Here is a 72,089-nt window from a genome sequence, read left to right as displayed (position 1 = left end):
TCATCCTAGCTTCATCTTTCCCAGTACCTTTTTGCTTTTGCTAGTTCATGGGTAAGAAGAAAACCATGAGCAAGTCCCAGGCAACCTTCATGGATGAGGAGTCATCCCTTTCTTTGATCGAGAACCAAGAGTTCGTGGCCATGAGGGCTGCTCAGAAGGTTTGGTCGGCTCCAACAACAAGCAAAGATCAGCTGCGCGAGCTCGTCAGTGATGGCTTGATCCAAAGCAAAGTCATCGCTGAATGGAGAGTTCCGGGCGAGCATCAGGTTCCTGCTCTGGGTCCTGGTGAGATTGTCCTCTTTGTTTCCTTTGTCCGCGTCGGACTTTGCCTTCCTGCTTCTGCCTTCCTTCATTAGTTTCTTAGTTATTTTGGGGTTAGTCTGAACCATCTAACCCCTAATGTCATTCTCCTTCTTTCCGTTTTCGTTCATCTCTATGAAGCTTTCCTCGGAATCCCTCCTTCTCTCTCTTTTTCGCTACTTCTTTCATCTGAAACCTCAACCCCGCCGTGAAGAAACCAGCGTTCTTGGCGGTTGTGGGATTCAGTTTCGCCAGGGTCTTAAGATCAAGTTCTTTGACTATGACCTGGTCGATTCTGTAAAAGATTGGCGTGCCGACTGGTTTTATGCTGCCAATTTGATCTCTTCCCTTGTCGTCCACTCTGGATCTGGTCCTGTGGTGAATGACCAATGGGACAAGAAACTTGAGTCACCCGCTGAGATTCAAGTGATCCAACCACTCCTTGATAGGATTAGCATGCTGAAATAGCAGGGTTTAACCAGTTTCAGTATTGTCTTGAGTTTTCTTCATCGCCGAGTTCAGCCTTTGAAAGAGCGGGAGCACCTTGGCTTCGAGTATTTTGGGGCCGAGGATCCTTCACACATGGTCCCAGCTCTTGAGCTAACTGATGAGGAGGTACTCGAGCGTGTCCAGAAGATGCTGAAAGGAGTGAGCGTTATTCCTCCTGCTGTCTCTGAGTTCTCTGCCAACAACCCACCCCCATCTATGAGTTGTTTATCTGACCGATGAGGAGGTACTCGAGCATCTCCAGAAGATGCTGAAAGGAGTGAGCGTTATTCCTCCTGCTATCTCCGAGTTCTCTGCCAACAACCCGCCCCCATCTGTGAGTTGTTTATCTCTTTGTTTAGGTACTTTATGTACTCTTGCTGCATCCATTTTTGCTTAGCTTTTCCTTGTCTTGCTATTTTATCCTTTTTCGCAGGAGCTTGGGTAGAACTTTGTTGACCCGATCCCTCTTGATGTTCTCCCTGCCGTGGCGGAGACTAGGGATAAACTTGCTAGAACTTCTACAACTAGTAAGTCCCCAACCTCCACAGCACTTCCTGGGGTTTCTTCCGGATTTGTTGATGTATATGAAGAATATGTTCCTCGTCTAGTCCCTCGCGGTCCTCGTAGTGTCCCGAAGAGGGGGCGAATGGATGGGTCTTCATCTGGCCTGCCTGTCTTCAAGAAGCCTCGCAAACCAAGTACTCTCTCAGGTACTCCAGTTGTTGCTAGCATGCTCTTAGGTGAGCACATTTAATACTCTTTGTTCCTTTGTTTTCCTGTTTTTCTCTTGAACCGAGTACTTTTTATTCTTTTTTCAGTGGGTGCTCTGGTTTCCTTGGTTGAGGGAGAGGAGGATGACAAAGTATCCCTCATCATGCGGTGGTGAGTTGTTTTCATATTCCTATTGCATTGAATTTCTCTTCTTTGTCTTGACTTTTAGTCTTGAACTTTTTTTTTGAAGTAACCAAACGTCGGGTACGAGTTCTTCTGAGGCTCCCGCGTCGACTTCTTCTAAAGCTTCGATGTCGAGTTCTTTGGTAGCCTTGGTACCGAGCTCTACCGCTCCTCCAGTGCAGAGTTCTTCCATGGTTCCAGCCCTGGCTTCTTCCGTGGCTCCAGTATCTGCTATCCCGCTCCCGTCGTCGGGTGGCGGGGACGTTTTCACCGTCGTGGTCCCCCCTGTGAGGCCTTCTTTTGGTTTCGCGAAGAAGAAAGTGGTTGGGTGAGTAAATTCTAGCTTCATCCTTTTGCTTCTGTCTTCCTTCTGGTTCTCATCGGTGCTTTCTTTTATCAATTTTTAGTCTTTCGTCTTCTCTCGTTTCTTCATCGACTTCTTCTCAGCCTTCCGCCGTGCCATTGAGTTTCGAGCCTCAGGACTCGCAACATACTATTGGTGAAGTTGCTGCGGGGGCTTCAGAGCTATCTGGCGAAGTTGTGGACTTGTCCGCCCCGGAGGTGACTGTGGCCATCGCGTCGGGTCCTTCTGAGGGATTGGCTTCGGCTTCCCTGGAGGTTGCTTTGGTCGTTCCTTCTTCGCCCCAGCTAGCCTCTCCTTCCCCTTCTCTTGCTTCCAATGGTCCCTCTTTTACTGGTGACGTGGTGCAACAGTTCGATGCCACCCATCGGCTATCGGAGCTGACCGCAGCCTGGGGGAGCTTGGTGTCCTCTGTGACTTCTTTCGGGGAGAAGCTTCACATAAGTTTTTCTGAGATTCTTTCTTAGGCTATTTGTTTTGCCTTCATCCTTACGCCTTATTTTTCTCTATCTTTAATTGTTTAGACTTTCTCTCATGACCATACCGGCTTCTTCTTTTCGTCTGAAACTGAGAAGAAGTTGTCCTCCGTGGTAAGTTCTCTGAAGACTGACCTTGACCTCCTCCGGGCTAAGTTGGAGACTGAGCGTAGGTCGCATCAAAAAGAGGAAAAGGCTCTCCATGCCTGGGTGGTAGAGGTAGAGAAATAGAGAGACACTATTGCCCAGGAGTTGGGGAAACAAAAAGATGCTGCTATCCGGGAGGCTTCAAAGAACTCGGAGGCCATGAAGAGCTTGGAAGCCGTGAAGAAAGAATGTAAAGGTATTCTAGGTTCTCTTTGTTTCTTTCAGTATTCAAACCTTTCCCTCCTGCTGACTTGTTGTTTGGTGTCTTGTCCAGCTCTCTGAGTTGAAGGAAAAAAGCTCTCGGAGGGTATTGATAAGATGAAGACTCTTGTTCGTACAAGTCATAACAAGGCTGAGGAGGTAATTACTCATGCTGAAGAAGAACTTGCACTTGCTAAGTTGATCAGGCGTGGAGCTGATAGAGATCTTGTGCAGGCCCAAAAAACTATTGAAGACTTGTCTGGGAAGCTGGCGACAGCTACTGAAAATTGGAACATTTTGTGGAAATCCTTTTATTCAGTAGCTGATGTTCTCCGGACTCCAGCGGATGACGGGCAATCTTGGGCTCAGTTCATTCCTCGGATTCCAACTCGTTTTCAAGAGTTCACAAAGAAGTGTGCTCAAGTATGTACCAAGAATGTGCTGGCCTAGGTCCGGGTCCTTGCTCCAGAGGCGCCTCTATCCAAGATAGCAAAAGAAGCTGATAGCCAAGAATACCTTGATGCCGTTGAGAGGATGGAGCCTAAGGTCGAAGGTTTAGCCAGTAGGGTTATAAACAGTCTTAATACTGATATTTCCCTTCCTGATGACAATGCCTGATCCAATTGACCAGCCTCTTGTAATATTACACTCCTCTTCAAATGAAGATTCTTTATTTTTGTTGATGTATTCTTTGCCCGGGTGTGGTCGGAGTTACTTGACTTGCTGAGTACTTTGTCCCATTTTCGTCTCTGCCCTGTAAACAACTTTGTGCGTTATCCTGACGAAATCCCTCGATTTGTCGAGTACTTTTCTTTTCTTCCTCTTTTGTGATCCGTCGAGTGCTTTGTCCGCGCTATGACTTGTTAGATGTAGATCTTTGTGTTGACAACCTTTCGTCTGCGCTATGTAAAATGACTCGACATAGAATGTTGCCTTGACAAACTTCGGCATCCGAGTGTTTTCTTGAGTGGCGCTTGTGCTTTTCTGAGGAAAAAGTATTCCTATCTGGATGTAGCCCCCGAGCCTCTTGCTTTTCGGAACGAAGAGCTGGAGGGTCTTTTTAAGCTTAATTTCAGTTGACTAGTTTTAGGTGTTAGCTTTTAGCTACCCTCATCGGCGGGCTCCAGCGTCTGTTCAGCTATTTTGCTCTCGGCTGGGATGCTCAGGCATGTTTTTGGCCATTTTGCTTTTTGTTTTGGGTGTTAGCTTTTAGCTACCCTCATCGGCGGGCTTAAGCGTCTTTTCAGCTATTTTGCTCTTGGCCAGGATGCTCAGGCATGTTTTCAGCCATTTTGCTTTTTGTTTTGGGTGTTAGCTTATTAGCTACCCTCATCAGCGGGCTCAAGCGTCTTTTCAGCTATTTTGCTCTTGGCCGGTAGGCTCAGGCATGTTTCAGCCATTTTGCTCTTTTGTTCGGGTGTTAGCTTATTAGCTACCCTCATCGGCGGGCTCAAGCATCTTTTCAGCTATTTTGCTCTTGGCCGGTAGGCTCAGGCATGTTTCAGCCATTTTGCTCTTTTGCTTGGGTGTTAGCTTATTAGCTACCCTCATCGGCGGGCTCAAGCGTCTTTTTAGCTATTTTGCTCTCAGCCGGTAGGCTCAGGCATGTTTTAGCCATTTTGCTCTTTTGTTCAGATGTTAGCTTATTAGCTACCCTCATCGGCGGGCTCAAGCATCTTTTCAGCTATTTTGCTCTCGGCCGGTAGGCTCAGGCATGTTTCAGCCATTTTGCTCTTTTGTTTGGGTGTTAGCTTATTAGCTACCCTCATCGGCGGGCTCAAGCATCTTTTCAGCTATTTTGCTCTCGGCCGGTAGGCTCAGGCATGTTTCAGCCATTTTGCTCTTTTGTTCAGGTGTTAGCTTATTAGCTACCCTCATCGGCGGGCTCAAGCATCTTTTCAGCTATTTTGCTCTCGGCCGGTAGGCTCATGCATGTTTCAGCCATTTTGCTCTTTTGGAAACAACTCGGGGCTTAGTCATCATAAGACATATGTTGTCAAAAAACCATCTTTATTGATTATGATAGTTTGATAAGCCATAATACACATTTTGTCGAGGAACAACATCTTTATAGGTCATGAACGTTGATCTCTTGTGCTTCGTACATGTATTCTCCTTTGAGTTGTTTTCATGCGTAGAATCTTCTTAGCTGGCTGATGTGCCATGTATTGTTGACTTCTCTTCCATCTTCGGTTATTAACTTGTATGTGCTTGGTCCGGTGACTTTTGTGACAATGAACGGACCTTCCCATGGACTGAGTAGCTTATGTCATCCGTCAGTTTTTTGTATCCTTCTTAGCACTAAGTCTCCGACTTGTAATGATCGAGGATGGGTACTCTTGTTGTAGTGTCATCTTAAACCTTGTAGGTATTTGGCTAATTGGAGGGTAGCATTTACCCTGACTTCTTCTGAGCTGTCGAGTTCTAATCTTCTTATGTGTTCTGCTTCTCCTTCATCATATTGTTCTATCTTTGGTGATGTCCAGATCAAATTGGCAGGCAGTACGGCTTCTGACCCGTAAACTAGGAAGAAGGGTGAGTAGCCTGTTGCTCTGCTTATTTGAGTTCGTAGCCCCCATACTACTTTAGGTAATTCTTCAATCCATTTGGACCCATAGTCCACTAGTTCTTCGTATAACCTTGGTTTTAATCCGGCTAGTATGAGTCCATTAGCCCTTTCTACTTGTCCATTGGCTTCTGGATGTGCAACGGACGCGTAGTCTATACTGAAACCACAGTCTTGTGCCTAGCTTTTGAATTCTATAGCTGTGAAGGGGGAGCCTAGATCTGTGATGATTCGATTGGGCATGTCGAAGCGGTGCATAATGTCTTGGATGAACTTGACTGCTTTGGCTGCGCTGTATTTCGTGAGTGATTTGTATTCAATCCACTTGGTGAACTTGTCGATTGCTACAAAGATGTATTCGAAGCCGCCTTTTGCTTTCTTCAGAGGTCCTACCTGATCCAGCCCCCAGCAGGAAAAAGGCCAAGCGGGTGGGATGTAGATAAGATTGTGAGCCGGCGCATGGGCTTGTCTTGCAAACATTTGGCAACCTTTGCATTTTCTAACCAGTTCTTCTACGTCTTTCAAAGCGGTTGGCTAGTAGAATCCGGTGCGAAATGCTTTACCAACTAGTGTTCTTGAAACGGCATGATTTCCACAACAACCTGAGTGTATTTCGTCTAGGATCTCTTTGCCTTCTTCGAATGAGACACATTTTGGGAGTACTCCTAATGATACTGCTCTTCTGTAAAGTCTATCTCCTACTAGAACGTAGTTTTTACTTCTGCGAACAACTTGGGTGGCTTCTGCTTTATCTGCTGGCAATTTATTTTCTTTGATATAGTCGATGAAAACTTGGCTCCATGAAGTGTTGATTACCAAGATCTGAACGCCTTTAGCCTGAATTTCATGGGTTGTTTCACCAGGTTGTTTGATAGAGGGAACTAATAGCTCTTCTATGAATACGCCGGGTGGAACCTTCACTCTGTCTGATCCGAGCTTGGCAAGGACATCTACTGCAATATTGAAATCGCGCAGGACGTGTAGAATTTCTAATCCTTGGAAATGTTTTTCAAGTTTCCGTACTTCAGCACAGTAAGCACCCATGTTTTCTTTGGTGCAATCCCAATCTTTGTTGACTTGGTTGATGACTACTGCTGAATCGCCGTATACGAGTAATCTCTTTATTCCGAGGGTAATTGCCACTCGTAGCCCATGGATGAGGGCTTCATATTCTGCTTCGTTATTTGTAGCTTGCCATAATATCTAAAGGACGTACTTGAGTTGTTTTCCTTCTGGAGAAATGAGGAGAACACCTGCACCAGCTCCGCCTAGTTTGAGTGACCCATCAAAGTACATCTTCCAGTTGTCAAGGATTGTATCTGATAAAGGCTGTTGAATCTCTGCCACTCGGCCACAAAATTAGCAAGGGCTTGAGATTTGATTGCTTTCCATGGGGTGAAATTGATGTTAAGAGCTCTGAGTTCAACTGCCCACTTTGATATACGTCCCGTCGCATCTCTGTTGTGTAAGATGTCTCCGAGCGGGAAGTCTGTCACCACTGTGATCTGGTGGCTTTCAAAATAGTGGCGAAGCTTGCGTGACATGATCAATAGGGCGTAGAGTAGTTTTTGCACATGCGGGTACCAGATTTTTGATTCAGATAATACTTCGCTGATGTAGTATACGGGTCGTTGTACTATATACACACGTCCTTCTTCTTCTCTTTCTACGACTATTGCCATGCTGACCATAGCAGTAGTCACCGCAATGTATAGCATCATATCTTCATCTTTCCTTAGGGGTGTGAGAATTGGTGAGGATGTGAGGTATGCCTTAAGTTTCTTGAAAGCTTCATTGGCTTCTTCTGTCCATTCGAACTTATCTGTCTTCTTTAGTAGCTTAAAGAAAGGTAGTCCTTTTTCACCGAGCCTTGAAATGAAATGATTGAGTGCCGCCATGTAGCCCATTAGCTTTTGCACATCTTTGATGTTTCTAGGTGGGCCTATTTCTGTTATAGCTCGAATTTGCTTGGTGCTGGCTTCAATCCCGCGCTGACTGACCAAAAATCTGAGTAGTTGTCCTAAGGGAACTCCGAATACACATTTATTTGGGTTCAGCTTCCATCTCTATCTCTTCAAATTTTCAAAGGTTTGCTTTAAATCTTCAATCAGAGTGTCTGGGTTCTTTGTTTTCACCACTACATCATCCACGTATGCCTCCACATTTTAACTGATTTGATCCCCAAGGCAAGTTTGGATAGCTCTTTGGTATGTGGCGCCAGCGTTCTTTAGTCCAAACGACATGGTCTTGTAACAGTAAGCACCGAATGGAGTAATGAAAGATGTCTTGCTCTGGTCTTGTTCTTTTAATGTGATCTGGTGATACCCTGAATAGCAATCGAGAAAGGATAATAGTGCAGACCCTGCTATTGAGTCAACTATCTGGTCAATGTGTGGTAGCCCGAACGGATCTTTTGGGCAATGTTTGTTGAGATCTGTGTAGTCGACGCACATGCGCCACTCGTCCGTGTTCTTCTTCTGCACAAGGACTGGGTTTGCTAGCCAATCTGGATGAAGGATTTCTCTAATGAATCCGGCCGCCATTAGCATTGCGATTTCTTTTTTAATTGCTGCCTTCTTGTTAGGTGAGAATCGTCGTAGCCATTGCTTTACAGGCTTGGAGCTTTCATTAACATCAATTATGTGCTCAGCCAACTCTCTTGGGACTCCCGGCATGTTGGCCAGCTTCCAAGCGAAGATATCTTTGTTGTCCCGAAGGAAGTTGGTGAGCGCGAGTTCCTATTTTGCCGAGAGGTGAGCACTAATGGTTGCTGTCTTGGAGGTAACGCCAGTGCCCAAGTCGATTTGCTTGACGTCGGTTTCTTTTGGTGGTGCGATGATGCTGGGCTTTTTAGCCGGTATTTCTAATTCTTCTTGGCTCATCTCTACAGCAATTGTGGCTATTTCTTTTCTACTTTGGTCATCTTGTGCTCTGGCTGCAATCTGGATTGCTTGAACATCGCAGTCAAAAGCGCGTTTCAAGTCACTTCGGAGGGAAAGTACTCCATTAGGTCCTGGCATCTTGAGCAGCAAATACGGGTAATGCGGTATCGCCATGAATTTTGCTAGTGCCGGTCGTCCGAGAATTGCGTGGTACGATGACTCAAAGTCTGCCACCTCAAATTTGATGAATTCTGTTCGATAGTTCAAGGGTGTTCCAAAAGTGACTGGTAGAGTAATTTGTCCGAGTGGCATGGCTGCTTTGCCGGGTACTATTCCGTAAAAAGGTGTGCTTGTTGGTGTGATCATCCCAGCGAGTTGTAGTCCCATCTTCCTTAGTGTTTCTGAAAAGATGATGTTGAGTCCGGCTCCCCTGTCGATTAATACTTTGGTGACAGTCATACCAGCAATAGTTGGATCTAGAACCAATGGATAATGGTCTACGTTTCCCACGCTAGTCCATTGGTCTTCTCTGGTAAATTGGATAGGATACTGTGACCAATTGAGAAATCTTGGTGTAGCCGGTTCTGCTGTCATGATAATCCGTAGTGCTAGTTTTTCTTGATGTTTGCTTCTGCAATCTGGAGCCCCTGAGAAGATCACTGCTACCGTTCCCCTGGGTTTTTGGAATCCTTTGTCCTTGTGGTTGTCTTCGTCTTTTTTTTGATTGTCCTCTTTGGTGTTCTCCTTACTATCCTTTCTTGTGTATCGATCATTGAAAGTGTAGCAATTTCCAATGGTGTGTCTCCCATTAGGGTGCAATGGGCAATGTATGTTTTCAATGTCATCATATCTTCTGGGTTTGGAAAACTTCTTTGATTTGTCGGCCATTGCCACGGTATTGTCTAGTCTACGTTTTCTTTCTTGATGTCTGCTATTTCGATGATTTTGCTTGTCTGGGTTGTCCTGGTTGCTTCTATCCGAGAACCTCTCTCGTATTTTTTCTTCTGTAGTAATCATCTTTTCTACTGTTTATTTGAATTCTTCATTGTTTCTCGGATTTTCTTTGTAGAAGTCTTGAAATTGCCACCTAGCCATGATTCCATAAGAGAAAGCTTCAATTACTTCTCGTTCGGTGATGTTATGCACTTGAGCCCGTAGTTCGCCGAATCGTCGATAGTAATTTCTGAGACTTTCGCCTCCCTTTTGCTTGAGTCCTTTCAGTTCTGCATGAGTGATCGGGTGTGTGATGATACCTACGAAATTTTCACAGAAAGCTCTTTGCAAGTCCTCCCAATTTCTTATCGACCCTAGGTTCAATTTATCGAACCATTGGAGGGGCATAGTTTCTAGTGCCATGGGAAAGAACAGGGTCTTGATATCGTCATCTCCTCCGGTTAGTTCAATTGATTGTGAATATATTCTGAGCCATTGCCTTGGTTCAGTTTTGCCATCATACTTAGAGTGGTTAGACGGTTTGAACTTGTGAGGTAATCGTACCGACGCAAGCCTGTTCGCGAAGCAGGGAAATCTATCGTGTGTTTCGGCTTCTTTAAATTTGGATTTGGCACCTCCTTCTGGCCAATTGTTGTTTTGATGGGAATAATTCTGCGAGGCTGTCTATGTAGGCACCCTACTCCTGGTCTTTCTTGGTTGTTCAAATTAGTGGCCTTGATTATGTTCCTTCCTACTTTCTCCGTTATGGCTTCCACCTGGCCCAAGTCTTTCAAAAGCGGACTTCCTTTGATTTTGATCCTCTTGCCTGTGGGTTGTTGATCTAGCGGGTAGTCTTGATTGGACTCTCTCTTCATGCGTTCTCGGGATCATCGACCGGAGCAAGTCCTGAAGCTGTTCATACTTCTCTCTGGGATGTGAAGTTGCTCTGAGTTCTTCTAATGCTTCTCGAATCTTATCGTAAGGCGTATTTGCCGTGCGTCTTCCTTCGACTTCTCGTTGTGATTTTCTTCTGTCGTATTCAGTCAACTCTGACTCATACCTGATCCAGGCTTCCCTGCGCTGCCTAGCACGGTGTTGGCGCCCTTGCTTCAACTTGTTTTTCCTTTCTCTAGCTTGTTTCTGACTCTCGGTTTCTCCATCGTAGCCCTGGGCAAAGGGTGATATGTTGGATTCTGATTCATCTGATGACCTGACATTGGGTGCTTCTGGGGGATTTAATGGTGACCGAGGACATCGAACCATGAGTACTTCCCATGCGTGAGCCGTTCTGTTATTGGTGTTGGTTTTCATACTGTCGGAGTTGCTGATGACTTTAGTAGATGCCTCGATGTCGCAGATCGAGTCCCCTTCTTGGTAGGGTAGGATTGCTATTGTTGTTGTGCCGACTAGTTGGGTTCTGCTATCTTTAGGAACGGAACCTGGCCAGTGGATGATACAGTCTTGCGATGTTATCGTTAGCACGAGACCCTCCTGGGCTCCTATCAGTGGTATCCCAAGCATTGGATTGAAGGATCTTTCGAACTGTCCCTGATAGGATTTTGCCATGTTGTCGAGCCCAAATGGAAAAGAATTCGACTTCTTGAAAGAACTCTAAGTGTAATCCGAGTTGTTTTGGGTTGTGCTCTGGAATCCTACCGAAAAAGAACTTGGTTTCTTAAAAGAACTTGAATAAAACTTCACCTTGGACACGGAACTTGAATTCGAGTCGGATGCGCGTAGCCGTGAAATCTAATTTGAATCGGATATTATGAGCTGCGTGAATCTTCTGGTGAGCTGATCCATCATAGTTGTCGAAATAGGAAATTCTTCATGATGATCCGGATCTTTAAGGAGATGGCCTTAAAGCTTGCCATAGTTGTCTGCCTCGCAGATCCATGAGCCGAAGATGAAAGTTGATCCTATCGAGAAGATCATGTTATCGAGGTCCATCAAGCTCTCGGATGCAAAGTCGCCGAAAGCCCCTACCTGGCACGCCAGCTGTCGATGTTTTACCACTGATAGCCTGCCATAGGGGTACCCGGGGCAGTATATTCGGGCTTCGGCGTATGCTAAACTCGATGGTTAACGCAAGAGACAGTCGATTTATCCTGGTTCAGGCCCTCAATCGTAGATCGAGTAATAACCCTACATCTAGTCGGTGTTAGCCTTTGCGTTGGATTGATTGTAAAGTGTTGTGTTGTACAATTGTTCTTTTTTTATTCAGGAGCCCTGCCCTCCTTTATATAGTCAGGAGGCCAGAGTCCTAGTCGGTTTACAATGAGAGTTCCTAGTAGGATTACTGAATAGTACTACTACTAAGATTACATGAGAAGAATCCTAGTTAGACTAGATCTTCTCTCTCCCTTACGGGGTATCCTGTGGGTCCCGCATCGACAGTTCCCAATCAAGTCCCAACTCCAATAAGATCTAAATAAACACCAATTGGGACTGATATGAGTGACCTCTCTCAAACCCTTAAATTTTTTAAAATATTTTGCCTTAGACTATAATTCTTTTTAAGAAAATAGGCAATAAGAGGGCAATTGAAGATAAACGACAAAGCAACATTCATGCTTATGCAATACAATACTTGAAAGTAAATCTAGTTGCTTGTCAAGTTTAATCCAAGGTTAAGCTTCTTCACATGCTTTACGGCGGTTATCTTAACCATGTTAGACAAGCCCTATATGCATTACCATAAAATAAACATGTTGTATATTACAATGCAATGCAAGGGACAACACAAGTTCATCTTTTAGTGAAGTTACTAAAATCAAGAACATTGAGCTCATTCCGCAATCTACAAAATATTGCCTCATCTAGCGGTTTAGTGAAGATATCCGCCAATTGATCCTCGGTCCTTACACCTTCTAATGATATATCATTTTTAGCAACATGATCTCTAAGAAAGTGATAGCGGATATCTATGTGCTTGGTGCGAGAGTGTTGAACTGGATTATTTGCAAGTTTTACCGCACTTTCATTATCACACAAAAGAGGTATTTTTTCTAGAACTACACCACAGTCTAGCAAAGTTTGTTTCATATAAAGTATTTGTGCACAACAAACACCCGCGGCAATGTATTCCGCTTCGGTGGTGGACAAGGCCACACTATTTTGCTTCTTGGAGGACCAAGACATAAGTGATCTACTAAGCAAATGGCACCCTCCGAAAGTGCTTTTTCTATCAACTTTGCAACTGGCATAGTCCAAATCAGAATAGCCAATTAATTCAAATATAACTCCTTTGGAATACAAAGGCCAATGCTTGGTGTGTGCTTAAGATACCTAAGGATTCTTTTAACAACAATCAAATGAGTTTCCTTAGGATTAGCTTGAAATCTAGCACACATACACACACTAAACATGATGTCGGGCCTAGATGCGGTTAAATATAACAAGTTACCAATCATAGAGCGGTAGAGAGTTTGATCAACCGTATTACCTCCCTCATCTAGGTCGAGATGTCCATTAGTTAGCATTGGAGTCTTGATTGGCTTACATTCATCCATCTTGAATCTCTTGAGAAGATCATTTGTATATTTCTCTTGAAAGATAAAAATCCCTTCTCTCATTTGCTTGACTTGAAAACCAAGAAAGAATGTAAGCTCTCTAATCATTGACATCTCAAACTCATTCAACATCAATTCACCAAACTCTTTACAAGAATATTCATTTGATGATCCAAAGATGATATCACCAACATACACTTGACAAATGAATATATGTCCATCAAGCTTCTTGATGAATAGTGTAATGTCAACCTTCTCAATGGTGAAGCCCTTCTCAATGAGAAAGTCCCAAAGGCGCTCATACTAAGCTCTTGGGGCTTGCTTAAGCCCATATAATGCCTTGGATAACCTATAAACATGATTAGGATATCTAGGGTCTTCAAACCCAGGAGGTTGATCAACATAGACTAGTTCATTAATAAAGCCATTTAAAAATACATCCATTTGATAAAGTTTCATTTCATGATGTGATGCATATGCAAGAAGGATATGGATGGCTTCTAGTCTTGCAACCGGTGCAAAGGTCTCTCCAAAATCCAAACCTTCAACTTGAGAGAACCCCTTTGCAACTAGTCTTGCCTTGTTCCTCACAACAACACCTTGATCATCTTGCTTGTTGTGGAACACCCACTTTATTCCAATGACTCTTGCACCTTTTGGTCGCTCTTCAAGAGTCCAAACTTCATTATGGGTGAAGTTGTTCAACTCTTCATGCATGACATTTATCCAATCCGGATCTTAAAGAGCTTCTTCTACCTTAGTAGGCTCAAAGAAAGAGACACAAGAGTGATGTGCAATAAATGAAGCGAGTTTTTATGAGCGAGTCATTACACCCTTTGATGGACTCCCTATGATAAGATCTTATGGATGATCTTGTAGTAGAGGTGTGTTTCTTCTATTGACTACTTGAGGAGGAGGTTGTGGAGCATCAACATCTTGTGCTTGTGTCATCATTTGCTCATGGGAGACATGAGTGTCTTCATTTTCTACTCTTCCATCTTTATCACCATCTTGTGGCACATTAGATGAAGAAGGTGGATCAATCACTTATACATCATCTTCATCATCTTTAGGCTTGATGTCTCCAACCGGAATGTTCTTCATAGCCTCCCTCATTGGTTCATCACCTACATCATTAAGATTCTCATGTGCTCCTTGGGAGCCGTTAGATTCATCAAATTCCACATCATATGTTTCTTTAACCAAGCCGGTGGCATGATTAAATACTCTATATGCTTTAGACTTTGATGAGTAACCAACAAGAAAACCAATATCACAACGTCTTTGAAACTTCTCTAAGTGTTGCCACTTCTTGTAGATGTAGCATTTGCAACCAAACACCCTAAAGAAGAAGACGTCTGGCTTCTTCCCATTGAGTAACTCATAAGGTGTCTTGCCAAGAAACTTTTGAAGGAATAGGTGTTTTGATGCATAGCATGCGGTGTTGATAGCTTCTGTCCATAGAGCTTCGGGGGTGTTGTACTCATCTAACATTGTTCTTGCAAGAGTGATCAATGTTAGGTTCTTTCTCTCAACTACACCATTTTTTTGAGGAGTATATGTTGCGGAGACCTCATGCTTGATCCCAACTTCATCACAATAGGCTTCAATGTTTGTATTGTCAAATTCCTTCCCATTGTCACTTCTAATCTTTTTGAGCTTCACTTCAAATTCATTTTGTGCTCTCTTGGCAAACTTCTTGAAGCAAGATGCAACTTTGGATTTGTCATGAAGGAAGAATACCTATGTATACCTTGAATAGTCATCAACAATCATAAGCCAATAGAGATTTACTCCCAAACTTTTGTATGTTGTTGGTCCAAATAAGTCCATGTGAAGGAGTTCTAGCACTCTTGTGGTTGACATGAAAGCTTTGGTTGGATGAGTATTTGCTACTTGCTTGCCGGCTTGACATGCACTACAAAGCTTGTCCTTCTCAAACTTCACATCCTTCAACCCTCTCACCAAATCATTCTTTATTAGCTTCTTGAGTGAGCTCATCCCAACATGAGCAAGTCTTCTATACCATAGCCACCCAAGTATTGTTTTGGTGAATAGGCATGTCTTTAAGTTAGCATCTTCAGAGGTGAAGTCCACTAGATATAGGTTGTTATATCTAAATCCTTTAAATATCACTTGATCATCATCCTTCTTGGATACAACAACTTTCTTCTCGGTAAACAAGCATTGAAAGCCAAGATCACACAATTGTCCAACGGATAGCAAGTTGAAACTCAATGAAGCAACATATAGCACATTTGAGATAGAATGATCATTTGATATTGCCACTTTGCCCAATCCTTTAACCTTGCCCTTTGAATTATCTCCAAATGTGATTCTTTCCTGTCCATCTACTTCTTCATCTAGTGAGGTGAACATACGAGGATCACTAGTCATATGTTGTGTGCAACCACTATCAATAACCCAATGACTTCCACCGGTCTTGTAGTTCACCTACACACAAGAGATCAAGCTTTAGGAACCCAAACTTGTTGAGGGCCCTTCACCTTCTCAACAAGTGACTTTGCTACTAAAATTTTCTTAGGCCTATTCTTGTTGGGAGGTCCTAAGAGCATGACTTTCATCTTCCTACTAGAATCCTTTCTAAGCATGTAATGAGCATTGAAGGCAAAAGGTCTAGCATGCTTGGGCAAGAGTTGTGGTGGTGGAGTTTGTCACTCATGGGCAAAGTGACCTTCTTGTCCACACTCAAAGCATCTCTTTGGCTTCGGCTTTGATTTGTGTTGTTGTTGAGCTTGAGCCTTCTTCTCTTGGTTTGCCAAGTACCCAATGCCACTTCTATCCATCTTTATGATGGCGTTCATTAGTAGCTCACTTTGAAGATGCTTGCCTCTTGTGAACTTGCTCAAACCAATCTTGAGATGCTCTTTCTCTAACTTGAGCTTCTTGTTCTCTTCCTTGAGAGCATCATTATTTTTCTCTTTCTTGAGCTTCTCATTTTCAAGAGTCAAATCACTATCATGATTAAGAGTTTCTAGCACAATAGTGTTGCGGCTTTTGATCTCTTCAAGATCTTTCTTGAGCTTTTCATTGTCATTCTTGAGCTTGACAAACTTATTATAATCATCGGCCTCAACCACTTGCTTGCCCTTGCTACTAGAACTTTGCTCAATGCTCTTAATGATCAAATCATCACATGATATAGCTATATCAATCTTAACAACATTGTTAGTAGCATCATGTGGCTCATGGGATAGAAATTCTTAAGCAATGATAAGATTATCATGATTAATCTTAAGAGTAGTGTATTCTTCTTTTAGCTTGTTGTGGCTAGTGATGAACTCTTTGTGCATCCCCTCAAGTTTATTATGTTTATCTTTAAGCTATTTTTTAGAAGATTTGAGCTCCTTGAGTTTAAATGATATAGCATCATTTGCTTCTCTAAGCTCAACACTAGCCTTTTCGGCTATATCACATTTTGCTAAAAATGAATCATTCTTAGCTTCTAGCTTTTCATTCTTAGCTCTAGTCTTTATAATGATCTTAGTGTATTGTTTTAGCAATCTAGCAAGATCATCATAGGAAGGTGATTCATATTCATCACATCACTATCGCTATCATCATTACTAGCATGTTCATCACCACTACTATCATCATCATTTGATACCTTGCGTTCACCCTTGGCCATAAGGCATAGGTGTGTAGAGGATGATGGTGGTGGTGGCGGTGTAGATGATGAAGAGTCAATAACAATGGTGGCCACCTTCTCGTTGTCACTATCATCATCGGATGAGCTACTAGATGAATTAATGTCCGTGAGCCAATCACCGACGATGTATGCCTTTCCACTCTTCTTCTTCTTGTGGAAGTTCTTCTTGACATCTCTCTTCTTATATGGCTTGTTTTTCTTCTTCTCATCTTCTTCATCATTACTTGAGTCATCTTTCTTGCCCTTGTACTTGTTCTTGAACTTGTCTTTTGTGGGCTTGGTGCATTGATGTGCTAGATGATCAAGTTCTCTACAATTGTAGCAATCCATCTTGGAGATTGGCTTCCTTCTAGAGCTAGTGAAGAACTTTTTTTTTCTTGCCATCGAACTTGATGCCACTCTTGTTGAGCTTCTTTAGCATCTTGGTGGTTTTTCTCACCATGAGAGCAAGACTTGCATCATCAACTTCATCATTACTTGAGCTCTCATACTCAAGTCTTGCTTTGCCCTTCTCTTGGCTAGCTTTAAATGCTAAGTCCTTGTCTTTCTTCTTGGTAGAGGATGAGCCATCTTGTGGCATGATGTGCATATATATCTCATGAGCATTGATCTTTCCCAAGATTTATGTCGGTGTAGCGGTGGAAAGATCATCTTGATAAAGCACAGTCACAATATGCCCATATTTGTCAATGGGGAGGACACTCAAAATCTTTCTTACAACATTGGATGGTTGTATTTGAGTGAGTCCAAGCCCATTGACTTCCTCTACAAGAATATTCAAACGTGAGTATATCTCATTAGCACATTCTTTAGGAAGCATCTCAAAAGAATTAAGCTTTTTCATGACAAGATGATAGCGTTCCTCACGCTCACTCTTTGTTCCCTCATGGAGCGCACAAACATCCAACCATTGTGCATGGGCGTCTTTGTGGTTCCTCACCTGGTTAAACACATCTTTACAAAGACCTCTAAAGATGGTGTTTCAAGCCTTTGTATTCCATTTCTTGTAATTCACCTCATCGCCTTGTAGGTGTGTAGTATCCCGAGGTTTTGGTAAGCCTTGTGAGGCGGCTCTAAGTATTCCAACATCTAGAGCTTCTAAGTACACCTCCATGTGAATTTTCCAATATGGAAAATCACCCCCCTTAAAGATAGGAGGAGGTCCATCCCTATGAGACATCTTTCTTTAGGCAGTTAAGCCTAAATACGTGAGCATGAGGCTCTGATACCAATTAAAAGGATCAAGATGCCCAAGAGGGGGGGGGGTGAATTGGGCTAATTCTAATTTTCTTTGTAATAATTAAACTCTATGGTTAGCCCAATTAACCTCTTGTGCCTAGAAAGTGTTTCTATTGATCTAACACACAAAAGTTTAGCAACCTATGTTCCAATCCTACTTTAGCATGTCAATTCTATGAATGTAAATGACAAGAATTGAATTACTCAAAGTAAAGAGAGAAGGAGGAACGCGTCGATGTTTTGCAGAGGTATCGGAGAGTCACCACTCTCCACTAGTCCTCGTTGGAGCACCTGCGCAAGGGTGTAGCTCCCCTTGATCCATGCAAGGATCAAGTGCTCTCTACGGATTGATTCTTCAATACTCCGTCGTGGTGAATCACCCACAACCGCTCACAACTTGAGTTGGGTCATCCACAAGCTCCACCGGATGATCACCAAGCTCCCAATCACCACTAAGCCATCTAGGTGATGGTGATCACCAAGAGTAACAAGCATGAACTCTCACTTGACCATGACAAGCCTAATGAGAAGGGTGGATGCACACTTTGCTACTCTTGATCTCACTAATGAGGGCTCTCTTTGGGATTCTTAAATCTCAATCACCTCACTAGGATCTTGCTCTTTTTGGCACTCTCAAAGGTGTTTCTCAGCTGTTGGAATGAGCAAAAAGTGCCCCCACACACGAATGGAGGAAGTATTTATAACACCGGCTGAAAAACAAACCGTTATGTATCTCTACGAAGTGACCGGACGCTCTGATCATGTTGACTGGACGCTCCGGTCAGTTCACCCCGAACTCCAGTGATCAAGTGGTGACCGGACGCTGGACAGCGTCCGGTCGTGATTTTCCCTCTCTAGAACCTTACTAGAGTCGACCAGACGCTAGGACTCAGCGTCCGGTCACTTCACCTCTCAGCGTCTGGTCGCACCAGACGATTTCACCTTGATCAAATGAACTGACCGGACCCTGAGTTAGCATCCGGTCACACCAGAGCCAGCGTCCGGTTAGTATTTGACCCTCCATTCACTTCCAACTCTCGATCATACATGAATGAAGTTTGCTCCAATAGATCTAAGGGCTATTTAGGAGCTACCTAGTGCTAGGTTTAGCAAGTGTGCACCACACCTAACTCACTAGACTCACCTAGGTCAAGCTACCCATCCATACCCCCCTTAATAGTACGGTCAAAGGAAAAACAAAGTCCTAAACTACTCTAAGTGTCTCTTCAACACCAAACGACACTTAGAACTAGTCCATCCTTAACCTTGTCGTCCATCCTTTGAAAACCGAAACGATTTCCATCATAGGGGCATGATCACCATGATTACCCAATCGATCTCTATTACCGTGACCTAACTTAATTGCCTCTGTAAAACACATGTTAGTCACAGTAATCACGTATTGTCATTAATCACCGAAACCTAACTAGGGGCCTAGATTCTTTCACATATAAAGATATACATTCTAGCATAATTGTATCATAAAGGACAGCATAGATTAATATATGTCCATATCCCACACATATATAAAGTACTTAAGTAGCATTATTACATAAATAGAGTTTCTAATAGACTCTAAAACTCTCACCTAACAAAGACTACTCTAAATGGATATGAACATAACTCTAGCTGCAGCAACCTCCATGGCGTTGAAAAAGTTATTGACCCCTCTAATTTTCTCCCCCTTTGGCATAAAGCACCAAAAAGAGAAGAAAATAAGAAAGACCAACACTCACACCTCATCCTCTTGGATCGTGTCTCAATCAACATCATCACCACCAGCAGCTCCACTAGCTCCACACAGCATGTGATACTTATCCAAATGGCATGAAATTTGTACAGTAGACTTTTGGAATCATATGTAGGCTACTGTAATTTTCTCAGAATTTACTGTGCACTTTTGATATGTTCCTTATTTCACCTTAGTGTCCAAATAAATTAATAAATGTATTTAAATAATTTATTTGGGCTTGACCATTATGTTTTCTAAAGTGTATGTGATGTCTATGAACTGTTGGTACCATTGGTTGTGCCCAGATTTGATTGCTTGTATGCAGTGAAATATTAATTGCTCTATAATTCAATTATAGTGACTATTTTGGATAGTTTCTGTTGTTAAGTAAATTGCATGGGTAAAATGATGTTAGTTGTGAATCTTGTCAATAACAAAGTTGTAGATAACTTACTTATCTTACTTGTGTCAAATTGTCATGGCAATAGGCTAAATGGTTTGAGAGTTATAGCTGTTGGAAGTTGGTCTTCAGAAATGCTTATTCTCTAAAATTTCTGGATAGATATAAGAAATTGATTTGTTTGACCTTGATGGCCATTGAATCATCTTTAGATGACTATAAGAAAGTTGTAGGCAGTTTTATAATCTTTCTAGAAAGTTCAAGATCATAGTATTTGGATGAGTAGAACTCCAGATATGGCCAAAATAAGTAGCTGCTGTTTACAGTCCAGGAAATAACTAAGTCAAATTGTAATTGTTTGTCTTATGTGATACTTGTGTAGGTGCTTAGGCTAATTAAGATTAGTTGTTAGCTGCAGGTTCTAAGCCTCTTACTGATGATGAATAATTTTACCTTAGGTTACTAAAACTTAATGAGTGTATGTTTCTTGTACTATAGAAGAGATATGCACCTACTCAGTAAAGATCGACTAGAAGAAAGTTATACATCTACTTGGTCAACGAATGTTAAACTTATCATACATCTTGCGGATAACCATGCTCATGCGTATACACTTCATTAGGTCATCTCATCTCTTATGCATTCATGATACTCATTTGTGCATATGCATGCAATAGGTTTTCCGGAAGGAGTGACACTACTCGAGTTCGAACCCGAGCGTCAGGAGGAGCAGTAGGCAGCCTAGGAACAGGAGGTTTAGGAGGAAGGAGGAGTCAACGTAGAAGATTTTCCTGAGTGTCCTGATCACCAACCTTCCTCATTTTTGAAAGTCAAGCTCCGTAGCATTCTTAACCTCCTATGTTTTCTAAATATCAACTTGAGTCCTTTTACGTTGATGCATTAAGTACTAGGGGTTGATTGGAACCACTTGCTGCATATACTTTTCTTATCTAGACAAATATATCTTGAATCCTACGTAGGTCTAGGATCGAATATATGCTTATCCATGCTTAGTCCGGTAGAAGTCGGGTGATTTCCTGTCACCTGCACAAGATATAGGAAGATATCTGGTCATGGTTGGCTATAATTTCTATCATGAAAATAACCATGTGTTGATGAATAAAAGAAGACCAGGTGGGATTGTGATAGAGAAGCAACAAGGCATGTGGGTCTGGGTACCTATTTATCCCTGTCTGTGTCGGTTAAGGACCGATTCGCTGTACGTCCTCATGTCATGTTGAACGCATGCCTAGCACTTAGTTGATCGGATAAGCCGTTCTGACCGTGAAGCCGAGTAGCTCAACTTAGGTCGAGACCCAATAAGTGAAAGTGCGCACACTAGAGGAAGTAAGGGTGTACGGAGAGCCAGTGGTGTGAGTCCGAGGACAGGCTAGGCCTGAACTTCCTGGCAGACTGGTAGTATCCCTGAGGGTGTGGCGCTGATCGGACCCACGACTGTACCTGAACTGTACCAAAGGTGACTCGACGCGACCCCAACGGGGGAAGTATGTGTTTGTGTTAGGAATAACTCCCCAGCTGGTTGGAATCGATTCGAGTCGCCGTCTCTCCCAGATGGTGAGAACTTGACTGAGCAGTGTCAACGTAGCATTAATTGATAGAACTTGATGGTTATAATGATACTCAAATTAATACACCGGATGTGGTTACTAATGCTTGTTAGTTTAATCACGTGATTGCTTTAGTACAGGTGCTAATCTAGAGATGCTTAATTAAATAGGTATTCAATTTGATGTTAAAGATATTAAATCTTCAAGTTATGTTACTTAAACTTTTATGTAAAATGTTGTCAAGCTAACTCCACCGGTAAAGCCTTGCATACTCTTTTGTGTCATATTATTTCTAGTTTACGATGGGTAAGTCTAGCTAAGTATATTCTCGTACTCAGGGTTTATTTCCTTTTGTTCCAGATGATATGATGTATCATGGGTATTGTAAAAACTGCCTTCATCCTGCCGTGGATGAGGACTAAACCATGGGGCATGGTACTCCTAAGTTATCCTCGCTGTTATGTTTTTACTGGAAATGATCGTGGTACTGTTATATATTTGAACTAAGTGTGATGTTGATGTCAAACTACTTTGCTTTCACTATTTGAACTTGGTTTGTAATAACTATGTGAACTCCGATGTAAGTGAGATACTTGTGAACTATTTATGAATGTGTGATGTAACATGTGACTTGTTATGTTGAATCATGTACAATCTTGACTTGTATGTTGGTTGGTTTGAGATCCTTCGTGATTTCATCGGACTACTGGATTTATATGGGCTAAGTATGATAGTTTGATCGCTTCGATGATTATTATTGTACTTATGCTCTTATAAATTAGACGGTTCAATTACATTTTTCAGCCTGTCTTTTCAGTGAAGCGAACGACCACCGCGCGTGACCAGATAATAGGCCAGTCCATTGAATGATCTGACATAGTGCGCAATGGATGCACTCGTTGTACTATTATTCAGGGATTGCATGAGGAAATAGAGTTAATATAGACCAAGCCAAATCACCTGGGATGTAGGATAATAAAAGGTGAAGTGTCGGTATGGCCATGCAAAACAATGTCCTCGAAGCAAGCTAGCGGAAAAATCGTTATCGGCGACAATATTGTAGTAGTGCATAGTTCTTATAGGCTTGTCTTTTGATGTCGAAAACACGTATTCCATTCGTGCAATGGATAAGCACCTGGATATCCATCTTTCAGTAAGTGTCCTGCTACTATTGTTGTCTAGAGACTGTGTGGTCCTAATTATAAAAAGAGATAAAGATAGAAGGTATATTTTATACTTCATCCGTTCCTAAAAGAATGTAATTTTGGAATAGTATCGCGTTTAGTATATCAAATTTGACCAATTATAGATAAAAAATATAGATATTTATAATATAAAATAAATATCATTAAATTAGTTATGAAATGAATTTTCATAATAAATTGATTTGGAGCCATAAATATTAATATTATTTATTAGAAATTTGTTCAAATGTGAGTCGCTTTAACTGATATGTAACTCATAGTTACATCCTTTTGGGGACAAAGGTAGTACTTGTTTCAATCAAACAGCTTTCAATTTTTTCACCACTAGCTCACAGTAGCTTTTCCATAGCTCACAGCCTACAACGGCTTTTCTCTATAGCCACAGCTCAACCAAACAGACCTTAAGTGCATAGCAAAAGCTATGTATGTAAAAAATTCAAAACGTCTTATAATTTGGAATGAAGAGAGTACGATGCTAAGTGAGAAGCAGCCAAACCTTATTACTACCCACCAAGTCACCATTCACCATGCATGTTACGGCTATCCATTTAGATTTAGATTTTCAATTATTCACTATTTCAGATCTTGTGCCTGCAAAGATAAAACACACGAATATAAAACTGAAAATTTTGTCAAGCATGTCCGGCCCGAGAATGGAAGATTTACATATTTACCATCATTATGATGGGAGTGGTATATAGAATACCATGTCAGTGACTCATGCGTTAGTGACACATGTTATGGTGGTGTTTTTTATGATGGTAAAAAATTATATGTCCCGCCGGATTCAGTTCAGTGTGAAGAAGTAATGCAACCATAATCATAGACCAATGACGTACTCACGTACATAAACAAAGACATATTGTATCATTGTACATGGAATCGAAAACTGAAAAGAAAGGGATTATAGAAGGAAAAGAAAGGGGAATAATATCTGTAACTCGCTGCTCTTTCAGCGTGAGATAGACGTTTTGGAGTTAAGTCGCCGACCGGTGTGGTCGGCATCATATCCACGGCCGTTTCTGCTAGCTGGTGGCCATTCAGATTCAGCGATGCCGATCGATGCGCATGCATGCGGCCGGAGGCCTGCACCGGACACCAACGTCGTCTGCAAGCAGGGCCATACCTCCCTTCTGGTCCAATTAGCTAATCGATAATCTAAGACCTATGTTATAATATTGCATTTTATTTCTTCTATCCAATAATTAATCAATCATTGTTAATTAGTATTTTGGAGGCCTTTAAAGTTTAGAGGCCCTGAAGAGTTGCACAGCTTGCTCTGCTAATCTACGGGCCTGCTGCAAGAATGAGTAGACCGCGAGCAACGCATGCAAAGTTGCAAACAGAAGAGGACAGCCAATGCAACGCTGTTAGACTGTCTCCAACAGACTTGGCAAAACGAGACGCAAACTCAAAATACGTCATCTACAGTGTTTTCGGTGAAAAAAACATGCTCCAACGGACGACGCAAACAGACCACCCATTTTGCGTAGCAGGCGAATCGCAATGCAAATAAGCGTCGTCTCTCTCCACGACGCAAATCTCCGGGTACGCAGACGACGACGGCGAGGCCGTGCGCTCCTCTCTTCCTCCTCCTCTCCCCTTGCTGCTCCCCCCTCCCCTCCACGCCCCTGCGCGGGAGCGCGCCCAGAGCTGCGTGCGGCACGGACGCCGCCGCCGCCTGCGACTGCTTCCTCCACGGGCGGGCTTCCTACGTCGCCGCTCGTGGGGGCCGATTTTCGGCGCCCCATGGTCGCCAACCCCTCCTCGCGCGGGATTCGCGTCGTCCTGCGCTGTCGACGCCCCTTAGCCGCCGGGGTCGGCTAATTCTCGCCCCCGCGCGGGGACCGGTGTAGGGGAGCGCGCGGCGCAGTCGCCGCTACAGTCGTGGCGGACCTCTCCTTCAGCGTCCCTCACCTGGAAGCCACCGCCGCCGTCGTCACGTCATCCACCGGCGCCCCGTCGACACATCCACCGCCGGGGACAACCACGGAGGAGGTCCAGCGGCCCGCGGACAACGACGGCGAGGCCTTGCGCTCCTCTCTTCCTCCTCTTCTTGGCTGGCGGCAGTAGGGGCAGGGGCCGCGCGGTTGGGCTGGAGGACGAGCTCGCCGTGGGGTTGGTCCAGATCTCACCGGCAGCCACTCCCTTCTTCCTCAAGCTCCTCCTCGGACGACGGCGAGGCGGGCCCGCGGCGGGGCGCTGCCAGGCGAGGAGCGGGCGACGCTTGGACTTTTGCGTCCGTTGTTGGAAACGTGAAGTGTTGGGTGCCCCGACCTTTCTCCTGTGCACGACCTAAACCAAGAATGTGTTCTGTATATGGGTTCGGACCGTTGGAGACAGTCTTACGCTAGTCAACTTGCGCTCATGCATATGGATGGGTGCATTATATTTTTTTTATGGAACTGGAGGGGCCTCAGCCCCTACAGGAATTTTATTAAAACAAAAAGAAGTTCAATTACATGGATGGGTGCATTATTCACACGCAAGGAGCGAGGCGCTTCGGAGCTGCACTCGTCTCAGTGACTTTCAATTCCTCTCTAGTGCTATAGATGATCTGTATCCTTTTTGTTATATATATATATATATATATATATATATATATATATATATATATATATATATATATATGAAAGATCAGGAGAATTTATTTTACAAGAAGAAGAAAATCATTCAATTATTGTATGGTTATTTATATCAACTGAACGTTTGGAAAGAGAGAAACTGACGCACATTTGACAAACGAGTTTCAACTTTCAAACAGCACGACGGGTGGCTGGCATGGAGGGTTAATGAAGGCATTGACCAAACCCAAGAGGGCTTTCAGTGTTTTGAAATAAAATATCAGGTTTTGTTTGTTCCCTCTCTAGCAACGAAGAGTACGTGTGTTTGGGAGCTTTTTATTAAGTCCAGTTTAGTAGAGTCCCAACTTCTTCGGAGCGAATATGGTGAAGTCATATGCCAAATGGTTAAAATGTAATAATTTTTTTTGATGGGACTGTTATAATCACTTCTCCATTTACACTCTTACTTAGGAGCTAAAAAAACTCGTTTTTCACCGCTCCTCGTTAAATCAGCCACCAGAATCACTCTAGAAACATTTCTTACCTGCACCCCCACTAGAATCACTCAACCAAAGAATCAAAGAGTGCGAACTGAGCCCTCAGTTGGTTACTAGGTTCCTTGTGGTGGAACCTGTCCACCTAGGTTTAAGTCATCGACTTGGCATGGATGCTCGTATTTTCTGGATTTGTTCCAAAATTTAACGGTGTTGTGCTTTCAGTGGTAGGCGGCTGTCTCCGTCGTCAGCGAGGCGTATGTGGTAACTTCGTCAATCTTAAGATGTGCTGGCACAATCTTCTGGATGTGCTCATAGGGATAGGGGTAAGGGTAGGGTTTACATACGTGTGTTCATAGGAATGAGTGTGCGTGCGAGTTAAGCATATGTACTAGTATAATTCACACAAAAAAAGAAACAAAGAGTGAAGCTCAACAATTAGGAGATGAAGCTCTACCAAACTTACCCTCCCTTTTATCTTAGTTGAACTCTTGTTAACACCCTCTCTTTTATCTTAGTTGAAAGGTAGAAGAAGCTCCTCCATTTACTACTATCTTCTACTTTTTTCCTAAAATATAAGTGATTTTCTTTTTGAAATCACAATACAAACACATACACACACTCACCCCTATTAATACACATCCTATTCCTATATGAGCATTTCTAAAGACTGAATCGATGAATCTCATGAATTACCACGGGCACATTGCTCACTACTGCATGAACAACACCAGTTAAATCTAAATAAATTTAGAAACATACGAGCATCCACTTTGAGTTGAGGACTTGAATTTAGATGGACTTGTTCCACCACGAAGAACCCAACCTCAGTTCGCAAAAGATAACTGATAGTCAGTGCACCTAGACAGACATATAATGCGGTGGCTATCTACAATATCTGACTAGAGTGTAATTCTTTCACACAGTTAGGTCAGTTTGGTTCCTAGGCAAGCTTTGCCTTGCCTTGCCAGCCTTGGCGAGCTGGATTGGCTCTCCTGTGGTAGCAAAGAACATCCTTGCCATGACAAGGCTCAAGACAAGCTTGTCTACCAACCAACTCTTCTCATATTCTAGCCGAGCAAGGTTCTCTGAGAAGCAGCTAGAGAACCAAATAACCCCTTAATTTCACCCTTTAGGCCTAATTTAGAAAGTCCAATCTCTACAGGATCTCGGATTTTTCCCTCGGTGGGTAATCAATGGGGATATTATTTTAATTATCATATTAGTTCTTAGTGGCGGATTTTCCATCCCCGGGTGTTGCTCCTCCTTGCTTCCAAAGTGAGCCTTAGTCTTTAATGGTTGTCCACCGCGACCACCTAGTACGTCCGCGTTCTCAGTTACTTCCTCTATCTCAAAAAAACACCATACCTCACGTCTCCTAATAGATTTATTATAAAGTATATATTTCATTATTAATCTAATTATGCTTATTGAATATCATAAATGTTAGTATTTTTATATAGAGTTGATTAAACTTGAAATTATTTTATTTCTAAAAAAAAGAGCGAATTACGTCTTGTAGAAAGGAGTGGAAAACACTTTGAATGCTACAATTTTCATTTAACTCATATAATAGGCTCTATTTTTCATGAAAAGAAAATACTTCCCCCTCAATCAATATCGAATCTTTGAATTCGCAAACAGAAAAAATAATAAACGCCCTGTTCGCTTGGCTTATAAGCCTATTTTTTCAGCTAACAAACCATATTTTTTTCTCATAATAAATCAATTAACAAGACTTTCAGTCATGGTTTATCAGCCGATCGATCGGGCACAAATCTTCAAAGTCAAAATGATAGTAGAAACAAGACGCAAGCGATATACGCGCGCGCGCGCGCTCTCTCTAGTCTATCACTATCTCCCCTCCCCATGGAAAAAAGTCGAAAATAGCCACACGAAACTTATACACACAAAAAAAATATCACACACAAAAAAAATATTAATAACAACTATCTAACCATCTTGGCCGTGCGCCCGTTCCTCTGCATTTGCATCCCCGCCCAACCAATCTTCCTCGTTCCGCCGCTCCCACTCCGGAGGCGCCGGCGGCGAGGCGAGGACCTCCCCAGCGGGCGCACCTACCAACGTCCAGGTACTCTTCCTTCCCTCCGCCACCTCGTCCGCAAGGATCTAGCCACCTACCTGAGATGGGCCGCCGATGTCTTCCGTGTTTTCTCTTCCTCCGTAGGATCTTTCTTCTAGCAATCGGTTCACGTCCAAATCTTCGATTTTTCTTACTCCAGTCCGCCCAGTCTGGTGCGAATTTGTTTGGAGGAGCAGCTGCGTCCTCAATTGTGGGGGTCTCAACTGGACTGAACCTGTCCTGTGGATTCCCCTTCCCCTGGTTTATCTTCCAGGTTGGAGATGGAAACTGAATCTGCTTGTCCTCTAGGGTCAATGGGTCATGAGTCATGACCTGATGATGGTTCATCCGGGAGTTACTTTTCACTAGTGTAGTTGACTTATTGCTGGGAGTGAATAGATTGAATCGATCCGTCGGTTGCATTTCCCCAATTTAATTCCTGGCTCAATCACCGTTCTGAAAGGGGATACCTTCTATCACTGTCCGTAGAGGAAACCGATACAAGAAACTTGTCAATTTCATAAAGTTCTCACCTTGTGAGTGCCGCAGTCTGTCGATAGGACAGTCTGTCGATAGGACAGAGACGTGCCCAGTCACCATAAAAATAAACAAAACACTTGTTTCGTCAGAAATTACCTAGTAAGTAACCTGTAGGGGAGGAGTTTCCAATGCGTTGTTGCTGGCACGCTGTTGTGACATTTTGTCTGTATTCAATTACTTAAGCATTTGGTTTGATGATCCCAGTGGGCCGTTTGCTTGTCGTGCAGGAACAATGGCTCTGTCTGCGTCGCTACGGATTTCTCTCATCGTCGCGTTCTTTGGGATTCTGGCGTTCGTGCTTGGCGTCATTGCGGAAAACAAAAAGGTCTGCCCTTTTCTTCCTGTTATATGAGCACTGATCGTTATGCTTTTCCTTTTCCTTGTCAAGGATGATCAATTTAGCGCAAGTTTAGGCAGATTTCTCGCTACTGAACTGTGAGCAAGTCATCTTAATAGCCTTATTCATAGTACTATATCATAGATGCTATTAATAACATTTACTGAAATTTCCCAGTCCGGACATCACGGTTATACTGTATCTTGATTACTTTGAGAATATATCCAGTGCTACCAACGCACGGTGACACCTGTAAATGTGAAAAAAAATCATCCAAAGATATGGATGGATATAGCACGCAGGCATCTATCGTCATGCAAAATTTTAAGTTGAACAAAAAGTTGTGCAAGGAGAAACATAAATGAGACACAAATTTTTCCACAACCTTGGTACTTGTACTTTATCATAATTGCTACTAATAACAGTTACTGCGATTTCTCAGTCCACACATAAGGACTGTATTGCATCTAGTTTACTTTGAGAACATATCTGGTGCTACCGTGCTACCAACTGCACAGTAGCATATAAAAATATGGATGGATAGAGCACGCAAACATCTATCATCATGCACAGTTTTAAGCTGTGAACAAAGATTTTTTTTCTGGAACACAAACACGCAGGATAGCTGCATATCTTTGTATTAAGAAAGATGAAAATGGGGGTAAAGAGCCCCTATTTCATCTTCTTAGTATAAATTTATGCAAGGAGAAACAAAATAGAGAAATCGCCATGTGAATAGCTGCAGGTGATTCCTCTTTCTTGGTTCTCGTTGCACTAGTTTTTCTTCAGCCTCAAGTTTTGCGTTGGAACCACGGTAGCACTATAGGCAAAAAGTCATAAAATTATGGCACAGCTCATAGCTTATGCTTACTGTCTTCTATCTTTCAACCAATATAGTTGCTATGGTTTTTTATAAACATGCTTGTAAATTTATACCGTCTTTGTTGCAGCCTGCTTCTGGGACTCCTATCCCAGGAAAGGATGTCGTCATCTGCAAGTTTCCAAGTGATCCAACTCTTGCAATGGGAAGCCTGTCCATTGTGGCACTTGTGGTAGCTGCCATTGTGGGCCATGTTGCTATCTTTTTTCCATACTCGGGCAAGTCAGTTCCTCGTGGAGCACTGTTTCAAAGCACCAGCTTGACAGTGTTCTTTGTTGTTGCTGAGTGAGTATCCTTTCAGCTATATGACTAAGAGTCCCTGTGCTCTGGAAACAATATGCCTTGTATTCTTATGTTTTCTTTTATTATGTGGTTAACTTGTCAGGCCCTCCTACCATTTGGGATATTGAGCTGCAAACTGACCCATCTAAGTTTTGCATTCTAGAATTGTCCTCTTTCCTGGACCCTGAAATCTTTTAATTTGTTCTGTATTGTTAATCAATCCTAATAATGTAGAATTTCCCCGTCAAGAAGATCACAAAGAACTAATTATTTTTATCGGTTATCGCATTAATCAGTGCTAATAATCATGCTTAAATCTTGTATCATGATTTTTTTGCACTGATGATTTAGAATTTTGGCATATGAGCTCAATATTTTGTTTCCATTAATGCCATTGTATAACTATTTTTGAATGAGTACATGTGCACCATGCTATTTTCTGCACTTTAGTCTCTTTGTAGTAACAAAGATGCACATTGTTGATTCTGTCCCCTTTATGTGAAATCAGGCTTGTCTCAGCCCTGGCTTTTGCAATGTTGTTGTGGGCAACTGTCACCGAGGGACTTCACCGAAGCAAGAACATCCACCACGACATGAATTACCAGTGCCCTACTGCAAAGACCGGCCTGTTTGGTGGTGCTGCTTTCCTTGCCCTTGACGCTGCTCTCTTCTGGCTTGTTTGCCAGATGCTGGCCCTCAATGCAAGGGCTGACTACCTGGATGAGGATGACAACAAGGGTGAATATGGCCAGGTTTACGCTGCTGAAGTCGATGGTTCAAAGGTCTGAGCCTATGCAGTCATGCTTGTCATGGTTCTATGATTAGTGTCACTTAACTATATTATGTCATCAACAAAGTCCCTGTAGCTCTCGTAAATTTGTATATAAGTTGGGAAGTCTTGCATAAGGCTGGTGGTTATTCTGCATTTTCAGGTTTCAGTGTGATCATAAACAGTTTCTCAGTACAATTGGTTTGCTAACTTCCCTTGGTGAACTTATCCTCGTGCTATACCGCTCTTCTTTTTTCTGTGACTAATTCTGGAAACTTGTTCCAAATATCAGAGTTTCGATGTCTGAATGGCACTATACTGGAGGGGCCGAATCTCAGAATATTACACACATATGGTCCTACATTACATGCGTAGAGGATAAATTCATTTGACATCTCACATAAAAAGCGTTAGCTACAAGAATGAAATATAATGATTAAATTTCATACAGTTGTAATGTAGAAAGCTTGAGCATACGGCATATCATTGTTTGGGATACACTGTAAAATCAAGGCTCAAATCAATCATGTTCAGAATATACTGTATGTGCTAGGTTAAAAAGAAACAGACATTACAAGGAGGGGAATAGTAGCTCTTCATGCTGCAGTCTTCAATAGGGCCACTCACCATAACGTGGCCTCAAAATCTTTGGGTTCAGAGCAAGCTCATGGTACGTCCAGATTAGGATCAGGCACCAATGCCATTGCCATGCCATGCATTGATCATATCTGTGATTCTATACTGAGATCGCAGCCATCAGCTAAATTGCTTTCAAGTCAGTCAGTCAGCTAAGTGGTGGAGGCTACCGCTAGCGCAACCCTTACACAGATTGCAAGTGCCTGCAAGGCCTTCTGCCTCTGTTCATGTAAACTGAACAGTGAATGAACCAAACTGCACCAGGGTAAAAGGAACAGTTTGGATGTAAGTGCCACTATATGTAGAATAGGAATCAAGATTTCCACTCAGAAGAGAGCAAGGTATGTAGCCAACTAAAGCATTTTTGTTAGATATGCAAAGTCTGACAAGGAGGAATGTTGGATAGTTCCTTGGGACCATTTTTCTCTCTCTCACGATTCACACCATGAATATTCAAAAGGAAATACATATGGCATGAATGATGCACAATTTGGGAATTAACTACTGGACTTGGATGCAATGAGAACAACTGATGAATATGAACACCTCTAAAGAAAAAGGACGAATCTGATGATCTGGAAAACACCGGAGAGAAAAGGCAGAAAAGAAATTCAGAACTCTGAGCAATGATAGTTTTCCTATGTCCCCATCGGTTTCAAACATGGTTGTCACTTGACACATCTAGAATTTGCCATAACTAAGACTTAAATGCTTATTAGCAATCCGATGCTCTATGTGAGGGGATGCAGGGGTTACAGTATGATGTGGCACCCTAAGCCATGGTGATGATATTCAACCCTAACGCTAAAGCTCAAAATGAACCCATTTGAGACGCTTCCTTATTTTTGCTATATGCTAAGTCAAAGAACTGCAAAAAGGTTGGCAAGGTTATCCCCAAACTACACTTCAGGCAATCCTGTTCATAACAACATGGCAAACCCTGTGGAGGCATTACAGGCACAATGTCATGTGCAGCTAACCTGTGGGACTGGAATCACTGGATGGTATCGTGTTCACTGTTCAGATGATACTAATCGCATGGAAACGTCTAAAGAGCACAATTTTGTGGTGGCCTTGGCAATCAGTATAGTTTTGACCTCGTTATTGGTGGCTCCTAAATTTACCTCAAATGTAGAACATAAAGAAACTATTGTATCTATTTTGAGTGAACAAGGCATTAGCTAAGACTACATATACAGATCACAACATATTCTGTCAGGCTAGATCTTTTATACAAGTAATTAGTTTAGTGAAAAAGGGTATGTCTACCTGGCCTCTAAGTGTTTATTATATTAAAATTTCTTTTGTAGCTTGACTATCTGCCAAAAAAAATGGAGCAAGCTGATCCATTCCTTTTACCTTGCATGTGTTGTTGCATCAGTCTACTTGTCCCCTTCCTCTTTTGATGCTTTCCTAAGACTTAATATGACACCTCCACTAAGACATGGTAGTTACAATAGCAAGCGAAGCTTCTGTTGGTATATGATAACCTGCCATAAGTGGAAAACGGTAGTTAGATGAGACGAAAAGCACTTAAAAAACAGCAATGTCACTTTGTATGCTGCTAAAAAGGAGATCAAAACATTAGGTGAACGTATTGAATATGAATGTGACAAAATAAGAGTTAGATAATGTTTTTAATTGCTCACCAAAAAAGTCAAAGATCATCTTTGTCCCTATGAAGCCCAACACGATACCAATGGCAGGCTGCAGAGCAAATTGCCAATAGAAATGGTGCAGTTAGATCATAGAACAATATATGAACCTGCTCGGGCATTGATCATTCACATTTGCAATGTGGTAACTGATAGTGTTGGATATTAGTCAACAACAAATATCCAATACCTCCAATTACCACTAACATGGACCTAATTTTCACAATGGGCGATGTAAACCTGAATGATTTGTTTGTTCTAAAGTAAGATAACAGAAGAAAATAGATAAAATATAAATATTCAATTTCGAAAGGTAAATAGAAAATAGCTCAATAAACCTTAAAAAAGAAAGTGGACTGTGGATATTCACCTGTAGATACTCCAATTCACCCATGATTTCAGAAATGAGCACATAAAGCGACCGCAAACCTGACATAACAATATTTCCATCAAGTTAGTTCTTGACATTGTTTAGAAGTGCAGAAATTGTACCACACACAAGATTTAGATCAAGCATAAAGAAAATTTAAGATTGCAACATAAAAAGGCAGAATATTTACCAGCAATAGCAAAAATATTTGATGATAGTATTATAAGTGGATCCCTTGTGACGCCAAAAACTGCTGGTATTGAGTCAATCTGTATAACAGGAATGTTAATACCTATACCTGGAGTCATAAAATAAAATAGAAAAGGAAGAACTGCACATGAAAATAGCTTGGAAGGAACCTACGGCAAAAGCAATATCACTCAGCTCAATCACTGCCAAAGTCAAGAGCAATGGTGTAGCCTGCAGATATTAACCAAAAGAAGTATTGCATCTTCAGGAAAATATATAACTTTACTGAAGACAGAAAATTCCTTTAAATTGTCCACACAACCATGCATCTATGTTGTGTGAACAGAAACATAACACTGAATGCTGAAATATTAACACATCAAATGATTGGGAACGGATAAAAAATTCATATTCCAGGAACAAAGCTCATTCCATGGTAGCTTTAGTAAAGATCCAGCTTAAAATGGACAACACTTACTTTCCATAAACCATCTTGATTTGTGAAAAACTGATCATCATCATAATAATCTGACAGAAGAAACATGGGAATGAGCTCAACTAGACATGAAGCAAGTAAATTACTGAATACTACTAACCCCTAAATATAATAACTTCTAAGATATGTAATTCAAGTCATTTTAGCTGTGTAATCTGGAGTGAATGATGGATCATGTTAATAATCTAAATAGCAGATAGGTAAGGAAAACCGAAAATCATTGATAAAGTTGGTTACCAGTGACTGGAATGAACTTTTGGCATGTTTTCACAATGAAGTTGTCGGATAGATCAGATTCTTCTTCTTCTTCAGCAAATAGCTGCCATTATGTTAAGACTAAAGTATTAGTGATGTGGCCCTTGTTGAATATCTCGAAGTCACTTAAAGAAGCTCTGCACGACTATCTTGAAGAGACTTTCCAATATCACAAAAGTGGAAATAAATTGGGAATATGTGTGACGATTGTTTTCTGTTTTTTTTCCTTCTTCTGAGGGTTAACTTACTTACATAGGCATAAGATTGAAATGTAACAATACAGGTGGAACAAGAATAGAATCCGGAAAAGAAGCATGCCATTATGGTATATTGATATTATTACTGAATGATAGAAGGAATACACTGAGTAGTTTAGAAACAAGCATTCGTTGAAGCTGTCAAAAGACAGGACTTTGCTTTTGCCAAAAGAGTAATTGCAGGAAATGAACAAGTAGATCTGAAAGTGCATTTGCCCCCTATGTGGGTTTTGGTGTATTGATAACAACCAAATTAGGGACTAATGTGATCTTAATGAGATATGTCGCAGCTATTAGTCCCATGAAAGATTCAAAGAGTTGATAAAAATGAAATGGTATCCCTTAGTTCTTGAAGTTGTAAAGGCGGACGAACTCAAAGCGCTCTCCAAAGGTTTTATTTTTGTTTTTGAGTTTAGGATCCGCCGCACTATAAAGAGGGATGCAAACTAAGTTGGTCTGAGGAAGATAGAGTGCTCAAGCATAAAAATAAAATCAAAAGATAGACACTCTAGCACTCCACGAGCATGTAGAATATTTATCAGTGACTGTTGGTGTCGGAAGTCCCGACGTAAGCCGGAACTCCCGACCGTCGGAAGTCACGACTCATGCCGGAAGTCCTGACGCCCAGTCACTTAGCCTGCGCGGTGACTGTGGCCGTCAGAAGTCCCGACGTGAGTCGGAACTCCCGACACCTGGGGTTTTGTTGGCCGGCTATCTGCACTCGTCGGAAGTCCCGACGTACGTCGGAACACCCGACAGTCGAAAGTCCCGACCCATGTCAGGAGTCTCGACACCTGGGGCTTTGCTGGTTGGCCGTCTGCGCTCGTCGGAAGTCCCGACGTACGTCGGGAGTCCCGACGTTTGTCGGGAGTTCCGACATTGACTTGCTCGTGCGGACTTCTGACCCTGCGTGAACCGTGTTTTCTGTTAAGGTCGGAAGTCCCGAGATTTGCGTCGGAACTTCCGACGTAGATCTGAACGGTTAGATTTCTACTATGAGTATAAATAGCCCTCTCTTCACTTCTAACCGTTACAGACTCATTCATAGCTCACCCAACTTCAGTCCTAACAGCTCCCAAGCAACAAAGGCACCCTCTCCTCTTCCCCTTTGCTCCAATCATTCGATTCCCCTAGGGTTTTGAGTGAAAGGAGAGTGGATTAAGTGAGAGAATCACTTTGGCAAGCTTGAGCACTTGATTTCTTTGTCAAGTCGGTTGGTTTTGTGTCTATTACTCTTGGGGCTTTGCCCCTAGCCAGCTAGGCGTTGCCCAAGAGCTTCCATGTTGTGGAAGAAGCCTTGAGAAGTTTGTATTACCTTTGATTTCTTAGTGGAAAGCTCAAGTGACCTTTGTGGATCGCTTTGAGAGAGGCAAGGAGGTGAAAAGAGACTCCGACCTTTGTGGTCACCTCAACAACGAGGACGTAGGAGCTCCTTTGTGGGGTTGCCGAACCTCGGGATAAATCCTTGTGTCCCATGTGCTTGTTGTTGTGATTGCTATAGATTACTTGTATTTGTTTGTCTCTTCTCTCCCGAACTTCATTTTAGGGTTTGGACTCGATCTACCGTTTGGAGGCATTACGGCGTCAAGGGAGTGACCCAACATCTTCACCAAACCATGAGGAAGTGGGGTTGTAAGATTATTTATCCACAAAGTTAAATTTGACACTGCTTTTGTAGTTCACGTAGGCTTTGTTGTTGTTGTTGTAGGCGTCGGGACTTTTGACGTTTGTGTCTGAACTTCTGACGACGTCGGGAGTTCCGACCCAAACACCGGGACTTCCGACATTGACTGACAAATTTAAACTTAGCATTTGCAGTTAATTTTTAGATACGCCTATTCACCTCCCTCTAGGCATTGTTAGATCCTTTCAAGATCATTTTTAAGTTAGAATAAAAAGTGACGAGTTTACCATTCTCATGAAGTTAACAGTGCATGCTAGCCACTATTATGCTAATCTTAAACATGGTAAAATAACAAGTTTACCAAAAGGGGCTTAAAGTAAAGTGTGACCCATCTTTTTTTAGTGAAAATAAACAGTCTTACCTTGTAAGAAGTGAATAACAGGATCAAAGCCAACAGCAAGTTCACTGCCTCAAATTTCTACATAAAATTAGAAGACTGTAACAGTCAATATAATATGATAAATGAAAAACATAACCAACAGCAGTATGAGAGAACAATCAACCTGGATGGTAGCTGTTCCTAAGATGATCATCACAGCCCGAAAGATCACAGCTCCAGCAATACCATAAGAAAGTACTCGATTCTGGTTACAGACATCAGAAATGATGAGAAAAGGCACAAAGTTGACTTGAATTTCAACTGTCGCAATAGCCATGAGACATACCTGGTATTCATTTGGCACTTTGAAATACTTAAAGACCAGAACAAAAACAAAGAGATTGTCCACCGACAAACTCTGTTCCAATAAATACCTGTTAGATAACAGGACAAGATTACATTGACATTGTTATGCATAGAGTTTAAGGAAAGCGTTGTCATGATTGATCATGTTATAAACACATAAAATTAAACCCATCTTCAAGTATGCAAACTAATACTAACATTTAAATGAAAGTGATTATTGGAAAGAAGGAAATAACAAGATGTACGATAAGATGAGAAGCAACCAAACTAACTTGCACAAAACAATGGAGGATCCATTTGAAAACGAACACAAGTTAAAGCTAATATGCAGTTCTGTGTGCTTCTCAACTGTGCTGTTATTCATATGTAATGTAATCCTGGAAATCCTAATGCAAAAAGGAGCCAAACTTATAACCATTTTGTAAAACAGTGTCGATGCTAAATACAAAGGGATACGCATAGCACACACCCAGCAAAATACTCTGATGCCTTCTCAGCCCCGTCCCTCAAGGCAATGCTAACTCCAAAAACCACCGCAGCAAGAACCTGAACCAACCCAATATATTAGCGCCATGCATAGAACTAACTCCAAGCTGAATCAACAAAATGGTAGGTAGACAGAAGAAACTGACCACCAGTGTCACCCTTCTAATGGCACCTTTCCTGTTCGTGCTGGACGCCGGTACGGGCTCCGCACCCTTGTTGGTTTGAGCGCGTGGAGTAGAATTTAGCATCTCCTTCTCTGCATAAATATCCACTTTGAGCTAGCAGAGAGGAACGAGTAATCTCATGAAACCACAAGAAATGAACTCAGCAGATGTTTTGCTCTGGACTATGGTCTCTCGTAAAATCACTTGGACGTTATGCTTAGAAATCAAATCATCAAACAAACATGGGAATTCCCCGTCTGAAGAACTTGAGTACAAAATTCGTCACGAGTTACTGCATATTTCTGATGCTGCGACCAAACTATGCGCTCATGGGCCATGGCTGGCTGGCTCACCGGAGCTTAGCGAGACGCCTTCCTCCTGTTCCGCCCCCCTGGCGCGCCGCCTCCGCGTCCTCCCCCGCCGCCCACCTTCCGCTTCCCCAGGGCGGGACGTCGCGGCGACCACCGTGACCGCGGGAGGCCGCCACGTGAGCGGCGGGAGCGCTGCGCGCGCACGACGCGGCCACCACGGGTCCGGGAGCCGCGGGAGGAACCGCGTGGCGGTCGAAGCGGCCACCGCGGAAGCCATCGCGGGCGACGAGCTCGGTCGGGGGCGCGACGGGTGGAGCTCGGGAGCGTACCGCCGCGGGTGGAGGCGGAGCGGAGGTCACTCAGCCACACCGGCTGCGGTTAAAGATGGCAACGGCGCCGATACCCGATACCCGATACCCGACGACGGATATATGATCGGAAACAGGGATAGAATCATATTTTTACTAGTGAGTATTTAAATGTGCAAGAATCCATTTTCGATGGGTATAGCGGGTACATGAACGTTTCATATTTACCTGTCCTTGTTACTTGTTGGGGAACCCGACTATTTGAGTTATCATGCGAGTATTAAGTTAAAAAAGCTCAACATAGGTATTTTGGCCTAAATCTGATCAATCATATATATAGTTTGTGTGTTCTATGAACCCTAGTTCAATTTTTCCTCACCATCTCCACCAACAGCATAAGCACGCCTGCCTCATGAGCGTTCGTGCTCGTGTCCCTCGCTTCCTCAGTTCGGTCTCTCTGCCATCTTTGTTCGTCCTCCTTGCAACCTCGCTTCTTCTCCTCGGTATTTCCGAGACTTCGACACTTATACCCGGATGAAGAAATAATGTCTCCGATTGAAAAGTTGTGACCCCAAATGTCATTGTTTATCGGGTATGTAGTACCTGTCGGATATCTGTTACTCGACCGATACCCGACGAGTCTGGAGATGCGCAAGAATCTATACCCGAGACACTTAACGGTGACGGGACGGGATAAATTCTCCGTAGCGGAAAAGAGAACGTTCCGACAATACCTGACGGGTACATCCCCATTGCCATCCTGGGCTACGGTAGCCGGTAGGCAGCCCACCCCACCCAAATGGAGCGCACACGCGCCGCCCGCAACGGGATCCGTAACCCGTTAGCAAACCCGATAAGCCTCACTACACTGGAATTGCTTTTTTTTATGAGCAAACTACACCGGAATTGCTGGTTGTGGATGTGGTGATGGTTTTGGGCCTTTGGCTTCCCTGCAAGGTGGGCCCAATGCTCATCAGGCCCATATGCCAGTGGTTGTCTTCGGCTTGTTCGCCCACTACGCTTGGCAACTCGGGAGTCGAGGGTTTTTCTCCTGCGCGGCGGCTACCTCCCTCTCCACGGCGGCGGCGGGCGATTCTGCAGATCCCGCGCCTCCCTCCGCGATTCGAGGTCAGTTTCCTCCGATTGGTGTTGCGCGTGGCGCTAATTCTGGGAATCCCATCTCAATTTTTGTTTATTTCGTTGTGATTTTTTTGGGTAGTCAGACTCAGATCACTCAGATGGGGGAAGGGGGAGAGAGCGGCGGCAGCAGCGGCAGGGCGACCACGGCGGCCCCGCTGAGGGATATAAGGCGCTACAAGTGCGGGTTCTGCGACGTGGTCCGGTCCAAGAAGTGCTTGCTCCGCGCCCACGTGCTCGAGCACCACAAGGTACCAGCGGTGCTGCTAGCTTCGCTCGCTCGCCGTCGCTTGGTTCAGACTTCAGAGATGCGCGCGTTCTTCTTTGTATTGTTCTATAGGGGTAACACTTATGGGGTGTGTGTGTGTAGGATGAGGTGGATGCTTTGGGGGGTTACTGGGAAGGTGGAGATGGTGGTCCGCGCAAAGAGCTTAGCCGTCAGTGCCAACAGTGTGGGATGAGCTTCAAGAAGCCTGGCACATCTGAAGCAACATATGCAGAGCCATTCGCTCGAGGTACTGATCTGGCTTATGTTGGGTTATGGTATATGCTCAGTGAATGCTCAGGCTTGTAGTGCTCACCTGATTTGTTATTATCCGCTTTAATGTTTTTTGTGTAAGAAAAGGCCGAAATGCAAGCTACATGCTCTTTTGGCTTTTGGTGTGGTTGCTATAAACCTGTTATAACAGTTGGTTCTGTGGATGACTATCTCATGGACATTTTTAGTCCATTGTGTTATTAATTGTGCTGATTTTGCAGTCTGTTTGTTCAGATATGGATGTGTGAAGCATTGGATCCCAAAGAACTCCAAAATGCGGGAAGGCCTTGAATGGACCAGTACCAGGATGGGGAGACCCTCCTGAGAAGCTCCATCAAGAGTGCCTCCGCTCACGCTACTCTTCAGGTTGTCTATTCTGTGCTGTTCAGAGCTGCTTTCTGTTTGTTATTATGTTGCTGTTACATGGCATATGCTAAAGGTCTAGTCTCAGCATGGGATGTCTGCTGTTTTTTTTTTATATTTGATAACTCACGGATTGACGCTGCAATGCTGTTTGAGTATATATAGCTGTCACCACTTGATGGCCTCGCTATCAAATAGTAAACGGGATATATTTAGCAGGCATATAGAGACACAACTCCTGTTCTGTGTAGCTTATATGCTCAGCTTTAGTTATGTGTTCACTGAAATGATTGGATCATAATCTTCCTTAGTGGAATGATACATTTGATGCAAAAACCAAATTAATTATCATTTGAAAGTGAGTTCTGCGGATAAGATATAGTTCCTATTCAGCCCTGTTTTTAGTTGGATTGTTGTATGGCATTTGATTTGCTGATTTTTGCAGCCTACTTATTGACATATGAATGCGTGAAGCATTGGATCCCAAAGAACTCCAAAATGCGATAAGGCCTTGAATGGACTAGTATCAGGATCGGGAGACCGTCCTGAGAAGCTCCATCAAGAGTGGCCTTGTTCACGCTTCTTCAGGTTTGCTCATTTCGTTTCAGCCTTCTCATTCTTAATATTTCCTTTTATGTTGTTATCTACATGTCCTTTTATAATTGTATCTTCTATTATTTTCACACTACTTAAAGCTCATGTTGTAGCATGCTCGGTTGCCCTCTGTGGTACTGTTTGCAGCTCTATTACATTATTTCTAGTAAACCTTGCTTTCATACTATATTGTGATACATGTCTTTCCAAAACTACTGCAGAGGCCCTTTTCCTGCACCGTTGATGGTTGCCCCTTGAGCTATAGCAGGAAGGATCATTTGAACAGACATTTACTTACTCATGAAGGAAAACTATTTGTGTGCCCTATTGAAGGATGTGGCCGAAAGTTCAATATCAAGGGTAATATGCAGAGACATGTTCAGGAAATCCACAAAGATGGCTCTCCTTGTGAAAGTAAGAAAGAATTCATCTGTCCAGAGGTTAACTGTGGGAAGACTTTCAAATATGCTTCCAAGTTCAAGAAGCACGAAGAATCACATGGTGAGAAACACACTTTACAGCCATTTCCATATTTCTTATACTTAATTTAAATTGCACACTTCGAAAGCCCAATTGATATAGTATATTGATGATATATTTGTAGTAGGTAGTTCTGGTCTACGCCATACTCTGAGCTGAGTTTATCAATATGAACTCTCTAGTCTTTACCAAAATGTCTTTCTGATATGATTATTTTAATCTTCTGCCTCAGTGCATGCTTTCGTCTATTCTGCAGAATAATATGTATACAAGTGCTTATTATCAACGTTGATGGTATTTTCTCTGTCGTGATAAACTTTTGGTACTTGTGGTGCAGTCAAGCTGGAATACACAGAAGTTATCTGCTGTGAACCAGGCTGCATGAAATTCTTTTCAAACGTGGAATGCCTCAAAGCGCATAACCAATCCTGCCATCAACATGTTCAGTGTGATATCTGTGGCACTAAACAGCTAAAGAAGAATTTCCAGCGCCATCACCGGATGCATGAAGGTTCATGTGTCACTGAGAGGGTTAAATGCCACTTCGAGGACTGCAAATGTTCATTTTCAAAGGTGTGGTTTCTAATCATAACACTATTTGATTCTCTTATGGTTTGTTTCCGTCGAATTTATCAGGGAAAACACTGTTATTCATTCTTGGTGAACTTGAAACTGCAGAAATCCAATTTGGACAAGCATGTTAAGGCGGATCCATGAGCAGCGTCGACCTTTTGTGTGCCAATTCTCTGGGTGTGGCAAGAGGTTTTCTTACAAGCATGTAAGGGACAATCATGAGAAGTCAAGCGCTCACAGTGCACACTGAGGTACCACAAATGATCACCAGATAACAATTTTCTCGAAATCGTACATTGTGCTATCTCCTTCAGAAATGCATCTTGCAAGGGGGATGTTTATGATTTCCCGTCAATGGTTTGCAGGGTGATTTTGTCGAGGCTGATGAGCAGCGACCACGTTCATTAGGTGGGTGCAAGAGGAAACCTGTATCCGTTGAGAGTTTGATGCGGAAGAGGGTAGCCGCTCCTGATGAAGGGCCTGCTCATGCTGATGGAACTGAGTATTTGAGGTGGCTTCTATCGGGTTGATTCGTCCTGGACCCGAAGAGGAAGGGATGCAAGATATCGCTGGATGCTCAAGCGCGCTTTTGTAGTTGAAAATACCCGCAATTTACTTGGCATGTATAGGAAGAGGAATGTATGTAGTATGTTATATATGTATGTTGATGTACGGTATCATAAAGACAGATCATTGAACCCCTGTTCGGCTTACCCCATATTCGGCTTGTTTTTTCTGCCGGAACAGTGTTTTTCTCTAACAATAATTTAGCCAGAACAGTGTTTTTAGCCAGTTTCAGACCAGTATTGGCAAGATCTTGAATGTAAGAGTTGTTGCTCATGATCATTAGATCTTCGTCTTCAAATCAAATGCTCAAGCTTCAGCACGGCTTGGGAACATGTTCTGGTACTGTTTGCATCGAGCCTTTGCCTTTGTTTGCCTCCTGCTGGTTGCAGGAGAAAATTGGATTCATGATTCTTGAATGCTCTTATGTAACAGCAAAATAGCTGTTTAGTTCATTTGGCAGAACCACAGCACACTTCATTCCAATTTGCAGATGCACAATGCCAAAAATATTTAGTTCAAATAATACGCCGCAGCAATTACCAAATTTAATTTTCAGATAACTACACATCACAATACACCAATCTTAGTTTTCAACTGAATGCACCAGCATAGGACACTCACCAGTCCCTAGTGAACAGCGGAGAACTGCACATGGCAAATTCTTTTGGTGTATGGTTTCTGAACCAGAAATGGCAATTCAACATCACTCCAACTTCCAGAATGGAGTTCATGAACATGATAGCAATGTGCCGTTATGACACATATCAGTTTTTCTACTACATATATCCCGAACTGAACAAATTTGCACAAGAGGAACGGAAAAAAGGAGCTTCCTTCAAGCCAAGCCACAGCTGCAAAAACATACAAGAACGCAGAGGCAGAGTGAGACGGAACGCCAAGAAACCTCGTCGACGGGTCACTTCTCCTCAGCCGCCGCCGGTGCCGCAGCCGCCGCCTCTCCCTCGGCGGGCGGCTTGTCGGCGTCCGCTGCAAGCGCCTCCTGCCGCGCTCGTAGGACGGCGAGAACGTTGACGGCGGGCATCTGCAGGCATCCGAGGAGGTACTGGTAGGACTGCACCCTGGTGGGCATGGCCTCGAGCTGCGCGAAGTCGTCGGGCCCGTAGAGTCGGCCCTCGTAGACGGCGCCGGTGAAGTCGTTGAGCTGCAGCTTCCACTCCTTCTGGAAGTCGCGGTAGGGCTTGAGCGCGGGCGGGATCTCGTCGGAGCGCACGAAGAGCCACGCGTTCATGCCCCGCGCGCAGGGCCTGAGCGCCTCCCACCGGGTGCCCGCCACGGCCGCCGCCATGTCCGAGTTCTTGGTCACCACCAGCCGTGCCGTGGGGGGCAGCGACGCGCGGATGCTCCGCAGCTGCGCCACCGTGAACCCGTGGCACCAGATGCCCGCCAGCAGCTGGCACCCGTCGAGCTCGCGCCGGAGCGCCTCCTGGCGGACCAGCTCCGCTGCCCCGCGGATCGACGGGGCTAGCGACGCGGCGGAGCTGCGCACGGACGTCATCGGCGGCGGCGGCAGGGGCCCCGCGGCGGCAAGGGTTCTGCCTGGGATGCGAGTGTGCGTGCGCGTGTGATCTCTCTTGCCTCCCACGACGAGAGATGGGTCGCAGGCTTCCTTTCTACTGTTATGATGGGTTAATTAAAGACCAGTAGTTGCAGCAGTGGGCTCAAAGCCCAATACCTGCAGTAATGGGCTTCGGAGATTAAAGGCCGTTAGCAAACTAATCACTTCATTTGGATGGCGTGGGATCCTTTCAAAAAATTGGATGGGCTGGAAAAGTGCTTGTTGCATGGACCGTCGACAAGCCCAGGACGTTTCTTGTCCGATCCGATTTGAGCTAAATACACTGATTCCATACTAAAGGGCCTTAGTACGCTGGTACATGGCCCAGGAGGTTTGCAGGAACTTAAGATTTTTTAGAAAAATGATTCGCCATTGTCACAAGCCATGAAATGTTAGCAAATTAATCAGTTCAACCTGCGTCCTACAGCGAATAAAATTTTATGAGACATAAGTATTAGTAGTTTGTGGATAAAATTGGTATCTACATGCTGCAACCAATAAAAATTGCTTATCTTTGTGTTCTCCCTCTGCTCATTTTCTAACATAATGGTCATATCAATATTTTGTAATCTATATCTAATTGTAAAGAATTTACTAATTAATTTGTATGCTTTTTCCATCCATATTCATATTCCCCCTCTTTGCATCACATCTTTGTGTATCTTTAGTACCTATTTACCTAATAAATTGTCACAAGCCATGAAATGTTAGCAAATTAATCAGTTCCATCCATACATTCATATTACTAATCCATCAACCTGCGTCCTACAGCGAATAAAATTTTATGAGACATAAGTATTAGTAGTTTGTGGATAAAATTTGTATCTACATGCTGCAACCAATAAAAATTGCTTATCTTTGTGTTCTCCCTCTGCTCATTTTCTAACATAATGGTCATATCAATATTTTGTAATCTATATCTAATTGTAAAGAATTTACTAATTAATTTGTATGCTTTTTCCATCCATATTCATATTCCCCCTCTTTGCATCACATCTTTGTGTATCTTTAGTACCTATTTACCTAATAAATCCTTAGCTTAAGTTATGTTACCTCTTCTTGTATCCCATATGTTGTGACATCATAAGTCTAGATTTGGGTTTACAAACATTCATCTTACTAGTTTTTGCAATTTTCTTATCCGATCCACGTGTTAAGTACTTAAATTCAAACTATACTACATATTGTACCTTTTATTCAAAAGTCTCCTTTTGCATTCTACTAAAACAAGACCGGTTCTACTTCCTCGATAATACTTTTAGTTATTACAACGGCATTAATAATCGCTTTTGCATGCACTATGATGTTCAAGATATTAAATTTCCTCTGTCAAAGAATTATGTGTGCAGTAGTGTTTTTATAAAAAATAGGATGCTCACAATTAAACTATATAAATGCATATGTGTTGAATGTTTTGGTCAAAATGAATAAATTTATCAAAAATAAAGCTTAGATAATTTATTGTCATGGAGGATTAATACAATTACAAAAAAATTTTGAGTGTCACCATTTTATGATTTGTTAAGGGGGTATCTTTAGGATTGTTAAGTTGCAGATATATTTATCTCTCATGCATGCATGTAGAATTGTGCCGCATGTATCTTTTCTTTGAGTTAGTTTTAACTCATAGAGAAATAAGTTTGGTTTTTATAATTTGAGAGTGGTAGATGTGCATGATTTAGAATACATATATAGGCATGTTTCGTGGTTATAATTATTTAGAATAGCATATATTGGTGGTTTTGATGTAGCTTTGAGAGGATACTTTAGTTTATTTTTGTAATGACATAATTTAGATGCAAACTTAAACATTTCTTATATTATACATTAAAATGGAAGAGGTGGATAACTTTATTAGATATAATGTTAGAGAGAGTAACTTTGATGCAAATTTAGGGGCTACTCGGATATTTAATAATTTTCTAATTTTATGAAAACTTCTACAACATATCTTTTTTTCCTCGTATAGCGCATCCAGTGAGGATTGAGGTGTGGAGGATCCATTTGGGCCTACCATTATTAGCGGCAGAAATATTTTTCTTCAAATAATTGTGTATTTCTTAGATGAAGGATTTCATCAATTCGATTTTCTCAGGATTTGGTCCCCTCCTCCTTACTTCCACTGGTAGAGAACCGAGCTTTACTCCCGGTGGGGAACCCCCTCTAGTCCCGGTTCCCCACCCGGGAGCAAGCATCCGGGACTAAAGGGGGGGTCCTTTAGTCCCGGGTCAGGAACCGGGACTAAAGGAGGACCTTTAGTCCCGGTGGGTAACACCAACCGGGACTAAAGGTGCCTCCTGACATGCCACGATGGCCGGCACCTTTAGTCCCGGTTGGTAATACGAACCGGGACTAAAGGTTTTTTTCTTTTTTCTTTTCTTTTCATTTTTTTGTTTTCTTTTCAAAATAGGTTTTCGAAGTCGTATTGTACGCTGCTAATTATACATTTATATGCGCATATAGTATGTTTCGGTTCAAGCACAATGAACGTATTAAATCACACAATTCAAGCATAGAAATATATATATATATATATATATATATATATATATATATATATATATATATATATATGCATGCATCATATATATATATATATATATGCATGCATCATATATATATTTACATGCATGCATGCATATGTGTATTTTACATTATATTATTTCATGTGCATATATTACAAAAGATTGCATTATAGTTGTTGTGACATAACAAGTTTCTTCTCATCCTCTAGCTTGGCTTCAATGGCAGTGTTGGGTCGAAGTAGAACTCGCCCTTGGAATCGATGACCTGCTCATTAAAAAATCCGGCTATAGACTCTTGAATTGCTTTGATTTGGTCTTGCCGTATGACCTTTTCCTCCAACCATCGAGTCTACAGGTTTGAATTAAAGGAAAATAAATTAATATATGTACATATATATATATAAAGACATAGTAACACAATCAATAATAATAATTAAATGAATATATAGTGTATTTTTAACGTACTTTGAGTCTCTCTGTAGGAGTTCTTTGGGAGAGCACCTTGATAAACTTGCAAACATAGTAACCACAGTAGTTGTTCCCCTGTTCTTGCCTCAGACACCACTTTACGAGAAAAAGATTTGTCATCCAATCTGGTGATCCGGTGAAAGCTATATGTTTAATTAATAAAGATGATGCGATTCAGGGGACTTACTTTCAATGGGATTACATTCAGTGGCGCTTTGCATTTTTCCATGTGTTGCTTCTCAATAAAGGTTTTCCAAACACTGCCCAATAAAAAATTTGCCACGTCATCAGATATAGTTAATCATCATGTTTGTGTGTATATATAGTTGCTAGAGATCCCGAAATTACCTCTGGATAATATCTATCATATCTTGGTAGTCTTGTTGTGGTTTTCTCATCGAGTCATAGATTATCAAGTGACTTTTCACCAGATCGATGTCCATCAATATCCAGTGATTGCTGCATGTGTTTATAGGATATAACGCATAACACTCATTAATTAACTAGAATCAACATATGAGCCATTAAGGCTATGATCGACATGATTAACACTCACTTGAAGTTATAGGGAAAGAGTATATCCTTCTTGTGGCGTTAGTTCACTAAGAAGTTCATGATGTTACTCTCTGACTCAGACTTCCAATTAGTCATTGGAGTAATTGGGTCTTTGAATACTATATGGGGATCAACAAAACCAATTTCATTGCAGCCTTCCTTTCTGAGCTCTGTCATTGTAAATCTGCATATATATAGTACTTGTTAGGATAATTTATATGCATATGCACACATATGATGAGTTTAATAATAGATCGAAAGAATTATTACTTACAGGCAATAGCAGCTAATGATAACTTTGTCCAGAGAGGTAAGGTGGCATAGTTGATGAAATTCTGCAAAGTCAACATACATAACATCATCGCCACGGAACCAATGTTCGTCTCTAATTCTGACACCAACGCAGAAGTCTCCACTGGTAGACGCCTGCATGTACCACTTGTTTAGCAGGTACATTTGCGTCCCCAGATCAGATAAGGCTTGAGGGTTGTATAGACTCTGGCCTAGTACAAATTTTTTCTTCCAAATATCAACCTCCGCCGCACTCTCAATGTTTCCATCACCAAACATCTAGTAAAGGTCAAGACCAGTCTCATCAAGAAATTCACCAAGGTGATCCAAATCGACATCCGGAGGTATGTTTGCCTGATGCATTAATCCTAAATTCGAACCATATTCATTACCAACAACTAGCGGGGGGATTGATTGGTGCGCTTGTTGTCCGAGTTGGGCAACTCCTTTCCCTGCCCGCTTCTTTTTCTGTGCCGCCTCAATTGACTTGGTGAGAGTGCGGTCATAGTCTGATAACGTTGATTTGGACGGCTTACGAGATTCCCACTGTTGATGCTGGTAAGAAGTCACCTTTTTTCTTAAAATATCCGGAGCTACGAAGAAGTACGGTTTCTCTGGGTTTCTCCTTGCTTCTTGATTCATTTTAAGTTTGTCATAGAATCTAGACATGTCTTTTTTATATGCATCAGTTCCTTCTTCCTTCTCTTCAGATATTATTTTGGGAATAGCCCTTGGTTTCACGGTGGCTTTCTTTGCAGGCGGGGACTGATTCTTCGTTTGAGGGGCTGGCCTCTTGCTAGGCTTCTTGGTAGGCGGGGGCGGGGGAGGCGTTGGAGACCTCCTTGGAGGTGTTGGCAGCGGCGTTGGAGACCTCCTTGGAGGTGTTGGCAGCGGCGTTGGAGACCTCCTTGGAGGTGGCGGCTGTGGCGTTGGAGACCTCCTTGGAGAGGGTGTGGATGCAGCCTCGTCTTCCAACACAATGTCATCGTACAGAGCACTATGATGATCTGGCGATTGAACAATTGGATTTAGGTTGGGGGAGGATCTGCTACAAAAAAAGGAATGACATATTATTATGAGCAGATTGTTAATTATTTAAGCCAATACAAATTAATGATGTAGTGTTTTCATCCGCACGTACCTATGGTGAGGTAGTTCAGAAGGAGGTGGAGCCGACATCCCTGGAATGATGATGTAGCGCTTGCGCCATAGAATGAATGTCTTCTCCGCTTCTCCTAGAGTCTTCTCGCCATCACCTCCAGGAATGTCAAGAGGCAAATCACTAAAACCTTTTTCAGCTTTATCTACCGAGATGGTGGCATATCCTTCTTCAGAAGCATCTTCTTTTGGATTTTTAGTAACTCTCCAAATCCCTTGTCAGATACACCATTCTTTGCCTTCCATTGCAGCAATTCTAGTGTGGTTCCCAACTTTTTCTGCCCTGCATCACAAGTTGGGTACAACAATTTCTTGTGATCTTCTAGCATCCGCTCGAACTTGATCTTCTCCTTTTCACTTTCACATTCTCTTTGTGCATCACGAATGACCTGACAAAGATCATCAGCCGGCTCATCTTCTGCGGCTACCTCTTCTTCAGCTTCTCCCATTGTAGTATCATTGAAGCACGCACCATCAGGAATAATATCATTGTCGTCCCATTGTTCTTCTTCATCTTCTTCCATTACAACACCGGTTTCTCCGTGCTTTGTCCAACAAATATAGTTTGGCATGAAACCCGACTTGAACAAGTGTGAATGAAGAGTCCTTGAGCAAGGATATTCCACCGTATTCTTACATATGGCACATGGGCAGCACATGAAACCGTCGCGTTTGTTTGTCTCGGCCGCACGTAATAAAGAATGCACGCCGTCAATGAACTCTTGTGAGCGGCGATCAGCATTATACATCCAATGACGGCTCATCTGCATTACATGACATAAATATCATATTAAAACCTAGATCATAATTAATTATTTATACAACATGCGTGCCACCACAAAAGATACAAATTTATGAAAGCATCGCTACAATGTAGACAATCCCAACTACCACTAAAAGAACTAAAGCTAAAATACATTTCAGGAGCACAAGGATTTCGCGACCAATCTCAACTAAAACAGACAGATCCCCCGATTGTGCAACATTTTTGGGCTTCTTCGGCTGGATCACTGCCTCATTAGCCGCCGTATCTGCCTGTTGTGCAAGATATTTTTGCACGAGTTCAACATACTCTTCCTCCCAGTAGAAGCCTGAACATCGTCCACTGCCATCCCACTGAAATTAAAACAAAAAACTAGAACTTTAATCACAACCATCATGAAAATAGGTATAAACTAACCATAATCATTAAATACGATAAAATAACTCACATTGCGATCCGGACACTTGTAGAAGATACGATCCTTGTTGGGACCCTCCTTCTTCACTCGGTACTCCATCACAATCTTCATCTCATCACGACACTTGCCGCATGGAATGAGAGGAAGGCCCGGCCTAAGTCGCTTTGGAAACCCATGAGAGGCCGAGGACCCGGAAGCAGTTGCCATCTACTCTCTATACTCATTTTTTAATACACTATAAATTTCTTCTTTTATAAACAAATAAAATTAACAAACTATAAAATTATCTAGATCTCTAAACAATGATATTTTTAATGGTCATTGTGTTCTCGTCTTTTACTGCGGCAGGTAAGTAATTCATATGATATTTCCGCAAATTAACAGAAGAATGGGAATGTACACACATAACAGACTACTACGACGATATCGGGACGTGTGAATAAATAACCATCCGTACTAGTTGACCTTGCTTACGTGATCATCTCGGCGAGCATTTCTCCACCGGACAGCACCGTACTTGGTCAAGGAAGAGCTCCGATTCTATGAGGAAGGGAACACGGTCTCCCACGACCGTTGTCGCTCTCCCTCGTAGAATCAAAGCTCCTCCTTGATGTCCGTTACCGCTCGACAGAGAACATGCTTGCCGAGCTGAACACGGTCCGCAAGTTCAACTAGTACGGATTTTCTATAATTTTCTAACTATTTTCTAAGTTTTTATTTATATATACTACGTTTAGGTACGGTGATTGACAGACTACTACGACGATATCGGGACATGTGAATAAATAACCATCCGTACTAGTTGACCTTGCTTACGTGATCAGCTCGGCGAGGATTTCTCCACCGGACGGCACCGTACTTGGTCAAGGAAGAGCTCCGATTCTACGAGGAAGGGAACACGGTCTTCCACGACCGTTATCGCTCTCCCTCGTAGAATCAAAGCTCCTCCTTGACGTCCGTTACCGCTCGGCAGAGAACATCCTCGCCGACCTGAACACGGTCCGCAAGTTCAACTAGTAAGGATTTGCTATAATTTTCTAACTATTTTCTAACTTTATATTTATATATACTTTAACCTTCTTTCATGTAAATATGCAAGCTTAAAGTGATTTTGAGCTCAAATTGCTTACAAATGAAAAAAAAACCACAATAAAGAACCATAAATATATATAGTGAATAAAATGGTATAAGAAAATGGTAAAAAATGAGAGTATGAGATTGGTAACCTTTACAACTGAAGAATCGATGGAGGAATCGAAGAATGGATGGAGGAACAATGGAGGGAGGGAGGAAGCAAGAACACTACTGCAGTGAGCTTCAAAATGTGCTGAGCTCGGGCTCGGGGAGGAAGGAGGAGACGGCCGATTTATAAAGGGAGAACATTTAGTCCCGGTTGATAGATCCAATCGGGACTAAAGGTAACTTTCCAACCCCGGGCGCAGCCACGGCCCGGGAGTAGACCTTTACTCCCGGTTGGAGCCACCAACCGGGAGTAAAAGTATACCTTTAGTCCCGGTTGGTGGCTCCAACCGGGACTAAAGGTCCCTGCCACCTCTGTCTGGCGCAGTAGCCGTTGGGCAGGAACCTTTAGTCCCGGTTGGAGCCACCAACCGGGACTAAAGGTATTTCTAGTCCCGGGGGCAAAAAATTCCGGGACTAGAGTCCATTTTGGCCGAGGATCAAAGGTCTGTTCTCTACTAGTGTTCCAAACCTGAATAAATTTCACGAGGATAATATCACTCGACCAAACACAGTGGTACACGTGTGAATCCAGTGACGAAGTATATATGTAGAGCAAGCAATTTTGAGAGTGACAGCAGGCAGGCGATGCCGACATACAGATGGATTGTGCCTCACTGTTCACAACTGCTATTGGTGCCGCGTCTCTGTCAACTGAAATGCATGTTAGCTCTACTACATCCAATTGTAGGTTGCTGCTGGCCTCTCGTCTAGCTATCACGTCGTGTCAACCGAGGTTAACAAGCATAACACCCTAATACATATATGCATAGAGTGATTTACCTTTTGGCTGCATCCATGTCTCTTGACATCGCGCGCGCTCTCTCTCTCTCTCTCTATATATATACACTATATAAAGTACTTTAAGGCTGTGTTTGGTTCAGCTTAAACGATAATCAAACGGGTGGAATTTGAAGTTGCTTTTTCTAGAAGCGATTTCTTTCATATATGTAATATGATTTTCGCGGCACTTTAGGTTTTGCTTTTCGCTTTTGACTTTCTGTTTTTCTAAATTGGTGCAAATAAAAATATAATTTACAACTATTTCAAGGGAGATGAACAGAGGGGATAGGTTTCATAGATGTTTCAATCAAATAACTTACAACTTTTTTCACAGCAGACATAGCTCATCACAACTTTTCCATGGCTTATAGTTCACGATAGTTTTTCCACACTTCAAAGCTAAATCAAACAAAGCCTAGCTAAGAGGACACTACTTGTTTGTATTTTGTAGCTGCCATATATATTATCAACTTATTGCACATATATGAAATTATAATTTACTAACGCCGGCCAACCTGGATCTACTATCGTACTACTACTAGTTAAGTTAGACTGCCAACTGGCTTTATTTAATCTCCATCATCAACTGGATCAGACAATTATTAACAAGTAAAAAAGAGTTTACAACCAAAGAGGAATCAGCATCAGATCACCAATCGAGACATTATTAAGAAATACACACAGCGAGTTGCTGGTTCTTCAACTTACATCTCTGTCATCTGACTCATCAGCCTGCCGAATGTATTTTATTTGCAGCTTGCTTGAGCTGCAGGTTGATATATATATGTGCATGGATGGCTTAGTACTACAACCGTACCTATTAATATATAACAATCACTTTGGCAGGAACAGAATATACATATATAATATGGAGTACAAAGTTTAAGACCGTACCATGCATCTCTCTCACACATATGACCAAAGGTAGGCTTAGCAGAAATCATGTTATTTAAAGAGTATAACAGCATACTAAAACAAGTAGCTAGTGTACATATATGTGTAGTAGTGTGCATACATTACTCTTTCCAACAGAGAGTTGAAAAGATTATCTCCACCCAACAAAGAGCATTCAAACAATACATAAGACTACTTTTAAAAAGGAACCTAACTGATCCTTCGAGTACAACACTTAATACAAGGAATCAATCACAGCATCAGAAGATTAAGACTCTATTCACTTGATCGTATCAGCCATGCTTATCAACCATGATACAGTGTTTTTCTCTCACAACAAAATAACATCAGCCAACTTATAAGCCACAGAAACAATCGAGCGAAAGGGTGTAAACAAAACGCCAACAGGGCTCGGGGGGCAGATACAAGTACTACTACCGCCGGTACCTGTCTGATTTGTTTTAACTAAATTATATATATATATATATATATATATATATATATATGTGTGTGTGTGTGTGTGTTGTGGTCCATGATGCATGTCGTGCAATAAGGTTGTTGTTAGATTATTATTACTATCCGATTGGGAATTGACGTAAGCAGTGACGTAACTCGGCGCCGTATAAAATAGCAATATATTTCCTATCGGAGGAAGAAGAATTGAATCATGCATGCCAAAAGGAGAGAGAGACCCACACGGCCACACACACCACATGCAAGAAACACAAGGACGCCTCTCCAATCCTTAAAAAATCCAAATAGATCGAGTGCTGTCCATTTTAATTATATTCTTTCTCCCAATTTGCTACGGGCACAAGCAATTTCTTACATTACATTTCATCGAGAGCACACAGCCACTGACATCGAAGACCCACGTACAAGTTCCCGCTAAACATATATATAGGTTCAGTTCATGAAAATTAAGGTGGGTTTTAATATTTTTTTAGTTATGTAGTACAGATGTATACATCCATAAACGCCCATGTAACAACCATCATATTACATCTCGCTGTCGATGGACATGTCTCCAACCACTGAAAGATCATAATAGCATCTTTAGTTTCTAAAATAAATTTAGAAAAATAAAAGCATCTAGGCTTAGCTCGTGGTGACCATTGAATTTGCCTGGCATTATTTGTAGATAGCCCATAGATTAGTTCATACACTGGTTGATTTTGCTTTTCTCGCCAACATTATAGCATGGTCAAGGCGATATTTTTTTAACCGAAATAATTGGCCTTAATTAAGAACAAAGCGCACATATATATTATAAGTACTGCTTGTCGTTTGTTGCTTAGTGGTTACTATATTGTCAATCTCTATGTTGCAAATTAAATGGGCAGTTGTACTCTCACTTTGCGTCTATGTTTCCTATGGTACCGGATGGTCGTTTGTCGGTGATCTAACAGATGATTTGTTCTTTGAATATTTCTATGTACTATGTGGTCCTTCCTAGGACGGAATAATGAAGGGACAGAGACTAGCTACTTCTCCCTTGGCTAGCTATTCTTTATTTAATTTCATGTTTTTGGAATCCCTGTGGTTAACCTTTATATATTGTTGACAAGTCTCTTGGACCACGGGAATAACCAATGATGGTTCCAACATATATATTATTACACTTCAAAATATGCAACAATATCATTGCTCAAAAAAAAAATGCAACAACATCAATAATATGAAGATGAAGAATTGGAATTACTAGGAAGATTAAAACTTAACAAAACTCAGAGGCCTTGGTCAACAAACTATTTTCTTATTTAGAGACAAATAGAAAGTCATGACCTATATACATGAAAAATAGAAAATCCATTTATATCAAGAGGAAGGTCAATATGGTTATGTTGTGACAAAATACTAGTATAACACACAAGCATCCTGAACCAACCGTGCGAAGCTATGGCACAAATATCTATAGTATACACTTGACATTTATCTATGGGCTATTGGGTTGGATCTCATATATATATATATATATATATATATATATATATGTGCCTATATATGTTGCTTAATTTCATAGTAAAGTTGATGATGATAGTGCCGGCCTCCTTCCCCACTGAAACAACAAACAATTGCCAACTTGTGTGCCGCAATTAGTATACTACACTTTCAGAGGCACATGGAGACGAGTAAACACAAGGGATCAATTGGAGTAATGGGATTGGTCCTAGTACTAGCACCATACCAAATTCGATGTATCACTGCAGCACCCATGCACATGTTGGAGAGCATTTTATCTTTATCACAAACAATATAATTCCTCTCATTGCTTGAGACCATGATGCAGCATGAAGAACGAGGGAATGAATCGATCGATGAACAGGCGGCAGTGCTCGAATCTCGATGCGCCCCGGCCTCGAGTTTGAAATGGAATCTATCTAGCTAAGTAATCTAGTACTGTATCTAGTGGGCGTCAAAAAAAAATTGTGTTCCTTCACATGACAGATTCCTTGGCTTTTTCGCTGACGGTGGTAAGCTAGCTGTCGGCATTTCTCTTGATCCTTTCCTTGACAAAAGATTCTCTTGGTATCCATGGCTAAAGTATGTAAAAGGTTGAGGTGTGGATTATTGTCATTTCTTAGTCTTACTCCAAAATGACCAAAGTAAACAGTTATGCCGGTCAGGAAAAGAAACCATACGTGGTTCTCACTTTGCTCTAGAAGTTGTTCTGCTTTTTCTAGCTTTTGTTATGTAACTAGATATATAATTATATTTAGATATATAGTAAAAGTCGTATATCGACCTATGATTTGGAACGGAGAAAGTAGCGTATATCAGAATGACCTATAATTTGGAACGGAGAAAGTAGCGAATATCCTTGTACCAAATGCGTCAGGACAGTGTCCATTCAGCCTCCCTCTCGTAACTGTGTGCAAGAACAAACAACGACAGGACGAGGCAGTACGCAGTGCAATTTGATTTCAAAGCAAGCAAGAACGACAAGAACAGAATTGACAGCCAAAGAAAGGAACTGGAATATTAATGGTCCAGAACTTTGTCCACATGTAGAGGGGGTCTCTGAAGCCTTATGAAACCTGTATATACTTCTATCAATTTTTCGCGACGGCGGAATGTAGCCTATGTTTCATTAAGATGAAGATAATTACATGACGCAGCTACGAAAGAATCCTCGTAGCACAGATTACAAACCATCAAGTTAGCGGTGAGTGACCTAGAACAAACCTGTATATACTTCTGTCAATAGTTTCAGCAATGATATATTCTCTACAGTATATATATATATATATCTCACAGCGTGTTTAGTTGCCCAAATTTGGGAATTTGGGCTACTGTAGCACTTTCGTTTTTATTTGGCAAATAGTGTTCAATCGTGGACTAATTAGGCTCAAAACGTTCGTCTCGCAATTTTCAACCAAATTGTGCAATTAGTTTTTTTTTCGTCTACATTTAATGCTCCATGCATGTATCGCAAGATTTGATGTGATAGGTACTGTAGCACTTTTTTGGATTTTGGGATGGGAACTAAACACGCTCTCAGATGCTGAAGTTAGTCAATCTCTAGCAGCAACAGTAACTCCAAGAGCAGCAGTGCATGTACTGTGTAGTGTAAAGAGAGGAGCATTTTCACTGGGGCAGTTTGACAGTGTCAGGTATCGATATTAGAGATACCCAAAGTAAGGAAGTTAGCGTCAACGCTGACTTCCCCAAATGGAGCAAGACATATTAAAAGGTCTTACCCGACCCAAGGTAGCGGGCTCCGTCGCGTCCGACCTCGAGGCCGCGGGCATCGTCTTGCCCGACTCCTTGGGTGTGGGCTCCGTCTAGCCTGACCCCTTGGGTGCGGGCTCCGTCTCGCTCAACCCCAAGGATGCGGTTTCTGTCTCACCCGAGGCCACGGGCTCCATCTCGCCCGACCCATTGGGTGCGAGCTCCGTCTCGCTCGACCCCAAGGACGCGGTTTCCGTCTCGTCTGACAGGGACCCATACCGCTGCCAACCACTCCAGGTCCAAGCGTATGGTCCTGGGTCAAAACTTTGACACCAGGGAAGAGACTGGTATGCCTCGATGTAACCCGTGGCCATGACGGGCCATGCCTGAGGACTCAGATCAAGAACAATGTCGGGCATGCCGGTGCTGTTCTGCCTAACCCTCGTATGAACGCTGAAAGACGCGTCAATTCACCACGACATCCGCCGAGACGGAATGGAACGCCATGACCGACAGATGATGCTTGCGAATGGTGCCAATGATGAACAGGGCCGCGACGTTGAGCCGTCTCTGTTGACATCTACAGGATCGACAGGACCCGCATGAAGTAGAAGAAGGACCCGACGACCTTGAAAGCCTTCTTCCCTCTCTCTCTCTCTCTCTTGTTCTTCTCCTCTTCCTCCGTTGTAACCCACGCTTTCCCTTCACCTATAAAATGGGAAGCAGGGCACCCCATGAATGGAGAGGGAAAGCGAAACACAAGAGCACGACATGAGCACACGGCTGAGTGGCAAGCGAGCTCTCAACACCCATTTACTCCTTCCACCAGAGACTTGGGGATCATCTCCCTCTCTCGCTTGTTTGTAACCCCTACTGCAAACCAAGTTCCGGTAACACGAGCAGCAGCGAACTGGACGTAGGGACATTTCGTCCAAACCAGTATAAACCCTTGTGTCCTCCGAGCACACCATCCAAGCCAGACACGCAAATACAAATTTACTTGTCGGTGGTCCAAAAAACACCGACAGTTGGGGCGCCAGGTAGGGGACTTTTTGCGCATCTCGACATCCACATCAGACCTCGGATGGCTAGTCACAGCGTCAACTAGGTCCCGGGCGTGCACGTGCGCTTTAGGAACCTAGACTTCATCATCATGATGGGGGAGAGTTGGTGCAGGCTCCCGTCGCCGTCCAACCTCTCCACTCTGTCGACGCTTGAGGAGCTGCGGCTGCACGCACTGGAGGCCCATGCCCCCAGGAGCGACCAGCTCCTCGGCTTCGATTATGGGAGGCTAGAGTGTCAGCTTGGCGCCTTCCTAGGACCTTGACCATCCCAGGAGGACCTAGGCTACCTCACCTTCTCTTTCGCCAACGTCATGATGTAGCTTGTTGGAGGAGAGCCGCTCTCCCTAGAATACCTCATCCAGAGCGCCCCCGACAGTGCTCCTGTTCGGTCTGCGCAACACCACAGAGACCGTTAGCCACCTTGTGGCACAACGCATGCCCTCATCCCCTATGAATGATGAGTTCATGGGGATGACCAAATATGTCATGGAATCTTTCCATGACCTCCTCGCAGGAGAATCAGAGTCACCCTCCGACTCCGACTCCAGCAGGGGGAGCCATCACCCCTCGCATGAATGTTTCATGGTAGGTACCCCTGAGGGATACATCGAAAGCATCCACTAGGGAGGGGTTACCCTAGTAGATGACCTCAACGATGAGGTCAAGGGGGACATTGGGGCCCCACCTCGCTTGTGGGTAGAGCAGCTATGGGCGCAGCACCAAGAGCTTAAAGAAGCATGACTCCAGCTTGAGCTAGAGTGCGCGGAGCTCGAGCGAGAGATCAAGCGCCACAAAGATGGTGGGCATGCACGTGTCGTGGCCCACAACATGAATAGGAGGATCATCAAGGACGATGAAGCCCTCCCACACTTCACCTGGGTAAGCTAGAACATCGTTGCTGCAGCGGCCTTACTCCGGGGGCTCCTAGAGCCTACGACACCCGAGGATCGTCGAGCCCATCACGAGATTCACACGCTACTTGAGCATGTAGGGGCATAGCAAGCCGAGAGCTCACTGTTCCAATGACGCGAGCTCGATGCCATCCAACGCACGCCTTTAGAGCGACCCGATAAGGATGTGTCAGTCCACTAGGTACATCAAGGTGACAGGCCGCACGCCGTGGTCCCGATGCATGAACATCTTGGGCTCCACTGTGATGCGCACGACACCGTCGATGCCCTCAGGCGTACTCACGGCAACACGAGGAGGCTAGCCACGGCTACCACTGTCATCGTGGTGGACACTACGATAGTGGCGAGGACCGAAGCCTGAGCCCCAACTTGACGAGGCCTCAGGCCTTTGGATGACACATCCTCAACGCTATCTTCCCACCACTGTACGAACCACTGACCAATATCTTGAAATACTCTAGGAAAACAAACCTTGGACTATGGCTCGAGGATTATTGGCTTGCTTGCCAAGCCGGTGGAGCAAATAGTGATGATTTCATTATCCACAACCTTCCATTGTTCCTAGCCTATTCAGTGTGAATGTGGTTGGAACACCTTCTGCCCAACCGAATCCAAAGTTGGGCGGACCTAAAAGAGATCTTTGTGGGAAACTTTCAAGGCACATACGCGCATCCTAGGAGCCCATGGGATCTCAAAAACTACCAACAGAAGTCCAGGGAAACTCTTCGTAGGTATATCTGGCGCTTTTTCTGGCAGTGCAACGAGCTACTCAACGTCACTGACGTCGACGTCATAGGAGCTTTCTTGTCTAGGACCACCTATGAGTCCCTGGTTCACAAGCTAGGACATAAGGGCCCACAAACCACCAAGGAGCTCCTCGACATCGCCACTAGCCATGGCTTGGGCGAGGAGGCAGTCAGGGTGATTTTTGACCGCCTCAAAGGCAAGGCAAAGCGGGATGAGGACGCCGGCGAAGGCGTCTCCAACCATCCCAACAACAAGAAGAAGAACATGTAGCGGCCCGAGGGATAGCTCGTAGCCACTGCTGACTACAAGGGGGGTCAGAAGCCCACCGAGAGTACCCTAGACCACTTTGAGAAGCTGCTCCAAGGGCCATGCTCGAACTATGCTTTCCATGTCAAGCACCTATACAAGGACTATGTCCTCATGAAGCGGTTCTTATCTAGAGGCTCCAATAAGGGGAGCATAGGAAGGAGCCCAAATCGGCTACAGACGACGCTGAGGGAAAGGATAGCAGATTTCCAACACTGGATGGCTGCCTCATGATCTTCAGAGGGTCGGCAGCCTATGACTCCAAGCACCACCAGAAGCTTGCGTGGCGCGAGGTCTATACTACCGAGCCAGCCATGCCTACCTTCCTCCGATGGTCGAAGTCCTCCATAACCTTTGATCGGACCGACTGTCGGTGTTTCGAGTAAACACCAACGAGTAAATTTGTGTTATTGCGCGTCTAGCTCGGATGGTATGCTAAAAAGACACAAGGTTTATACTGGTTCAGGCAGAATGTCCCTACATCCAGTTCATGGCTGCTGCTTGTGTTATTAGCACTAAAAAGTTTCTAGTAGGGGTTACAAAATGGGGGAGAGAGGGACAGGTCCTAAGTCTCTAATGAAAAGATCGAATGGGTGCCGAGGGCTAAGTCACTACTCAGCTGTGTGTTTGAGGTTTGACGCTAGTGTTTCTGCTATGATGTGGTGAATCAATCCCCTTAGTGGGGTGCCATGCTTTCCCTTTTATAGGCCAAGAGAGAGCAGGGATTACAGATGGGAGAAAAGAGAAAAAACTAGAGGCAAAGGAAGTCCTTCAAGGACGCTGGGTCTTCCTTTTTCCTCTATGCAGGCCCCGCTGACATGGCAGGCGGTGACAGGGATAGCTCCATGCCAGGCGCATGTCCACTAACCCTGACAGGGCTGCACTAGGCGTCTGTCCACTAACGATGCCATGTCCTAGCATTATCAGCAAGTTGTCACATCCCATCCCGCCCCGACGGGCAGCGCGACGGACTAGGGTGCTGATCAACGGCCATACAGGGAGCAGGCAGCACAGTGGCCACACGCCCATTACTATGGATGATGCAAGTTTCCTTCTAGACCATAGTGATTGTTGTGAGCTTCTGTAACGATCCATGCTCGAGGGCAAATGATGGCGCCCACAACACTGTAAGGCAAATGTCGACGCCTACAACACTGTTTGGGCTCTGACATGCCTAGAAGGTCGCAAAGCACCCTTCTAGCATGGCATGATGGTACTTTCCTATAGGCATGTAGGGTATGGTCCTCGGTATTGCAGTTAACTTGAGTGCCCAGCCTTATCTACGCGTGTCGTTATAAAGGAGTCACGCGCAGACATCAGGCGAGGTGAAGCTAGCCCTCAGACGTCGGGTGAGGCAGAGCTAGCCCTCAGACATCGGGCGAGGTGGAGCCAGCCCTCGAGGGTCAGGTGAGACGAAGCCATCCCTCAAGAGTCAGCCGAGGCAGAGCCAACCCTCAGGGGTCGAGCGAGATGGGCCTGCGGCCACAGCACCCACCGAGGTAGAGCCAACCCTCGAGGGTTAGACGAGGCAGGGCCCACCACCTTGGTGGCCGAATGAGGTGAGACTCGGCAAGCGATGTAGTCACCCTCTTGATCACACTGACGAATCAACATTGATGGTCATTAGCTCCTTCTCTTTGGGTACCCTAGTATTGGTCCCCGACAGTAGCCCCTGAGCCCCCGGATGATTTGAGTAGAATCGCCTAAGGGATTTTCTAACTTGCCAGCGGGTGCGCACGAGCGCACCCGGTGGGTGTAGCCCCCGAGCCTATGGAGGAGTAGAATACTCCTTCGGAGGCTTTTTTGAAAGAGGGGACTCTAAGGTCCCTGGCCCTCTATTGTTGCCCACGGCGTGTCCTGAAGACGGTAATTCCTTTTCACCGAGGTCGGACCCTTTGCGGGTATGGTCGTGAGATTTTGTGGTTGTTTAGCTGGATAGTTTGATTGGGGTCTCGGTATCCCATTTGTGGGAATCCGGTCAGGGTAAGCCTGGCTGAGACTCAATCATGGGCCAAGATGCCCATGGCGCTGGCCACTTGTGGGGCCCAGCTCTTTCCATCCCTTATTGTAGGGGGCTTAGAGCTGCTGTTGGACCCATTGATGGACCAACCCTCGAACTCCTAGGCCCAGACAGACCATAGATGCATTTTTTATCCGTATTCCTCTTACTCGTAACGAGTCCCGGTCTGCCCGGGGAGGCAAAACGTCTGGCGAGTTTTCCGAAGGAAAGGATAGGGATTGTGTGCGCATATCCTATGGCGTGACATTGTGGTGGAACATGGTAGGCGTGGAGATCTAGGTAGATGGTTGATTTTCTCGCATCCATCACCCTATAAAACCAAAGGGTTCGCCCCTAGGGTTTCATACTTTGCCTCCTTTCCTTCACATCTACAACCTCCACCGCCAATCGCCTAAGCTCCCTGCATCCGCGTCTCAGCCACCATCGAGTTCGCATCCACCCACCCCCATCTTCCAATGGAGCTGTGGTGCCGCTCTAATATCACCCTCCAGCGTATGGAGGGCCTTGTCCACCGTGGTCTTCTTTGCACGAGGAGCACCACCAAGGAGTGGTGGCTGCCCAGCGAGGAGGACATGCCGTCACTGCCCGATGGCTATGTTGTCTCGTTCATGCACTTCCATGAGCGAGGGTTTGCTACCCCTGCTCACAAATTTCTCTAGGGGTTGCTGCACTACTACCAAATCGAGTTGCAGCACCTCAATCCCAATGGAATCCAGCACATGGCGGTGTTCATCGCCCTATGTGAGGGATTCTTGAGGATCAGTCTCCACTTTGATCTGTGGCGGTACTTCTTCATCGTCACCCTTCAGAAGAAGCGAGAGAAGAAGCAGGAGCTGAACACGCCAATGGGATGCGCTGGCATCCAACTCCAGAACAACCGGGTCGGCGAATACCCACCAATGCGTTTGTCAATCTCCAACAAGGGGTGGCATTCACATTGATTCTATCTCAAGAATGACATAGCCATCCCCTGCCAGCATTCACCGGGTGCCTAGTCAAAGAGGTCCTGGACTCGTGGAGGAAGTGGGGTGTCCTGGAGAAGGACAAGAAGAAAATCCAGGACCATCTCATCACCATCCGAATCCTGAAGGAGATGGGCCTAAAGGGGTCGGGCATTATCGGCGCCTACCACATGAGGAGGGTGGCGCCACTGATGAGGCACGCGCTTCCCCTATACACGATGGCGCTTGGGGCATCATTCGATGGGACAGCACTTGCCAAGGGGGCGCTCTCCCCCTCCAAAGTCGCACAGCGCATCAAGGAGGCGATGGATCCTTCTCAGGACAGCACATGCACCCCCCTTGATTTTGTGTACCCAGTGCCAAGGCATCCCCCGATGCGGCCGAAATTAGGATACATCGTCCTTGTAAGTTTTCCCTTCCTCATGCCTTGTCTTTAATTGAACTCCTGACCCCTTGATACTGACATTGAGATTGGGGGACCATCCAAGGGACCTCATCCTCAGGGATCACTCAAATCTATTGTTGAGGGATCCATTTGTGAGGGTGGTGAACCACACCAAGGCCGAGTGGTAGAGGAAGGCAAAGGAGGACAAGAGGAAGAAGAGGCAACAGAAATTGCTAGCGCGGGAGCGAGGGGAGGACACTAATAGTGACGACGATGAAGAGGAGGAAGATGATAATGAGGTAGTCGATGACACCGAGCGTGATGACCTAAAGGGTGAGGATTTGCTGACAAGTACTCGCTCATCCTTGCAGGGGTCGGGACCCTTCTGTTTCATGGAGGGGAAGGCGTGTCCGTGAGGCCAGTGGAGACAGGTCGGATTATTGGCCTGTCTAAGAGCCAGCACGGGTGGGCGGATCTACCGCTGTGCCAGAGGTGCTAGCAGAGGAGGGTGGCTCCGCCGCCGTGCCCCAAGAGCCAGCTGGGGCGAGCAGATCTATCGTTGTGCTCGAGGTGCCAACAGAGGAGGGTAGTTCTACCGCCACGCCCTCGGATGCAAGGGAAGCGAGCCCCTCTACCCGGGAGCAGGGGGCGGGTTCAAAATGGCCTGCCCCGATGAGGCAAAGTAGGGGTCTATGGTTTCCTCCCAAACGTATCCACTGCCCAACAACACCGATGTAAGTGACCAATTGCCCTATTTTTTCTGTTTTCACCGTGACTCACGCCTTTCTTTCTCTCAGCGTCTTAAGGCGGCGCAATCTTTTGGCGCTGGCACCAAAAAAGAGCATCGACCTTCAAGTGAGGTGGCAGCCATTGGCTGACATCATACCCATTTTGGGTAGGAGCGACTCCGATGCAACTACGTCGTCGGTCGGTGAGGCACCGCTCACGGTGGCACCCGCACCCTCGGTGGGACAAGCAGGTGTTGGGGCTCGTGGGATGCCCTCAGAGGTCGTTGAGCAGCCGATGATGAAGGTGATACTGCTGCCGATGATGGGTTGGATGGAGCTGTCGACCACGCTTTTGGTGCCATCCGCAGCTAGCGTGATGCCGCCTGTCGAGGCCCCACTAACGTAGGCAGAGGTGGTAGCAGCTGTGATGGGCGAGACATAGTCAGATGCAACCGCGGTGGTGCTCGAGGCAGCAGCACGATCCACTCCACCGGTGGTCCAAGTGATGGTGCCCAACATGGGCTGAACGGAGGGGGACACAGCCGAGGGGTCCCCAAACATCATGGTGGTGGCTGAGAGGACCAAAAGGGAATAATCCCTTGCCCTAACATTGGGGGGCAGCCATTTGCCTATGGGGGATGAGCCCCTGCTCCGGTGGATGAATCCACAAGACCTAACGTCGACACTCTTCACCCTTGATGATGCCACTAAGAGTATGGAGCAGGAGAGTCTCGACGTGGGGATTGCGGCTGTGCTAAAAGCCTTGGACCATGCTAGGGGCGCCCTGTGTGAAGTCATCATTCCCACTAGCCGAGTATTCACTTGACCTTGCCTCTCACCTTCTTCTTTCTTAATGTATTTTTGTGTTCTGACATTTATCTTTTTTCAGTCCCTTATCGCTCGTTGCCGGGAGAAATCCTGGTTCCTTCGTGAGCAGAAGGAGAACTAAGATCGCCTCGCTGAAGAGGCGTGGCTGCATGGGGATGTGACCACCTAGCTCATTGCCGCCCAACAGAGGGTGTCCAAGCTGACTCCCCTTGCCAAGGAGGCAAACAGTCTCCGACTACGAGAGGCCAAGGCCCGTCAACATGAGGAGGAGACTGAGAGGGCGTTCGAGGCCCTATTAGTGAGGGTGCGGCAAGATGAGGAGGCCACTAGAGTTAGGATGGAGTGGGCGAGCTACTCTAGAGGGACACTGTGACCCACCAGTGGATCCTCAACCTTCTGGCCAAGGATGAGAAGGAGCAGGAGCTAAATCTAGTAGCCAAGGAGAAGCTCATAGCCCTAGAGCAGAGGGCGAGTCAGGATGCTAAGGTGGTCGCCGAGCTACGCAAGGAGCGAGATGAGCTGCTCCAAACCACAGGAAGGCTCTGCTTGGAGTGTGGCGGGGCCCGTGAGGGGCATGACCAGGCCGTCTGAGAGCGCGATGAGGCCCAATAGAGGTTTAGCTCCCTCTAGGCTGAGCTTAGAACCACTACAACTCAAAGGCTAGAGGCTGAGGGCATCTCTACTAGGCTAGCCATGAAGCTCACCAAGGCGAGGAGGAACCTTTAGGCAGAGAGCGACAATCTAGGTATCCTGAGCGCTGCCCTCAGAGTGGTCTACGATGACCTAGAGGTGGTGTGGTCAGAGGGGACCAGTTCGCTCATGTCCCATGCCGTCGAGATCACAACACGGGTGTGCTAACTTAAAAGGAATGCCCTTTGCACTGGGATCAACCAAGCCTTTGTAATTGCCCACTCTCATTACATGGACAACATTGACTTGGAGACGATGAGCCTTGGCTTTGCTCCTGGCTATGAAGCCCATGAGCTAGATGAGATAGAGATGGCGGTGGGTCCTCTCTCGTAGGACCTGGTGAACAGAATTGAAGACATAGTGCTCCCCTAGAGGGGGTAGTTAGTCGAATAGGTCAGATGATCATTTATTGTAATCAAAGGACAAGTGCTGACCCTTATGTATCGTAAAAACAATTTCGTCATTTCATTTTTCTTGATTGAACTTGTTTTCCTCCCTTTTTGTATGCGAAAAGGGGCTCACATATTCCGACCCTTCTATTCATTAAGATCGTAGGGCCTGAGGTGTAAGAGCGGAACTTTGATCATGCTGGTGAGCAAAGACACTGTAGCCGCCAAGACATAGGTTTTTTGTAGTTCGACTAGGGATGCTCAGTTGTTCATTTCCACAAACCTTGCCGCTAGGCTTAATGTGAGGAAGAGGTCTGATGCGATGACTATTTCAGAAAAGGTGTACTTATACCTTTATCAGCCCTCGAGTGAGATCCGACCCGTTGCCATTGCTAGGGTCGGATGTCATTGAAAATTGAGGAGAGGATAGTGATGCTAGTAGGAGAAAGCATCTTTTGTATTCACGCGTACCCCCTCCCTAGGATCTGAGCTATTGTTCTATGACCGCACATTTGGTCTCCCTGTGAGTCCAACCTTTCTCGAGCCCCCACGTGTAGCAAGGGTTTAGTCGAGGGTCGGCTTGTCTTCATGATTGTCGCCCCGTCCATGGTTTCCACAACTGGAGGGATTGAGCTAATCATCCCTTGCCTCGATGGCTCTAGTGACGCGTTCGGTGAGCTCACTAATGGGTATGTTCAAGCATAATCCGGTTTCATCATTTGTGATGGGGTCGGCAAAGCCCTCGTGTGGCATTCCGCTGCTCCTTAACCCGCCTTCCAACAGATGCCACCTCAATGGGGATTCTATGGGCTCGGCTAGAGTCTAGGATCAAATGAGAAGGTCGAGATGAGGCCATAGGGGCTCATCTGCGTTTTCTCCCCTGGTTCTTGTTCGACGTGAGGTGGCCTTGGGCCCTCCGTAGGCCGTCCTTCTAACCCTGGTCTCCCAATTTAGGGTCAGGCGACCCAAGATCCCGAGCCCTACGAGGTTCGGTAGGGGTCAGGCAAGTTTCATGCATCTCCCTATCCTCGGTTTCCGCAATCAGAGGGGTTGACCTAACGACACTTGCCTCGATGGCTTGTGTATATCGCTTGGTGAGCTCGCTAATGGGCATGTTCGAGTGGAATCTAGGTCCATCATCCACTGACGGGGTCAACAGAGCCCTCATGTGGCATTCCACTACTTCTTAACCCGCCTCCTAGCAGATGCCTAAGCTGTTCGATAAGCTCAGGTTGCCCGTTGGCCTCTCGTCGATGGAGATTCTATGGGCTTGGCTTGAGGTTAGAATCGAATGAGAAAGGTCGAGATGTCCCTATCCACTTCTGAGCGGGGTCAGGCAAGGCCGCTGGGGCTCATCTTGATTTTTCTCCCCTAGCTCTGTTTGATGGGAGGTGGCCTTGAGCCCTTTGCATGCTGGCCTTCGAACCTTGGTTGGTCGCCGCTCATATCGAATGAAACGACTACCACTTTGTGATGCGACACGAAGCGTTGTGATGCAACAATTGCATATGTGATGTTCAGATGTATGGGATGAATGTATGAATGTATGCGTGAGAATGAATGATCATGCAATGGAAAAGAAAAAGTGGGGGTTGGTAAAATTACCTTGATGCCTCCAGAGATAGGTTCAAAGAGCTCTTATCGGATATGTCTATGTGGGGTTCGGATCTGACATTCCTGACTAAGCTGAGACAACAAGCTCTCAGCCTGCTGCATCGCCGCACGCTCGAGAAGCGTGTGAATCTTGTGGTGGGCCCGATGATCCTCAGGCATCGCAACCTCTAGAAGACCATGGAGCAAGGCCACCATAGCAGCGATGTTCTGGCTTGGCCAGGCAAAGCGAGGAAGGGCTTCTTCATCGACGATGATCCTCCAATTTATGTCATGGGCCATGGCGCATGCACGCCCACCGTCTCCATGGTGCTCGATCTCTTGATTGAGCTCCGTGCATTCCTGCTCGAGCTAGAGTCGTGCTTCCTCAATCTGTCAATGTCAAGCTTTCAGCTGCTCTACCCACATGTGAGATGGGGCCACTATCTCCCCCTTGGCCTCATCGTCGAGGTCGTTCGCTAGGGTAGCCTCCTCCTTGTGGATGCCTTTGACGTGTCCCTCAGGGGTACCTGTCATGAAGCATTCATGAGAGGGGTAATGGCTTCCCCTGCTGGAGTCAGAGCTAGAGGGCGACTCTGGCTCCTCTGTGAGGAGGTCATGGAAAGACTCCACAATGTGTTCGATCACCCCCCATGAACTCGTTGTTCGTGGGGGATGGGATCATACGCTGCGCCACAAGGTGGCCAATGGTCTCAGTGGCGTTGTAGAGACCAAACGGGAGCACTATCGGGGTGCTCTAGATGAGGTATTCTAGGGAGAGTAGCTCCCTCCAGGTAAGTTGTGCCATGACATTGGCGAATGAGAAGATGAGGTGGCGTGGGTCCTCCTGAGATGGTTGGGGTCCCAGGAAGATGCCGAGTTGATGCTCCAACCTTTCATAGTTGTAGTCGAGGAGCTAGCCGCTTTTGAGGGCATGGGCCTCCAGCACATGCAGCTGTAGCTCATCAAGCATCTTGGTGATCGCATTGAGGCTGGTGGAGTGGATGGGTTGAACGACAACGGGTGCCCGCGCCAGCTCTCCCTCCACCGTGACGATAAAGTCTAGGTCCCCGAAGCGCTCATGTGCGCCTGGGACCCAGCTGATGCCATGACTAGCCATCCATGGCCTGATGTTAATGTTGGGACACACAAAAGCCCCTACCTGGCGTGCCAACTATCGGTGTTTTGAGTAAACACCAACGAGTAAATTTGTGTTATTGCGCGTCTGACCCGGATGGTATGCTAAAAAGACACAAGGTTTATACTGGTTCATGCAGAATGTCCCTATGTCTAGTTCGTGGCTGCTGCTCGTGTTATTAGCACTAAAAAGTTTGTAGTAGGGGTTACAAATGGGCCAGAGAGAGATAGGTCCCAACTCTCTGATGGAAAGATCAATTAGGTGCCAAGAGCTAAGTCACTGCTCAGCTATGTGTTAGAGGTTCGACGCTATTGGTTCTGCTGTGATGGGGTGAATTAATCCCCTTAGTGGGATGCCCTGCTTTCCCTTTTATAGGCCAAGAGAGAGCAGGGATTACAGATGGGAGAAAAGAGAAAAACCAGAGACAAAGGAAGTCCTTCAAGGACGCCGGGTCTTTCTTTTCCTCTATGTGGGCCCCATTGATATAGCAGGCAGTGACAGGGATAGCTCGATGTTGGATGCATGTCCGCTAACCCTGGCAAGCTACACTAGATGTCTGTCCACTGATGATGCCATGTCCTAGCATTATCAGTGAGTTATCACATCCCATCCCACCCCGGCGGGCGGCGCGGTGGACTAGGGTGCTGCTCAATGGCCATACAGGGAGCAGGCAGCATAGTGGTCACACGTCCGTTACTATGGATGATGTGAGTTTCCTTCTGGACCATAGTGATTATCATGAGCTTCCATAAGGATCCATGCCCGGGGACAAATGACGGTGCCCATAGCACTGTAAGGCAAATGTCAGCGCCTACAACACTGTTTGGGCTCTAACAAGCCTGGAAGGTCGCAAAGCACCCTTCTAGCATGGCCTGATGGTACTTTCCTATAGGTGTATAGGGTATGGTCCTTGGTATTGTGGTTGACTTGAGTGCCCTGCCTTATCTACGCGCGTCGTTATAAAGGAGTCGCGCATAGACGTCGAGCGAGGCGGAGCTAGCCCTCAGACGTCGGGCGAGGCAGCGCCATCCCTCAGATGTTGGGTGAGGTGAAGCCAACCCTCAGATGTTAGGCAAGGCAAAGCTAGCCCTCGAGGGTTAGGTGAGGTGGACCCAGCCCTCAGACATCGAGCGAGGCAAAGCCAGCCCTTGGACCTCAGGCAAGGTGGAGCCAGCCCTCGTGGGTCGGGCGAGACAGAGCCATCCCTCAGGAGTCAGCTGAGGCAAAGCCAACCCTTAGGGGTTGAGCAAGACGGGGCCCAAGGCCATAGTGCCCACTAAGGCAGAGCCAACCCTCGGGGGTCAGATGGGGTAGGGCCCACCACCTCGATGGCCAGATGAGGTGGGACCCGACAAGCGATGTAGTCGTGCTCTTGATCGCGCGGACGAATCAACGTTGATGGTCATTAGCTCCTCCTCTTTGGGGACCACCTAGGAAGCGTCCCATAGCTAGGAAGATATCCACTCATGATCGACCCAATCATCGACACAAAGCGGCTTACCAAGGTGCTGATGGATGGAGGCAGTGGCCTCAACATCATGTATACTAAAATGCTCGACGCCATGGGCATCAACCGATCACACATTTGACCGACCAGGGCACCTTTCCATGGCATCATACCTAGAAAGTAGGCCATGCCACTTGGGCAGATCGATCTACCCATCACCTTTGGGAATCCGACCAATTATAGGACGGAGACCCTTACCTTTGAGGTGGTCGGGTTCCATGGGACCTACCACGCCATCCTGGGACATCCATGCTATGCAAAGTTCATGGCCATCCCCAACTACACCTATCTAAAGTTAAAGATGTTGGGTCCATGCGGGGTCATCACCATCGACATCTCCTTCCAGCGCGCCTACAAGTGCGAGGTCGAGTGCTGCGAACACACCACGACAATTGTCACCTCCAAAGAGCTTGTGGCTATCAAGGAGGAGGTCATTGAAGAAGCACCCAACCCCAAGTAGATGATTAGGTCTTTTTAGCCTATAGAGAGTGCCAAGGAGGTCCTCATAGACCCCAGTGGCTCTAAGGGCAAAGTGGTGTGCATCGGCACCACGCTTTCCTCCAAATAGAAAAGCGCGCTCGCCGACTTCCTCCATGCCAATAGAGACATCTCTGTATGGAAACCCTTGGACATGCTAGGCATTCTGAGAGAAGTCATTGAGCACACCTTGAAGATCAGGCCAGTCTCCAAGCCAATGAAGCAGCGCCTGCGTCGCTACGATAAGGAAAAACATAGGGCCATCGGCGAGAAGATTGCGAAGCTTTTAGCGGTCGAGTTTATCATGGAAGTATACCACCCTAAGTGGTTAGCCAACCCTATTCTTGTATGAAAAAAGAGTGGGAACTAGAGAATGTGCGTTGACTATATAGGTCTCAACAAAGCATGTCCAAAGGATCTGTTTCCTTTGCCACGCATAGACCAAGTAGTCAACTCAACCTCAGGGTGCGAAACCCTTTGCTTCCTTGATGCGTACTCTGGGTACCATCAAATTGTGATGAAAGAGTCCAACCGGCTCATGACATCTTTCATCACCCCATTCAAATTGTTCTGCTATGTCACAATACTGTTCAGCCTAAAGAACGCTGGGGCTACGTACCAACATTGCATGCTCAAGTGTTTTGGGGATCTCATTGGGCAAACTATTGAGGCCTATGTGGATGACATCATGGTTAAATCCAAATGGGCTAACCAGGTCATAGCCGACCTAGAGCAGACCTTCACAAAACTCTGAGCAAATGGCATCAAACTCAACCCCGAGAAGTGTGTTTTTGGGGTCCCAAGGGGTATGCTGTTGGGTTTTATCATCTTCGAGCGTGGCATCGAAGCCAACCTGGAGAAGATCTCGGCCATCATGAGGATGGGCCCAATTCAGAACATAAAGGGGGTACAGCGAGTTACCGGGTGCCTCACCACACTCAGCCGCTTTATCTCATGCCTCGGCAAATGAGGTCTCCCCCTTTATCGACTTCTGAAGAAGGCCGACCGCTTCAAATGGATGCCCGAGGCCCTAGAGGCACTTGAGAAGGTCAAGTAGCTCCTAACAAAGACCTCAATCTTGGTCCCCCCAAATGACCGGGGATTGCTTCTGCTCTACATTGCGGCCACCACACAAGTGGTCAGCGCCGCCCTGGTGGTCGAGCGAGAAGAAGAGGGACACACCCTCAAACTACAGCATCGCGTGTACTTCATCAGTGAGGTCTTGACCAATTCCAAGACCCTCTACCCCCAAATCCAGAAGCTCCTGTATGCCATCCTTATCGCTAAGAGGAAGTTGCGTCACTACTTTGAGTTGCATCCGGTGATGGTCATGACGTCCTTCCCTCTCGGTGAGGTCATCCAAAACTAGGATGTCATGGTAAGAATCACGAAGTGGGCACTTGAGCTGATGGGTCAAGGCATTTCATATGACCCTCAGACGGCCATCAAGTCCTAGGTTTTGGCTGATTTCATTGCAGAGTGCACCGAGATCCAAATGCCACCAGCAGTCATCGACCAAGAGTATTGGATGATGTACTTTGATGGATCACTAATGAAGAAAGGCATCAGCATGGGGCTAGTCTTTGTTTCACCCCTTGAGGTACCCATGAGGTGCATGATTCGCATCCATTTCCCCTCCTCTAACAATGTGGCTGAGTATGAGGCACTCATCAATAGCGTACGCATCGCCATCGAGTTGGGTATCCGACGGCTTGACATCCAGGGCGACTCCT

General features: G+C 44.6%; 2 protein-coding genes and 2 pseudogenes across 2 annotated transcripts; 2 read left to right on the top strand and 2 right to left on the bottom strand.

Moving 5' to 3' along the window:
• The first annotated feature begins 27,568 nt into the window (after positions 1 to 27,568).
• On the top strand, positions 27,569 to 30,752 carry LOC136512140 (uncharacterized). The gene is made up of 4 exons (XM_066506129.1): positions 27,569 to 27,725; positions 28,484 to 28,581; positions 29,544 to 29,758; positions 30,264 to 30,752. The coding sequence occupies exons 2-4, from the start codon at positions 28,489 to 28,491 to the stop codon at positions 30,541 to 30,543; spliced, it is 588 nt and encodes a 195-aa protein (XP_066362226.1). The 5' UTR covers positions 27,569 to 27,725; positions 28,484 to 28,488; the 3' UTR covers positions 30,544 to 30,752.
• Positions 30,753 to 31,020: 268 nt separating this feature from the next.
• On the bottom strand, positions 31,021 to 38,086 carry LOC136512139 (thylakoid membrane protein TERC, chloroplastic-like; annotated as a pseudogene).
• Positions 38,087 to 38,971: 885 nt separating this feature from the next.
• Positions 38,972 to 42,617, top strand: LOC136512465 (transcription factor IIIA-like; annotated as a pseudogene).
• A 138-nt stretch (positions 42,618 to 42,755) lies between these two features.
• Positions 42,756 to 43,886, bottom strand: LOC136512464 (large ribosomal subunit protein uL10c-like). The gene has a single exon (XM_066506421.1). It carries the CDS (start codon positions 43,786 to 43,788, stop codon positions 43,189 to 43,191), a length of 600 nt encoding a protein of 199 aa, XP_066362518.1. The 5' UTR covers positions 43,789 to 43,886; the 3' UTR covers positions 42,756 to 43,188.
• Between the last annotated feature and the right edge of the window lie 28,203 nt (positions 43,887 to 72,089).

The sequence above is a fragment of the Miscanthus floridulus genome, chromosome 16 (genome assembly GCF_019320115.1).
Source record: "Miscanthus floridulus cultivar M001 chromosome 16, ASM1932011v1, whole genome shotgun sequence".
NCBI lineage: Eukaryota > Viridiplantae > Streptophyta > Magnoliopsida > Poales > Poaceae > Miscanthus > Miscanthus floridulus.
The sequence above is the reverse complement of the archived record's forward strand: the minus strand, read 5'-3'. Positions and strand labels throughout refer to the sequence as shown.

What these genes read in the sequence shown, in the direction of transcription:
- LOC136512140 (XM_066506129.1), top strand. Translation starts at nt 28,489, where the DNA reads ATGGCTCTGTCTGCGTCGCTACGGATTTCTCTCATCGTCGCGTTCTTT. An exon ending in TCATTGCGGAAAACAAAAAG is followed by an intron (nt 28,582 to 29,543) that starts GTCTGCCCTTTT and finishes TCTTTGTTGCAG; the next exon opens with CCTGCTTCTGGGACTCCTAT. An exon ending in GTGTTCTTTGTTGTTGCTGA is followed by an intron (nt 29,759 to 30,263) that starts GTGAGTATCCTT and finishes ATGTGAAATCAG; the next exon opens with GCTTGTCTCAGCCCTGGCTT.
- LOC136512464 (XM_066506421.1), bottom strand. Translation starts at nt 43,788, where the DNA reads ATGACGTCCGTGCGCAGCTCCGCCGCGTCGCTAGCCCCGTCGATCCGC.